This window comes from Lolium rigidum, chromosome 1 (genome assembly GCF_022539505.1).
Source record: "Lolium rigidum isolate FL_2022 chromosome 1, APGP_CSIRO_Lrig_0.1, whole genome shotgun sequence".
NCBI lineage: Eukaryota > Viridiplantae > Streptophyta > Magnoliopsida > Poales > Poaceae > Lolium > Lolium rigidum.
In genome coordinates this window covers 39,970,286-40,042,374 of record NC_061508.1, presented here as the reverse complement: position 1 = coordinate 40,042,374, position 72,089 = coordinate 39,970,286, and the positions used below count along the sequence as shown (strand labels likewise).

Here is a 72,089-nt window from a genome sequence, read left to right as displayed (position 1 = left end):
ACATGAAGTTGATCCTCGGAACATCCCGTTTAGGACTTGCGAACGCCACCCTACGTGCCACTTGGATCCTCCCCCTTTGTAAGGCCTAACTATTGCGAGATATTAAACTAATCCTTGTAGAACAAGGAGCAATCGTAACGGATCAGATCTACTAAATAATGATCAAGCGGGGTGCCGCCCCCACACTGAGATAGGCGTGAGGGCGGCTAGATATGCAAGGGTTGCACTACGTAAGCATGCTTAAACGAAGAACAATGCTAACCCTAACACATCTAATGATAACTACGTTGCTCGCCATCAAAAGCGCTTCGGTACGAGCAACGCATGAACAACGTGGGGCTTGTGCTGCCTAGATCGCAAGATGCGATCTAGGCGGCATGTCGCTCTACGATAGAAACCCTCGAGACGAAGGAGTTGGCGATGCGCCGAGATTGGTTTGTTTTGGGGTTGAACGTGAGTTGTTGTTTATTCCATAAACCCTAGGTACATATTTATAGTCCGGGGGACTTTCTAATGTGGGCGTGCACTAAACCGTGCACGAGATAAACTCTAACTTCTAAACTAAGATACATAATCTACTATACTAAAGATACACGGGCAATTCAGCCCAAATTCTCCGTGCAAGGCCGCTTCATAGATCTTCCATATGTAATCTTCCAAGCCCATCTTGATCGCGGCCCACCTCCTGATCGCGGTTAAATCCTGGTGATAACACATGCCCCCTGGTTTTGGAAATGGTATTTCCAAAATCATTACGCTTCCGTCGGGTCATGTCGTGGCGGAACCGTCGCGGTATCCGTCACCATGATGACTTGCCTTCTCAACTTCTCCGCGTGATTTGGCAGTCTTTTCTCTTTCTTTCAAACACCACTTCCTCGGAAACTGCTGTGGCATTGAATTTTCACCATATCCCCTTTTATTTAACCGCTATGAACAGTTCTGCTCTGCATCCTCGCATCAGCAGTCCAAAAGTCCTCCTGCACCATCATGTCTTCTTCCTCCTCTGCCCTATCGGACCCCTCCAGTCAGTCCTCCATGTCCCGCGAGCCGACGCCGGAGCACAACCCGGCGGCGGTCCATGCGGCCAACACCCGCCGCGCCATTGCGGCCGGGGAGGAGTCAGACCATGACTTCTCCATCCGAGTCCGAGGACGACCAGTCCTCGACGGACGGGGAGAGCGACCTCCGTTTCCTCGCCGACGGGGAATCGGAGGAGGAGAGCGATGACGATCGCTTCTCCTGGGACGACTTCACCTCCTCCGAGGGGGTGGTGGAGGAAGAAGAGGAGGAGGAGGACGACGACGGCGACGACTCCCTCGAGGGCTACCCACCGGCGAAGCGCCTTCGCATGTGGTGGGACGACGACGGCGGCGGCGACGAAGACGGGGACGAAGCCCCCGTGGAGGGCTACGGGAGTAGCGACGAGGAGCCCATCGGCAGCGGTGCCGATGAGAGCTACGAGGATGACGGCGAGGGCGGTGACGGCCCGTAGATAGGACCCCTAGCATAGGGTCGGTAGTAGCGAGATGGGGCAATGTATCCCCTAGTATTTCCTTTTGAGAGCAATTAGCTCTTTATGTAAGAAATCTCGCCTATCAATGAAGAACTGGTCCCCAATTTGATTTTGCCGATTTCCTCTGAGTTTGATTGAGCCGATTTACCTCTCCTACTGACCTTGCCGATTCGTCCCCTTTGCCAATGTGTAATGAGCCGATAACAACGCATCGGTCCTTCGACATTCATCCTTCCATTCTTCAACTCCTTAGCGAGCGTTCATCGCTTTGTGAAGAAGGTTGCAAAGCAGATCAGCCGATGGTACTTCAATCGGTCCTTCAATAGAGCACCTACCAGGCCTGTTGCCCCCCGAGTCTCAACCAAGGCAAAACAGAGACGAGGATACACAAATGAGCTACATAGACTTGGGCTTGATCGTGTGTGGGGAAGTTCCTTATGCAGCGCCAGCCGATTTGAACACAAATCTGGCTAGATCGGCTTCTTTCCTTTGGTGAATCTAATGCGACCCATCCTTGACCTGATCCGCACGCCCATGCTGCTCCTGACATTGTTCTCGAAGAGAGGATCTGAGCTTCCAAACTGCTCCATTGAGGAGTTCCTTCATAAAAAATCTCCCTTTGTGCTCCATTGACCCTCTGATCGTAACAGTTACTTCCCTTGAGTCGATGGCCATGCATCGGCTTTCATATCCTTAAGTCGATGCTGTACTGTACAGTCGGGCGGTAACGAAAATTTTCGAATTTTCACATTTATTACGGCTAGACACAGTCGTCGGCCCCATATTCCAATACCCATCACGAGAAGATGAGATGACCCGAGAAGATGAGATGTCTTCCTTATCTACCGGGTGCCCCAGAGCACGGTCCCATCGTGGGGAATTCGATGGTATCGGCTACTGTTTGAAACACTTTCACATTTATTACGGCCGGGCACTGTGCATCGGCCCCCATCATTCCAATACCCATCACCGAGAAGATGAGATGCTTACGTTGCATATCCTCGTATTTTCATATACCAGGTGCCCCCAAGCCGATTCTGTCAAGAAAATTGATGGTATCGGCTCTGTTGGATAACATGTTGAACCCAGGCAGAAAGGTGGGTGAGGATAATTTTGGCCGATTGCTGGAATCGGCCTCCACGTTGCTTGCTCGTTGAAGGTTTTGTAAGTTCCCTTCATAAGTTTTTTGGGGCCGATCACAAGGATCAGCCTCTCCTGGTTTGCTCATTGGTTTGATCTTGCTACTTGGTCGGGCTGGATAAAACCAACCCGACCTCTGACTTGATGCGCTTGCTGTCGTCCACCTTGAGTGCTCCGTAGAGTCGTGGAGCGCTACGCTCGTCGGCAAGACGAGTACCATGTTTGTGCCGGCCGATGTCTCATCATCGGCTTTCCTCTGTTTGGGGCGCCACTCCATTTTCCGTGGACGACCCTCTTCATCCGGGGCTCGCTGAACCTTTGCAGCCGGATCAGGCCGTGCCTTCCTTAGCGTATGCAGGTACAACCTTTCGGCTTCCTCCGGGCCGCGCAATCGCTGAACCCTGCGCTTTTGGGAACGGCTGAGTCCGTCGGGGCACCACCTTGGCCGGTGGTACCTGTCTTCTTCCACTTCTCCCTCGTCTTCGAATCCTCAAGATCTGCCCAACGAGGTGACTCGGCGCGTTTGCTTTGTGGCGGGAGAGGCCCTAGGCGCTCGAACACGGACACGTTGGCTGCCTCCTTCTTCTTCTTGTTGCATTACGGGCAATTGCCGATTGTGGGCAATCGGCTCATTCCTGAATCCCAGCGGTGTACGAAGAAAGGGCAGTCCCGGTGTCCGGCGTTGTCATCTTGCTCCCTTGATGCTTCCGTGGCACGGCGCTCGTGCTCCTCCTCATCGCGATTCTGCCGACGATATCTTCTGGCTTCTCTAGCCAGGCGATCTCCTCTATCATCGTAATTGTGACCGTCGGCGTTGGTCATACTTGACTCACATATTTGTTGAGGAGGTGATCGGAGAGGGTCGGCTGATATCTTATATTCTTCACCTCTCCCTCGGTGACGTAGCGCTTGCCATCATGACGGAGCCGATCGCGTGGAGCGGCCTCCTCTGTATCCTTGCTATGAGAGCAGCTGCCCTCATCTCCATCTATGCCAGAGTGGTTTCCAGGTCCTACCATGTTGATGCTGAACGAGGGACCCGGCTGGCAACCTTCAGGGTAGGTAATTTCTACCATGTTAACGGCGGGGAAGGGTTGGGTGTCGACCTTCATGGCGTACTGGTTGAAAATTAGCCGCCCCTTCTCTATCGCCGCTTGGATGTGCTGACGCCACACCGGCGGTCGTTGGTGGCATGGGAAAGCGAGTTGTGGAATTTGCGGTACGGCTTTCCGTTTAGCTCTTTCGCCGTGGGGAACTTGAGACCTTCGGGAATCGTCAACTGTTTCTCCTTGAGCGGGAGGTCGAAGATTTGCTCGGTCTTGGTCACGTCAAAATCAAATCCCACGGGCGGCCACTGGTGGCTTTACCCATTTGCGAGGCCACGGGGTTCCTCCCCGAGTCCACTCAGCCACTGCTATTTCTTGGTCTCCCGCGGGCACTTCATCTTCCTCTGTATCGACCATAACTACTGCACGCTTGAACTTGTCTTGGTACAGGTCGGGGTGGCGCTGTTCATATGCTGATAGTTTCTGAACCATGTGCGCCAGCGAGGATAATCTGCTTGGGAGGCCATGTCCTTGAGCTGTGTTGCAAGGCCTGCTACGCCAACTCGATCGCTTCCTTTTCGGTTATACGAACCGAATAACATCGGTTCCTAAGATTCCTGAAGCGCTGGATGTATTCTGTCACCGTTTCCCCGCGCTTCTGACGTAGTTGTGCTAGATCGGCAATGCCAGACTCGGAAGCTTCTGAATGGTATTGCATATGGAGCTGTTCTTCCAATTGCTTCCAAGACTGGATGGAGTTTGCTGGCAAAGAGGTGTACCATCCAAAAGCCGATCCCGTGAGGGACTGTGAAAAGAGCCTCACGCGTAGCTGATCCGACACCGAAGCCGGTCCTAGTTGAGCCAAATATCGGGCCGACGTGCTCGATGGAGCTGGAGCCATCCGATCCACTGAATTTGGAGAAGTCGGGGAGCCGATATTTAGGTGGCAGCGGGATCATCTCGTAATCGTCGGGGTACGGCTTGGAATAGCCGGCTGCCCTTCTTTTCGGCATCATGCCGAGCTGGTCTCTCGGTATGGTGCGATCTGATCCGCTGTGCTGGCCGTAGGAGTTGCACTGTGAAGATTCGCCGGGGTGGCGTACTTGGCCTGCCATGTTTGCTTTTCCAGCTCTGAGCCATCTGCGGGAGCTGGGCTCGGGAGTTTCGTCGGTGTGGCGTATTTAGTTAGCCACGTCTTCTCTGTCGCCGACGTTCCTCCTGTCTTCGCCGGAGTCCCCGATGTTGTGGCCTGGTTTGTGAGTGCCCAGTCACCACAATCCGGCACATACATGCACGCGTATCCATGAGGGATCTCCTTAGGCGCCTCCATTAAGAACTGGTAGTCACTAGGGTCGCCACCAATCCCGTAGACGAGGAATGCCGGTGTAGTCGGCACTTCGGCAGGTGCTGCCAACGCATATGGCAGCGGTGGTCGGGGCCGGAATGCCAACTCTCCTTGATGAGTCCCGAGAGCTGGTCCCGACGGCGAGTGCTGGTGGCTCATGATCTCCTGGATCACGCGCGAGCGACACGCTCCAACACGTTGACCAAGTTCTCGAGTGGCGGTGTAGCGAGTGAGCCACCGGGTAGTTGATCTCTGCCGCGGACCCCGGTGCGTTCCTCCGACGGGGTAGAGAGGTCTATCCCATCGAGCGCACCTTGCGGTGAGAATCCCTTCCATCGATGCCATGGGAACGGGTTCTGCGAAAAGAGCCGATGAGGTCAGCTTCGAGGGTGGCCTTGATCTCGTTGTATTGCTTCTTGAGGTCGTCGAGGCGGATCCCCGTAGGTGAGCGGCGTGCCGTCCGCCATCTCGGATGTAGATGGCGATGTGGTTGATGTAGACGATAGTCCCACCGGGCGTGCCGAGAATGTGTTGACTGCCAAAACCCACCGGCGGGCGGCGGCCTTGTCAACACCGTAGAGCCGGGAAGAGCCTAGAGCTGCGGCTGGCTGAGACCCCTCCGAGCGACGGCCCGCAATGCTCTTCCGGTCACACGCGGCGTTGCGAAGTGCAAGGGCGTGCCACCTGACCTATACCTGGCCGGGAAGGTGATGGGGATGCCTCGCTTAGTTTCTGCGGGGCATACATGTAAACATTAAATACGAGCCTCGATCGGCTCTCAGGTTATCCTGTGAATCGGCTCAAAGAGCCGATCCACCCATGATCCGTGCGGGGTGCACGAATACTTGGTGGTCCTGCTTGATCAAGATGAAGCTAATGAGATCTACGACGATTTAGGGTTTTCACCGCATAATCGGATCATCCTACTCCGAGGTTGGGCCTCGCGGCCACGCACGGTGCTCGTAAGCCGATCCTAAACAAGGCCAAAAAACCAACATGAAGTTGATCCTCGGAACATCCCGTTTAGGACTTGCGAACGCCACCCTACGTTCCATTGGATCCTCCCCCCCTTTGTAAGGCCTAACTATTGCAGATATTAAACTAATCCTTGTAGAACAAGGAGCAATCGTAACGGATCAGATCTACTAAATAATGATCAAGCGGGGTGCCGCCCCCACACCTGAGATAGGCGTGAGGGCGGCTAGATATGCAAGGGTTGCACTACGTAAGCATGCTTAAACGAAGAACAATGCTAACCCTAACACATCTAATGATAACTATGTTGCTCGCCATCAAAAGCGCTTCAGTACGAGCAACGCATGAACAACGTGGGGCTTGTGCTGCCTAGATCGCAAGATGCGATCTAGGCAGCATGTCGCTTACGATAGAAACCCTCGAGACGAAGGAGTTGGCGATGCGCCGAGATTGGTTTGTTTTGGGGTTGAACGTGAGTTGTTGTTTATTCCATAAACCCTAGGTACATATTTATAGTCCAGGGGACTTTCTAACGTGGGAACATCCCATCGTGCACGATACAAACTCTAACCCTTATCTAAGATAATAAACTACTAAATAAAGATACACGGGCAATTCAGCCCAAATTCTCCGTGCAAGGCCGCTTCATAGATCTTCCATATGTAATCTTCCAAGCCCATCTTGATCGCGGCCCACCTCCTGATCGCGGTTAAATCCTGGTGATAACAGGATCTGACCGTAGGAAGAAAAACCATCCCTACGACGTTCTTTATTGTCGATAGCAAGAGCACCTATGCTGTCCTGCTAGGGAGAGATTGGATCCACGCCAACTGTTGCATTCCATCCACGATGCACCAATGTTTATTACAGTGGGATGGAGATGAAGTAGAGGTCGTCCAAGCAGACGACTCAGCCGAGATTTCAACGGCTGGCATGAACGTTTGGGAGACGTCAGGCCAAGAGCCACTCTCAGGCATCACTTTGGACGACTGCGAGCGCATCGATGTGACGAAGGACGGGGTGAGGCTGGTCTTATCCACCGGCCTGACCGTGTAACAAGAGCAAAATCTATGGACGTACGTGGCAAGACCGATCCTTGTGATCGGCCCCAAAAATAAAAAGGGATAATCTCGTCTCAAGCATGTCACGTAGTTATACTGAAGCAAGACCAAGATGTAAACCTTCATTGAGCAATTCAATCAACATGGAGGCCGATCCCAGCAATCGGCCAAAATTATCCTCACCATACGTTCTGCCCGTGTTCAACGTCGATCTAACGGGCGGCGGAAAGCGGGGATACGGGTTTACGTCGGCTGATGAGCTGGAAGAAGTCAACATTGGTCCTGACGGAGCCGATGTTTAAGTACAGTGCCTTGGCTAACTACATAGCCGATATCTGCAGTTACCTGACAGATTCGGCTCGGGGGACACCTAATCAGATGAACATGTGCGATACATGTGCAGTGAAACATTGGGGGCCGATAGAAAATCGGCCAGTAAAAAAAAATGTACACGCAAGTCACAGCCGATGCACAGACATCGACTTGAGAAAATATGCGAAGACAACAGCATACAAGTAAAGCCGATGCACAGCCATCGACTCTAGTACAAATTACAGGATCTACCAGCTGCGTGTTCAAGGCGCGGATTTCGGCCAAGTCGGTCTTCAGTTCAGCTTTGAGGCCTTCTGCTTCCTCGAGGGAGTGAACGATGAGAGCTTCCTTAGCTTCAATGAACTGTTTTGGTGCCCGAACTTTCTCTGCAAGGACCTCCAACCCTTTGCGCAAGGTCGCCAGTTCAGCAGTGCTGTCAGATGTGTCAGTTTTGGCGTACAAGGCAGCCTTTGGCTCATTAAGCCGTTAGCATTTTGTCTTCAATATCGGCTTTCAACGGAAAAAGAGGTGATCGGCTCTGGTGTTTCTGCTGTTGGTTTGGCCAAGGTGGCCATCTTCTCAACTACACTCGTAGAAGTTGCTAGGACCAGAGTGGCGGATGGCATGGATACCTTCTCGACTTCCCCATTGGAGGTGTCATCAGTCTGCAAAGGGAGAGGTTAGCCGATGAGAACGACAAGGGGTCAACATGCCAAATGAGCCGAGGAGAGGACGGAGTTACATTTGATATCTCCTGGTTTAATGGAGAGGCTTGCGGTTCCTTGCGAGCTCTCTTGATACATCGGCTCTCTGTGCGTAGGCTGCCCTGCCCCGTTTTGATGAGAGTTTGGGAAATGGCATGCTCAGGGGCTGACCTTTTCTTGGAAGCCGACGGTGGCAAGTCTGGCTGGCTCTGCGTGGTGGTTTTCTCAGAATTGCCTGAGCTCAAGTCCCTTCAGCTGGACTGTATGCCTTCACTAGAGTTTCCTTCAGGGGGGTCTGTAGAAGAAATACAAGTATGTTGCAGAAGTCTAGAAGGATGGATGAAATCAGTCAAAGCATGGGTGAAGCTTACGTGCGAGCCTTCTTGAGATGGAGTAGGGCTTTGGCGCTTCAGAGTCTTCTTGGCAGCTACTTTCCTCACCACTGTTCTCGCCTTGACTGAGGCTCGGGGGGCAGCTGACCTAATATATACTCTGCTTTTTGAAGCCGATTGGGGTGTCATCGGCTGGCCTTGCATCACAACCTTCTTCAAAGGTGGTGAGTTGTTGCAGAAGAGGACCACCGGAGCTGTTGGGAGGAATCTGAAAGGGGAGCCGTCATCATCTACAGGGTCTGGACCGTCCTGTTGCTGCAAGGAGATGAAGGAGATTGGATTTTCAAAACAGCCGATGAACAGCCATCGGCTATAGGATTGCAAAGTATTATGGTCAGATATTAAATTACAGTCTGAATTTGAGGAGGCTTGGATGACTGTCTAAATTGGTATTTGAGTCTGGCTTCATGGGCATTTGAGGAGAAAAGTCCGATACGTTGCTATCGGTTCTTGGTGCGGCAAATGGAAGACTTGAAATTGGATAAATGAAGAGTCAAATTGGAAGAACAGTTCTTATTGATTCAAAGGAACGGCTTTACAAGAAAGAGCCGATGGCTCTCAAAAGGATCATCCGATGCCTAATGCACTACTACTACTAGTCCTATGCTACTAGTCCTGGTCTAAGGGCCGTTGCTACCCTCGTCGGTGCTGTCGTGGCTGCCGTCGGCGCTGCTGCCGGCGGGCTCCTCGTCACTGCTGCCGTAACCTTCGGCAGGGGCCCCGTACTCCTCCTCGTCATCATCGTCGTCGTCATCATCATCCGACCCGGCGCGGAAGCGCTTCATCGGCGGGTACTCGTCGGAGGAGGTGTCCTCCTCCGCTTCCTCATCCTCCTCATCGGAAGAGATGTCTTCGCCCCAGAGAGCATCGTCGTCGTCCTCCTCCTCCGAATCCCCATCAATGAGGAAATGAAGGTTGTCCTCCCCATCGGTCAGGGATTCATCATCCTCTGACCAGACGGAGAAGTCCCGATCCGCCTCGTCCCATCGCTCCGGGCGCGTATGTCCTCCGGCGTCGGCTCGCGGGAGGAAGAAGACCGATAGGAAAGACCGGAGGAGGAAGAGGAGGAGGAGTCCATGGTGGAAGAAGGGTTTTTCGAGTACTACAGAGGAACAAAGGATGAGGAGGGGATGAAGAAGCAAACTGCTCGATGCGGTTAAATAAAAGGGATATGGTGGAGATTCAATGCCACAGCAGTTTCCGAGGAAGTGGTGCCCAAAGAAAAAAAAAAGAGTTGCCAGGTCACACGGAGAAGTTGAGGAGGCAAGGCATCATGATGGGTACTGCGACGGTTCTGCTCTGCCACGACATGACCCGACGAAGAAAAAAAAACAGAGTGATTTTGGAATTATCATTTCCAAAACCAGGGGGGCATGTGTTATCACCAGAATTTGACCGGATCAGAGGTGGGCCGCGATTAAGATGGGCTTGAAGGATATACGCGGAAGAAATACATGAATCGGCCTTATATACAAAGTTTGGGCTAGTTTGCCCGTGTATCTGTAAATATAATAGGATACGTATCGGTTAGATAGAATTTGGCTCGTGCACGGTTGGGATTATTCCCACGTTAGAAAGTCTACGGACTATAAATATGTATCTAGGGTTATTGAGAAAAACAACAATCACGTTCATCACAAATCAATCTGGGCGCATCGCCAACCCCTTTGTTTCGAGGGTTTCTTCCGGGTAAGCATCATGCTGCCTAGATCGCATCTTGCGATCTAGGCAGTACACGTTTATTCGTTGTTCATGCGTTGCTCGTGCTGAAGCCTTGTTGATGGCGAGCAACGTAGTTATCATAGATGTTTTAGGGTTAGCATTGTTTCATCGTGTCACATGCTTTTGTCCATGCAATCCTTAGACGTCTAGCCGCCCTTACACCTATCTTAGGTGTAAGGGCGGCACATCGCTTGATCATTATTTAGTAGATCCGATCCGTTATGATTGCTCCTTGTTCTTCAAGGATTAGTTTAATATCTCGCATAGTTAGGCCTTGCAAACGGGTTGAAGGATCCAGTGGCACGTAGGGTGTAGTTTGCTAGCCCTAGATAAGATGTTCCGGGGATCAACTTCATGTTGGTTTTTAGGCCTTGTCTAGGGTCGGTTTATTATCACCGTGCGTGGCCGCCAGGCTCAATCACGTGTAGGATGTTCCGATTATGTGGTGAAAACCCTAAATCGTCGTAGGTCGTTTTAGCTTTATTTTGATCAAGCAGGACCACCATGTGATCGTATACCTCATACGGATCATGGGTGGATCGGCTCCTTGAGCCGATTCACGAGACAACTCGAGAGCCGATCGAGGCTCGTATTTAATGTTTATGTTTATGCCATGCAGGAAACTAAGCGAAGCAAATCCATCACCTTCCTAACCAGGTATAGGTCAGGTGGCACGCCCTTGCACCAGCATCGGACGTGCGTGCCGAGGCTTTGCGGGCCGTCGCTCGAGGGACCAGGGCCAGCCGCAGTCGTGGGAGCCTCCCGGCTCTACTGTGTTGCCCGTCGCTGCTCGCCGGTGGGTTTCTGACCGCAACAAGTTCAAGAAGACTCAAGCGTCTAAGCTTGGGGATGCCTAAGGCATCCCCTTCTTCATCGACAACTTATCAGGTTTCTTCTCTTGAAACTATATTTTTATTCGGTCACATCTTATGTACTTTACTTGGAGCGTCTGTGTGCTTTTATTTTTATTTTGTTATTTTCATTCTCTGAATAAATACATGCTTGTGTGGGAGAGAGACACACTCCGCCGGTTCATATGAACACATGTGTTCTTAACTCATAGTATTCATGGCGAAGGTTGAATCTTCTTCGTTAAATTGTTATATGGTTGGAATCGGGAAATGCTACATGTAGTAATTCTAAAATGTCTTGAATAATTTGATACTTGGCAATTGTTGTGCTCATGTTTAAGCTCTTGCATCATATACTTTGCACCTATTAATGAAGAAATACATAGAGCTTGCTAAAATTTGGTTTGCATAATTGGTCTCTCTAAAGTCTAGATAATTTCTAGTATTGAGTTTGAACAACAAGGAAGACGGTGTAGAGTCTTATAATGTTTACAATATGTATTTTATGTGAGTTTTGCTGCACCGGTTCATCCTTGTGTTTGTTTCAAATAACCTTGCTAGCCTAAACCTTGTATCGAGAGGGAATACTTCTCATGCATCCAAAATCCTTGAGCCAACCACTATGCCATTTGTGTCCACCATACCTACCTACTACATGGTATTTCTCCGCCATTCCAAAGTAAATTGCTTGAGTGCTACCTTTAAAATTTCTATCATTTACCTTTGCAATATATAGCTCATGGGACAAATAGCTTAAAAACTATTGTGGTATTGAATATGTACTTATGCACTTTATCTCTTATTAAGTTGTTTGTTGTGCGATAACCATGTTCCTGGGGACGCCATCAACTACTCTTTGTTGAATATCATGTGAGTTGCTATGCATGTCCGTCTTGTCTGAAGTAAGGGAGATTTACCACTCATTTAATGGTTAGAGCATGCATAATGTTAGAGAAGAACATTTGGCCGCTAACTAAAGCCATGATCCATGGTGGAAGTTTCAGTTTTGTACATATATCCTCAATCTCATATGAGAACATTAATTGTTGCTACATGCTTATGCATTAAAGAGGAGTCCATTATTTGTTGTCTATGGTGTCCCGGTATGGATGTCTAAGTTGAGAATAATCAAAAGAGAGAAATCCAAATGCGAGCTTTCTCCTTAGACCTTTGTACAGGCGGCATAGAGGTACCCCTTTGTGACACTTGGTTAAAACATGTGTATTGCGATGACAATCCTGGTAATCCAAGCTAATTAGGACAAGGTGCGGGCACTATTAGTATACTATGCATGAGGCTTGCAACTTGTAAGATATAATTTACATGATACATATGCTTTATTACTGCCGTTGACAAAATTGTTTTTTGTTTTCAAAACCAAAGTTCTAGCACAAATATAGCAATCAATGCTTCCCTCTGCGAAGGGCCTTTCTTTTACTTTTATGTTGAGTCAGTTCACCTATCTCTCTCCACCTCAAGAAGCAAACACTTGTGTGAACTGTGCATTGATTCCTACATACTTGCATATTGCACTTGTTATATTGCTTTGCATTGACAAACTATCATTGAGATATACATGTTACAAGTTGAAAGCAACCGCTGAAACTTAATCTTCCATTGTGTTGCTTCAATGCCTTTACTATGAATTTATTGCTTTATGAGTTAACTCTTATGCAAGACTTATTGATGTTTGTCTTGAAAGTACTATTCATGAAAAGTCTTTGCTTTATGATTCATTTGTTTACTCATGTCATTACCATTGTTTTGATCGCTGCATTCATTACATATGCTTACAATAGTATGATCAAGGTTATGATGGCATGTCACTCCAGAAATTATCTTTGTTATCGTTTACCCGCTCGGGACGAGCGAGAAACTAAGCTTGGGGATGCTGATACGTCTCCGACGTATCGATAATTTCTTATGTTCCATGCCACATTATTGATGATATCTACATGTTTTATACATACTTTATGTCATATTTATGCGTTTTCCGGAACTAACCTATTGACGAGATGCCGAAGTGCCAGTTCCTGTTTTCTGCTGTTTTTTGTTTCAGAAATCTTAGTAAGGAAATATTCTCGGAATTGGACGAAATCAACGCCCAGAGTCTTATAATTGGACGAAGCTTCCAGAACACCCGAGAGCCGCCAGAGGGAGCCACGGGGGCCCCACACAACACCACGGCGCGGCCGGAGGGGGCCGCGCCCCCTAGTGTGTGGGCCCACCAGGCCCCCTCCGAGGCTGCCCTTCCGCCTACTTAAGGTCTCCGTCGCGAAAACCCTATCACGTTCGACGAAACCGGAGAAAACCTTCCCGAGCCGCCGCCATCGCGAAGCCAAGATCTGGGGGACAGGAGTCTCTATTCCGGCACGCCGCCGGGACGGGAAGTGCCCCCGGAAGGCTCCTCCATCGACACCACCGCCATCTCCATCAACGCTGCTGTCTCCCATGAGGAGGGAGTAGTTCTCCGTCAAGGCTCGGGGCTGTACCGGTAGCTATGTGGTTAATCTCTCTCCTATGTACTTCAATACAATAATCTCATGAGCTGCCTTACATGATTGAGATTCATATGATGATGCTTGTAATCTAGATGTCATTATGCTAGTCAAGTGGATTTTACTTATGTGATCTCCGGAGACTCCTTGTCCCTCGTGTGTAAAGGTGACAGTGTGTGCACCGTGTGGGTCTCTTAGGCTATATTTCACAGAATACTGATTCTCTGTTATGAATGGCATAGTGAAGTGCTTATTTATATCTCTTTATGATTGCAATGTGTTTTGTATCACAATATATCTGTGTGCTACTCTAGTGATGTTATTAAAGTAGTTTATTCCTCCTGCACGGTGTAATGGTGACGGTGTGTGCATCGTGTAGTACTTGGCGTAGGCTATGATTGTGATCTCTTGTAGATTATGAAGTTAACTATTGCTATGATGGTATTGATGTGATCTATGCCTCCTTTCGTAGTGTGAAGGTGACAGTGTGCATGCTATGTTAGTACTTGGTTTGGTTATGTTGATCTGTTATGCACTCTAAGGTTATTTAAATATGAACATTGAATATTGTGGAGCTTGTTAACTCCGGCATTGAGGGTTCGTGTAATCCTACACGAGTTAGTGGTGTTCATCATCCAACAAGAGGGTGTAGAGTCTAGCATCTATCTATTTATTCGTTATGTGATCAATGTTGAGAGTGTCCACTAGTGAAAGTATGATCCCTAGGCCTTGTTCCTAAATATCGCTATCGCTGCTTGTTTACTTGTTTTACTTGCATCTATACTTCCTGCAATATTACCACCATCAACCACACACCGATCCTGGACAGCAAAGCACTTTTCGGTGCCGTTGCTACTGCTCGCATTTATTCATACCACCTGTATTTCACTATCTCTTCACCAAACTAGTGCACCTATTAGGTGTGTTGGGGACACAAGAGACTTCTTGCTTTGTGGTTGCAGGGTTGCATGAGAGGGATATCTTTGACCTCTTCCTCCCTGAGTTCGATAAACCTTGGGTGATCCACTTAAGGGAAACTTGTTGATGTTCTACAAACCTCTGCTCTTGGAGGCCCAACATTGTCTACAAGAATAGAAGCACCCGTAGACATCAACGCCCTGTCGGAGGAAGAAGACAAAGTAGAAGCGGCGCCGTGCCTATAAAAGGAGCATCGATACGCCATGGCAAGCAGCTCAACAAGCCAACATGGATGGAGAGTTTCATCCCCATGGATGAAGGAAAGGGTTGGGAAATCTTCCGTGGCGGAACTTGTCGAAGATGCCCTTGGTGCACACGCCCTATGGCATCTTCGGAAGTTCCGCCTCGGAAAAATTTCCCTGTAAGCTCGCGAAAGACTCCATCTCCTCTAACAATGTTGGGGAAAGGGTTGGGAAATCTCCCGTGGCGGAACTTGTCGAAGATGCCCTTGGTGCACACGCCCTATGGCATCTTCGGAAGTTCCGCCTCGGAAAAATTTCCCTGCAAGCCCGTGAAAGACTCCATCTCCTCTAACAATGTTGGGGAAAGGGTTGGCAAATCTCCCGTGGCGGAACTTCTCGAATATGCCCTTGGTGCACATGCCTTATATATGGCATATTCGGAAGTTCCGCCTCGGAAAATTTTCCATATTGTTAATATCTTACATACAGTAACATCATTGCACAAAAGTGATTTCCATATTGAGATACACAAGTTATGATCCCTATATCTACCTAGTCTTCTGAGTTTTCTTCGTCTGTTTCCTTTCTTCTGACTGCGACACAACCATGGACAATCTTCATTATTTAAGATGATGCTTGGGTCAATTTTTACCTTGAAGGGTGGAATATCATCAAACTTATTATAATCTTCTGACATGTCTGTCTTGTCCTCTACTCCCACGATGTTTCTTTTTCCTGAAAGAACTATGTGCCGCTTTGGCTCATCGTATGATGTGTCCTCTTGCCTTTCTTTTCTTTTTTTCGGTTTCCTAGACATGTCCTTCACATAAAAAACCTGAGCCACCTCACTGGCTAGGACGAATGGTTCGGTGTCGTACCCTAGATTCTTGAGATCCACTCTAGTCATTCCGTCATCGCGGGTCTACCTGTACGCCGTCTTTCAGGTTGAACCATTTGCACCGGAACAAAGGGACCTTGAAATTAGGTCCATAGTAAAGTTCCCATATCTCCTCTATGTACCCATAATACGTGACCTTGTTCCCATTGTCATCTTCTGCATCAAAGCGGACACCACTGTTTTGGTTGGTGCTCTTTTTGTCTTGGGCGAACGTGTAAAATGTGTTCCCATTAATCTCGTACCCTTGAAAAGTCGATATAGTCGAAGATGGTTGCTTGGCCAACAAGTACAGCTGCTCGTCATCAGTGACATTCATGAGACGTGTTTGTAACCAACCGCCGAAATTCTTCATGTGTTCTCTAGCAATCCAATCTTCACGTTGCTCCGGGTATTTAGAGCGTAAGATATCCTTGTGTTCCTCTTTGTACGGAGCCACCAAGATGGAATTATATAGAACTGTGTAGTGTGCTTGAGTGAAAGAATGCCCGTCCATACACGTTGCTGATTTCTTTCCTAGCGTGCCTTTTCCACGCAGTCTCCCCTCATAGCGCGATTCAGGAACACCGATCGGCTTAAGGTCAGGAATAAAGTCGATGACCTCCTCTGTTCCATAGCCCTTGGAGATGCTTCCTTCTGGCCTAGCACGGTTATGAACGTACTTCTTTAAGACTCCCATGAATCTCTCAAAGGGGAACATGTTGTGTAGAAATACAGGACCGAGAACGCCAATCTCTTCGACCGGGTGAACTAGGAGATGTGTCATAATATTGAAGATGGATGGTGGGAACACCAACTCGAAGCTGACTAGACATTGGACCACATCCTTACGTAAATTTTGTAGAGTAAGTGGATCGATCACCTTCGAGAAATTGCATTGAGGAACGCACATAGCTTCACAATGGGTACTCGAACATTTTCCGGCGGAAGCCCCCTCAATGCAACCGGAAGTAATTGTGTCATAATCACGTGGCGGTCATGAGACTTTAGGTTCTGAAACTTTTCTCTCGACATGTTTATTATTCCCTTTATATTCGACGAGAAGCCGGACGAGACCTTGATGCTACTCAGGACTTCAAAAAGATCTCCTTCTCCTCTTTGGTAAGAGCGTAGGCTGGCGGGACCTTGATACTTCTCCGGATTCGAGGTTGTTTCCTTCGTGGATACTTTGCTGGTCCTGCCGTGCATCCGGTGTATCTTTTGTCTTCCCATACACGCCCAAGAAGTTTAGCGAGGTTCACGCAAAGATTTTTCGTCACGTGCATCACGTCGATTGCGAGTGAACCTCTAAGAATTTCCGATAGGGTAGCTCCCAAAATATCGACTTCTTCTTCCACATGGGTACGTGTCCGTCAACATCATGCGGAACAGATTGTCCGCCGGGACCCTTTCCAAAGATCACTTTTAAATCCTTGACCATATCATATATAACTTCCCCAGTAGGGCGGGTAGGCTTCGTTCGGTTATCTGCCTCACCTCCTGTTGACTGCCAAAACCCACCGGCGGGCAGCGGCCTTGTCAACACCGTAGAGCCGGGAAGAGCCTAGAGCTGCGGCTGGCTGAGACCCCTCCGAGCGACGGCCCGCAATGCTCTTCTGGTCACACGCGGCGATGCGAAGTGCAAGGGCGTGCCACCGACCTATACTGGTCGGGGAAGGTGATGGGGATGCCTCGCTTAGTTTCTGCAGGGGCATACATGTAAACATTAAATACGAGCCTCGATCGGCTCTCGGGTTATCCTGTGGATCGGCTCAAAGAGCCGATCCACCCATGATTCGTACGGGGTGCACGAATACTTGGTGGTCCTGCTTGATCAAGATGAAGCTAATGAGATCTACGACGATTTAGGGTTTTCACCGCATAATCGGATCATCCTACTCCGAGGTTGGGCCTCGCGGCCACGCACGGTGCTCATAAGCCGATCCTAAACAAGGCCTAAAAACCAACATGAAGTTGATCCTCGGAACATCCCGTTTAAGACTTGCGAACGCCACCCTACGTGCCACTTGGATCCTCCCCCTTTGTAAGGCCTAACTATTGCGAGATATTAAACTAATCCTTGTAGAACAAGGAGCAATCGTAACGGATCAGATCTACTAAATAATGATCAAGCGGGGTGCCGCCCCCACACCTGAGATAGGCGTGAGGGCGGCTAGATATGCAAGGGTTGCACTACGTAAGCATGCTTAAACGAAGAACAATGCTAACCCTAACACATCTGATGATAACTACGTTGCTCGCCATCAAAAGCGCTTCGATACGAGCAACGCATGAACAACGTGGGGCTTGTGCTGCCTAGATCGCAAGATGCGATCTAGGCAGCATGTCGCTTACCGATAGAAACCCTCGAGACGAAGGAGTTGGCGATGCGCCGAGATTGGTTTGTTTTGGGGTTGAACGTGAGTTGTTGTTTATTCCATAAACCCTAGGTACATATTTATAGTCCAGCGGACTTTCTAATGAGGGCGTGCATTAAACCGTGCACGAGATAAACTCTAACTTCTAAATCGATACACAATCTATCATATTAAGATACACGGGCTAACTAGCCCAAATTCTCCGTGCAAGGCCGCTTCATAGATCTTCCATATGTAATCTTCCAAGCCCATCTTGATCGCGGCCCACCTCTTGATTTAGCCAAAATCTGGTGATAACACATGCCCCCCTGGTTTTGGTAATGATAATTTCAAAACCACTCTGTTTTTTCCTCAGAGGGGTCGTGTCACGGCAGAGCGGAACTGTCGCAGCATGCCTCATCATGACGACTTGCCTTCCCAACTTCTCTGCACGATTTGACAGTTTTGGCACCATGTCCTCGAGAGCTGCTCGGAAATTAAAAACCCCCACCTCCTTTTATTTAGCCGCATCGAACAGTTCTCCTCTTTACCCCTTCCGCGAGCAGCACTCCAAAAAACCCTCCCCTGCAACCATGTCCTCTTCCTCTTCCTCTTCTTCTTCGTCGGATCTTTCCCACGTGTCCTCTCCCATCCGAGAGTCGACGCCCTCGTGGGGTACGCAAGCGGCGTACGACATCCTCGCCCCAACGAAGTGGGACAAAGAGGACCATGACTCCTCCGTCAGGTCCGAGGATGACAAATCCCACACCGACGGGGAGAGCGACCTCCGCTTCCTTGCCGACGAGGAAGTGGTGGAGGAGAGCGAAGACGACCGCCTCTCTCGGGCGGACTTCACCACCTCCGAGGAGGTGAAGGAGGAGGAAGAGGAGGAGGAGGATGAAGACAGCTCCTCCGACGAGCCGCCGGCCAAACGCCGCCACCTCGGCCCGGGAACTTCAGCGACGTCGACGGTGGCGACGACGCCGACGAAGAGGATGAAGACGACGAGGGTCCTGTCGGCGGCCGGCTGGAGCGGTGATGACGAGCCGGCGGGGAGTAGCGCCGGCGGTGGCGGCGACGGTGGCGACGACGAGGGCAGCAGCGGCCCCTAGATAGGGTCTTAGCACGGGGCTAGCGGTAGTAGACGGGGCAATGTATCCCCCTGGTATTTCCTTTTGAGAGCAATCAGCTCTTCTATGTAAGAAATACGGCGCATTAATGAAGGAATTCCCCAACTCGATTTTGCCGATTCCTTTTATGATAATTTAGCCGATCGTCTTTCTTTACGATTCGCCGATTGCCAAAGCTGGACAATGCCCAACAAGCCGATGGCATCGCATCGGTCTCTCACGATAGATTTCGAGATAGATCGACCCGGACCCAAATTCCTTGTCAAACAAGGCCAAGCCCTAATCGCGCAAATCCCATGAGTTGTAAACGCAGATCTCTCAAGATGTCATGTTGAACTTAGCGGCAAACTCTTGAAATAATGTCAGGTCTCCTCTAAATTTCAAACCTTCTTCCGCCGCATTATCCTCTCCGAATTCCGCTCGCTCAGTTCCGGCAGCTTCCTTCTGCAATAATCACTGTCTTTCGAACGAGCCGCCACGAAGAGCGAGCCCGCTTCGACAGAGTTGGTTAAACCTCGAGGGCGAGCTGCCCCCGAGCCTCGGCCAAGGCGAGGATAAAGAATGGATCATCACCATTGATATTTCGGGGCGGGCTCAACCTTGTCCAAGAGAGCTATCCTGCAGGGCCACCAGCCGATCACCTCCCTTCCGTCGAGAGTCCATACAGCCGATCCAGCGGGCTATGATAATTTTGCAACATAAGCACCATCCTTTAGGCAACTTGTGGTGCAGAGTTTAGCCGATTCCAACGAAATCGGCTCCCGGAGCGAGAGAACCTTCAAGGTGAGCTGCCCCCCGAGCCTTAGTCGGGCGGGAATAGCAGACGAGCCGATCACGCCGATCATCCTTGGTTATCCAACTCGCAACGCCGTATCAACCGATTCACCAAAATCGGCTCTTTAGAGTGAGGAAATTTCAGGGGCGAGCCCGCCCTCCCCCGAGCTTCTGGTGAGACCGTCTTCGCATTGGCTATCTCTTGGAGGGACATCTCTTGGAGGGAAATAGCCCTCTGCTCTTAAGTCGATGTCTGCGCATCGGCTATTCTTGAAAAAAGTTCGAATTTTTTCGGCCGACTTGTGTATCGGCCCCCATACTCCAATATCATCCACCATCAAAGGATGAGACTCTTCTACTGCATATCGGCCCCCATACTCCAATATCATCCACCATCAAAGGATGAGACTCTTCTACTGCATATCCTCGTGTTTTATCCACTTGGGCGCCCCCCCGAGCCGATTCTGTCAAGAGAATTGATGACATCGGCTCTGTTGGACCGTGAATGTGTTGAACCCGGGCGGTATGGATGGTGAGGATATTCACGGCCGATCTCGGAATCGGCCTCCACGTTGTTTGCTCAGTGAAGGTTTTGTAATGCCCCTTCATAGACCCTTGGGGCCGATCCCAAGGATCAGCCTTGCCAACTTGCACATCGCTCGGCTTCAACTACATGGTCAGGCCAGTGGATAAAACTAGCTTAACCCTTCCCTTTGTCACATCGATGTGCTCGGAGTCGTCCAAGTTGATGCCTGAGAGGGGTTCTTGGCCGGCTGCTTCCCATGCGTTCATGCCAGCCGTTGAAACTTCGGCCGAGTCATCGGCCTGGACGACCTCTACCTCATCACCATCCCACTGTATTATGCATTGGTGCATCGTGGAGGGAATGCAGCAGTTGGCGTGGATCCAATCTCTTCCCAACAACACGAGCATAGCTGCTCGTGCTATCAACGATGAAGAACGTCGTAGGGATAGTTTTTCTTCCTACGGTCAGATCCACGTTCAGAACTCCTTGTGCCTCAGACGCTTGGCCGTTGAAGTCGCTCAACGTTACGTTGGTCTTGATTAGATCCGAACTCGAGCGTCCCAGCCGACGTAGCATAGAGTACGGCATGATGTTAACTGCCGCTCCGGTGTCCACCAGCATCTTATTTACAGGCCTCCCATCGATATACCCTCGTAAGTACAGGGCCTTCAGATGCCTGTAGCTCCTTTCTCGTGGCTTCTCAAAGATAACCGGCCGTGGGCCGCGATCAAGTTGTGCCACGGATGTCTCATCTAATCCTGGAGCACTGAACTCCGAAGGGAGGATAAACACCATATTTGTGCCAGCCGATGTTTCATCATCGGCTTTCCTCTGTTCGGGGCGCCACTCTTTTCTTTGTGGCTGACCTTCCTCGTCCAGGATTCGCAGAATTTTGGCGGCCAGATCAGGCCGTGCCTTCCTTAGCGTGCGCAGGTATAATCTTTCGGCTTCTTCCAACCCACGCGGACGCTGGACTCTTTGCTTCAGGAACGGCCGAGTCCGTCGGGGCACCACCTTGGCCGGTGGTATCTGTCTTCTTCTACCTCTCCCTCGTCTTCCGAGATCCTCAAGATCTGCCCAACGAGGTGACTCGGCGCGTTTGCTTTGTGGCGGGAGAGGCCCTAGGCGCTCGAACACAGACACGTTGGCTGCCTCCTTCTTCTTCTTGTTGCATTCTGGGCAATTGCCGATTGTGGGCAATCGGCTCATTCCTGAATCCCAGCAGTGTCTGAAGAAGGGGCAGTCCCAATGTCTGGCGTTGTCATCTTGCTCCCTTGATGCTTCCGTGGCACGGCGATCGTACCCGTCGTTGCTTCTACCATGTTGGCGGTACCTTCCGACCTCAGCATCAGGCTGGAAATTCCTTTCATCATCCGCGTCGTAGCGCCGGCGTCGGTCGTGGTGTTGCTCGTATTTGTTGAGAGGGTGCTTGGAGCGTGGGCGTTGATACCGCATGCTTCTTGTTCCCTCCCTTGCCAGGTACCGCCTGTCCTCACCTTAGGGCTGGTCGCGCGGATCGGCTCCCTTTTCATCCTTGCCACGGGAGTGGCTGCTTTCTGTTTCCTCTTTGTCATGGCGGCTTGCAGATCCCGCCATATTGACACCAAAGCCTATGGGGTGGCTGAGATCCACCGTGTCGACACCGGGCCCCGGACGTGGGTTTCTACCGAGCTTGATATCGTGCGGCCGGGTCTTCTCAGAGGAGCCGAAGGGTTCGGCTCCAAGGGTTGCCTTGATTCCGTCATGTTTCCTTCTGAGCTCCTTAGGCAGATCCCCATGTTTCAGCGACCTGGTGCGCTCCTCCGACGAGGTGGAGAAATTTATCTCATCAAAGGCGCCTTCGGGCGTGGAACCCCTCCCCCTGACGCCATGGGAGTGGGTTTGGTGGGAAGAGCCGATGAGTTCGGCTTCGAGGATGGCCTTGATCTCATCGCATGTGACTAGCGTGCCGCCCGCCATCTCAGATGCAGATGGCGATGTGGTTGTTGTAGACGATTGTCCCACCGGGCGTGCCAGAATGTGTTGACTGCCAAAACCCACCGGCGGGCAGCGGCCTTGTCAACACCGTAGAGCCGGGAAGAGCCTAGAGCTGCGGCTGGCTGAGACCCCTCCGAGCGACGGCCCGCAATGCTCTTCCGGTCACACGCGGCGATGCGAAGTGCAGGGCGTGCCACCTGACCTATACCGGTCGGGGAAGGTGATGGGGATGCCTCGCTTAGTTTCTGCAGGGCATACATGTAAACATTAAATACGAGCCTCGATCGGCTCTCGAGGTTATCCTGTGGATCGGCTCAAAGAGCCGATCCACCCATGATTCGTACGGGGTGCACGAATACTTGGTGGTCCTGCTTGATCAAGATGAAGCTAATGAGATCTACGACGATTTAGGGTTTTCACCGCATAATCGGATCATCCTACTCCAGGTTGGGCCTCGCGGCCACGCACGGTGCTCATAAGCCGATCCTAAACAAGGCCTAAAAACCAACATGAAGTTGATCCTCGGAACATCCCGTTTAAGACTTGCGAACGCCACCCTACGTGCCACTGGATCCTCCCCCCCTTTGTAAGGCCTAACTATTGCAGATATTAAACTAATCCTTGTAGAACAAGGAGCAATCGTAACGGATCAGATCTACTAAATAATGATCAAGCGGGGTGCCGCCCCACACCTGAGATAGGCGTGAGGGCGGCTAGATATGCAAGGGTTGCACTACGTAAGCATGCTTAAACGAAGAACAATGCTAACCCTAACACATCTGATGATAACTACGTTGCTCGCCATCAAAAGCGCTTCAGTACGAGCAACGCATGAACAACGTGGGGCTTGTGCTGCCTAGATCGCAAGATGCGATCTAGGCAGCATGTCACTTACCGATAGAAACCCTCGAGACGAAGGAGTTGGCGATGCGCCGAGATTGGTTTGTTTTGGGGTTGAACGTGAGTTGTTGTTTATTCCATAAACCCTAGGTACATATTTATAGTCCAGCGGACTTTCTAATGAGGGCGTGCATTAAACCGTGCACGAGATAAACTCTAACTTCTAAATCGATACACAATCTATCATATTAAGATACACGGGCTAACTAGCCCAAATTCTCCGTGCAAGGCCGCTTCATAGATCTTCCATATGTAATCTTCCAAGCCCATCTTGATCGCGGCCCACCTCTTGATTTAGCCAAAATCTGGTGATAACACCTCCGAAATGCTTTCCTCTCTTTCTTACGTGATGTTGTTTTGGAAGAAATCGACGATGCCCCAGGTACACATTCTTGTTTCCCAAATAATTACTGTCAGTCTCACCTAAACAGTGTGTGCATGCATTGTATCCCTTGTTTGACTGCCACTGAAATGTTACCAAGAGCAGGCCAATCATTGATGGTTACAAATAACAACGCTCGTAGGTTAAATTCCTTTTGTTCGTGCTCATCCCACACGGGTACACCTTCGTCACGCCACAACTCTAAAAGTTCTTCAACCAATGGCCTCGGGTACACATCAATGTCGTTGCCGGGTTGCTTCGGGCCACTGGATGAGCACGGCATCATAATGAACTTCCGCTTCATGCACAACCAAGGAGGAAGGTTATAGATACATAGAGTCACCGGCCAGGTGCTATGACTGGAGCTACGCTCCCCGAAAGGATTAAAGCCATCCGTACTTAGACCAAATCTTAAGTTCCTTGCGTTATCCGAAAATGACTTGAACTCTCTGTCGATTTTTCTCCACTACGACCCGTCGGCGGGGTGTCTCGAGCATCACATCTTTCTTACGGTCCTCTTTGTGCCATCGCAACAACTTGGCATGCTCTTTGTTACTGGAACAAACGTTTCAACCGTGGTATTATAGGAGCATACCACATCACCTTCGCGAGAACCCTCTTCCCGGGGGTGGACTCGCCCTCAACATCGCCGGGGTCATCTCTCCTCGATCTTATACCTCAATGCACTACATACCGGGCATGCATTCAAATTCTCGTACTCCCCGCGGTAGAGGATGCAGTCATTGATGCATGCATGTATCTTCTGCACCTCTAATCCTAGAGGGCAGACAACCTTCTTTGCTTCGTACGTGCTAGAGGGCAACACGTTCTCCCCCTGGAAGTATCTTCTTTATTATTTTCAGAAACTTTTCAAATCCCTTGTCAGAAGTACCATTCTCTGCCTTCCACTGCAGCAATTCCAGCGTGGTACCCAGCTTTTTCTGACCATTTTCGCAATTTGGGTACAACAGTTTGTTGTGATCCTCTAACATTTTCTCCAACTTCAACCTCTCCTTTTCATTTCCCCCAGTTCATCTTCGCATCAAGAATGGCCCGACCCAAATCGTCATCCGGGTCATCAAAAATCGGCTCATCGAAAATGGGCTCTTCTTCGACTTCGTCTTCCCCCATTCTACTATCACCGTCTTCAGTGAATAAGGGATAGTTGTCACTATCCTCTTCTTCTTCGTTGTCTTCCAATATAACCCCTCTTTCTCCGTGCTTGGTCCAACAATTATAGCTGGGCATGAAACCGTTCTCCAGCGAGTGGACGTGAAGGGTCTTTGAGGTAGAGTAATCCTTCATATTCTTACGGGAACTACATGGACAATACATGAAACCATTCGACCGCCTGTTTGCCTCAGCCACGTTGAGAAAATAATGCATGCCATTAATGAACTCGGGATGGCACCGGTCACCGTACATCCATTGTCGACTCATCTTCATTTTACATGTATATGAAAAATCATTAAGTACACAACATCGTGGATATATGAGTGACCAACTTAATTAATTAATATTCAAGTTCATCACATAAAACTAATTGTTTTTATAAAAAAGAAGAGGGGCTCACCGAGGTGGTACCGTGCCGGCTAGGGGACGACGCTGGCGATCGACGGCGGTAAGGACAGGGATGATACTAATTAAAACCTACAAAACATACCATAATTTCAGCTCAAATTGCATATAAAAAAATAAAATCACTAACTTAGGCATTTCATCGAACACCTTGCTTGCACTACAAAATAGTACGAGTTAAAACTACCAAATAAATGAGCTAAATTAGAAACGCCGGAAGGAAGGATGATATTGCTAACCCTTGGATAGATGTATGCCGTTAATCTTGTTAAAATGGTGGAGAAAAATAAAGATTATTGGAGTGTGAGAGGTGCAAAATATTTGGAAATGTGAGGGATGAGGAGAATTGGAGAATGAGATGCAGGGGGCTCGGGCGGGGTGGCGCGCGCTGATATAGGGGGGACCCTTTAGTACCGGTTCCTTAGATGAACCGGTACTAAAGGTGTAGCCCTGGCCCCACCTCAGCCTGGAAACTGGGCAGAAACCCTTTCATACCGGTTCGTAACACGAACCGGTATTAAAGGGCCATAACGAACCGGTATAGATGTCCCACCCCTGGAACCGGTATTAATAACGCCTTTCGTACCGGTTCGTAAGGGAACCGGTACTAAAGGCTTAGATGAATGAGAGGTTTTCTACTAGTGTACAAGTATAGTATTCAAATCTTCAAAAAGAAGTCAGACTTTGTCATTTTTGTGTAGCTCAGAAAACAAAATATTTCTAACTGAGATTTTGTATGTTAGTGGGACACATCATCAACTCCTTTTATAATTTTGTTACATAATTTTTTTGTACACATAAATATACTTTTTACTTTTTTAATACAACAAGAGCACTGGTGCTCGGGATCCAAAATAACTTTTCGATGTAAGAAGGCTTATATGAATTGCTTAATACGTACGTGTATTTCGCTAGTTTAGGTGTTTTTTTTCCTTCCAAATTTGCTATGTCTCGGTTCACTATATAAATTCTTTTTAAGCCTCAATCACCTAAAGAAAAGTACTATAGTTGTACTTTTCTGCTCAAGAACTCCTATGCTGTTTGGATGCGTAGAAACTGGGCATGGAATTGGAATTTAGGTCAATTCCATAAATTTTGTTGTTTGGTTTGCGCATGAAATTGACCTGTGGAAACCGAACCAAATTCCGAGCCCACCCGACTTCCCATCCACGATTCAGAGGTCGGGACCTCGGAATCCCGTGGAAACGCGCCCCCACCGACCCCGCGTACCTGTTCGTCGGAGCGAAATAGAGGAGGTCGAGCGAGCCCTCCTCCCCCAACCTCCGACTTCTCCTTCCCAGACCCCTCCTTCCCTAACCTCCCGACCTTTCCCTCCCCTCCCATGGCTGCCCTCGTCTAGGGCCATAACATCCCGGCCCCTATTCCCCCTGGCCGCCTCTCTACCCGCCCGACCAAACCCTAAATCGTGGGCAGGCGGCGACGGGAGGATGAGCAGCGGCGGCGGGAGGGTTAGCAACAGCGGCGGACACGGGGAGAGGGTGAGCAGCAGCGACGGTGGAGGCAGCGGATGAGTGAGCAACAGCGGTGCCGTTCCGGGCTTGCCGGCGACGGGAGGCTGAGTAGCAGCGGCGCCGGTCCGAACTTGCGGGCGGTGGGAAGGTGAGAAGCGGCGGCCCGGACTTGCCGGCCGCAGGGAGGGTGAGCAACCAATTCATTTCCATAGTTTGTTCATCCAAAACAAGATTTGGAATTGGTTACAAATTTTGATTCCAAAAACAATTTTTGAAGATATCCAAACAACATAATCGAGTTAGAGGCCAATTCATTACCATATTGGATTTGGAATTTTAGTCCAATTCAATTTCATGCCCATTTTCTACGCATCCAAAAGAGATTTCAATTAACTTAGGGCGAGTTTGGTAGCCTGCATGCATTTCTTGCACCACTGCGCTAGCGAGATGGGCCTCCCTGCGCGTCGCGAACGGGCATGGGCCATCAAATGCATGTCGTTTGGTAGCCTGGGCGGCCTTTCTCTGCCGGGAGGGAAGCCAAACCCCATTGTTTGGTTGCCTGTTTCCACTACTTTCTTCTCTACTCGTGCAACTCAAGGCCTGTTTGGTTGCAGATAGCAGCGTGTTGTGGTAACCCCAGTACTGCTAACTGAATAACAACACACAATAGATTTAGTTCACCACAAAAGGTGCTGGTAATACACAACAACTATTTCGTGGGCGATGCATCACGAGCGAAGCAACTAATACTTCGTGATGCATCATAGTTTCATCACACGAGAGGTTAGTATATACCACCTCGAACAAGTTCATCATTACAGACCGGGGATCAGGTTGTACCAAGTCCTAGCTAATGGAGGGATACGATATCACCTCCCAAAATCAGCAGATCAAGACGAAGGAAGCAGAAGCACTATGCAGGAAACTGGTTGCGGAGCCAGGTCCGAAGCCATGTCCTTCTCTGCGGTGGCTGCAGCTTACGGTACTTGGTGCTTCGTTGTTCGCAATGAAGTCGATAGCCCTGACTAGCAAGTTAGGCTGGAACAGCTGCGCTTTGCACACAAACCAGGGCGTGAAGATCATCTTCATCTGAGCGTAGTTCGTGATGGTGTCTCGGGTAGCGCTGCAATCCACAAGGAAAAACTGTTAGTGCGGACGACATTCACATACTTTCAGATCTATGAAGGAACTCAATGAGGCTTCGTACATGAATGTACTCGTCTACCATCTCTTCATCACCGCCATAGAAACATCGGCCATATTTGCTCCAGTCTAGAATGTGATTGGATTTTACCTTCATAATCACGCTCCACTTCGTCCTCCAGTTTCTGATGGGGTTGTAGAGCTGAAGAGTGGTGACATGTACGCCAGCGAATGCAAGAACATCCGCGGCTACCTTCTTCATCTGCTGCTCCTTGAATCCCATGTTGAAGAAGACGCCACTACGGAGGAGATGAACCAACCGGTTCAACACAAACTCTCATAGCTCAGGTTTCCAAACCATGGCTGATTTGCTTGCAATTAGACATGGCTGAGCACTAACAGTAGGCGCAGACAGATCAGGGGAGCCCAATGGTATGATCGCCTACATGACGAACAGTAGCAGATCAATGAACTACCACTACCACATACACATCCTTAAGGAGTCGCAGATCAATGAACTACCACCACCACAACAGTACCACATCCACAACCACATCCTTAAGCAGTACCACATCAATGAAGAGCGAGATAAGTAAGAGCGGCCTTACAGTCAAAGGAGCCACACGCAACACCTAGGTCGGGTAAGCAGGGGACCCTGGCGAAGATGCAGGCAACACCACTGTCCCAGTGGAAGAGTCAACGGCGACAACAGTCCCCGTGGTAGAGTCAGATGCAATCTGGACAACAGCCACAACCTCGACCGGCGATGAAGGAATGTCCTACAATGGATTCGTTCAGACCCCCCTTGTGTACCCAAAAGATTAGATCTAAGGCTAGGTTTTGCAGAAGCTTACCACAACCGAAGTCATCGACGCGGAGGAAGAAGACGACCATCAGCGGCTAGTAGCCACCTTCACAGCCGCCGGTGGCCGCCGCAAGCCTCGTCAACCGTGCGGGTGAGGAAGAGCCGTCCATGTCGCTAGATCGGGAAGGGTGGACGAGCTCGAAATGGGGGATTTGGATTTGCCGGTGAGAGAGTTGCCCCTATATACGGTGGCGAAAATTCAAGCGTGGTGATCAAAATCACCCCGCCGAGATTTCGACATCCCGCGCAAGCTCCCGCCATCTCCCGCGGTGGCTCTGCAGGGACGCGGCATTCTCCAGTTGTGCGGAAATAGGGGTGGCTCGCTAGAAACGGCTGAACTATGCGTTCCTTCAGGGCCTGGCCAGAGGGTGCTTTGAGAAACAGTTCATGCAAGAACGCGGACGAGACCAGGTAACCAAATGAGATAGGCATCCCCAATGGGCCTGCCGAAGAAGGTACCCGGGGTTTACTGAAGGCCCACGACCCGAAGGATAAGAAGATTCGGAAGCCCAAGATACTATTAAGGAAAGCTAGAGTTGTAATAGGAAGCATTATTTGTAATCTTGCGGGACGGGTTAGAAACCCTCCCGGACTCTGTAAACTTGTGTATCACGAATCCCTCGGCTCCACCTCCTATATAAGGGGGAGTCGAGGGACAAAGAAAGCATCGATTCATTGTCTCGCAAACCATAACTTTTACATCGTCGAGTACTTTTCGGCTGAAACCTTCGAGATCTACTTGCCCTCTACATCCAACGAAACCCTAGTCTACTACTTGTAGGCATTGATAAGTTAATACCTTGTCAATTGGCGCCGTCTATGGGATGCGAAAATATCTGGCCCGATGCGAGTCAAGGAGCATGCAGAGCTACCAAATGCGCCCTTAGACACGGACACCAAACCATTTTTCTTCATGCTCTTCTTATTTTTTTAACTGAAGGCATAAAGCCTTACTTTAAATTAATAAAGCCGTGCGACCAATAGATACAAGAATGCCGAAACAGCTTACAACACAACACATAACTCAAACAACAAAGATAAACTTGAAACACAGCTTGAGTCAGCGGTGTCCTCCTCGCTAGAGGGCCAAGACAAAAGTAGTAGCAACACCAGGTAAGCATGGGCATTGAGGGAAGCATACATTAATCACCAACGATGTCAACTGAGGAACATCTTCCTCCTCCATCGCCAAAGAGAGTCCCAACCCTCTCGCCCTGGATCGCGGGGCACCTAAACCGTCGGTGGGTCAAGATGTTCACCCTAGAACAAGGAGAGATACATTCCATGAAACCAACCGGGCAGACTACACGGACCACCTCGCCACGACAGGCACACCGGTGTGACGAACAACTTCAACGAGGACATCCAGGAGACGGGAAAGCTTAGGAACAGCCATAGAACTTGAAGACGCAGCGGAGCCGAGCATCATCCATGCTGCCAACAGAACCACACCAACCATAACATCGCTCGCTGCTACACCACCGGTCCCCAGACCACACCTCCAAGGAGGGAACGACGCCCATGCGCCGCCCCATCCAATCCAACGGATTTTGGCTTTCACCCGGGACATGGATAGGAGGTGATGGGATGGGACCTCAGTGGTGCCTCACCAGGTCACGACACCTCAAAGGCGTTGCCGCCACTATGGTCAAAGACCGAGGATTTCTCCCGGCCCTAGCACGCCACACCCGCTCCACAACCATCAAACACCGGCATCCCATATCTACGGAGAGGGAGAGATGCCAGAGGGAAAGTGAAGATCTAACCTTCGGGCTCCGACGCGAGCAGACGAAGCCGCCCACCCTTAAGCTGCACCCGTCGTCGCCCTACCGCCCGCACGAACCAGGGCGCCAGTCACCAGCATTTAGGAACGCAGCCGGCCGATCGAACAACGTCGTCTCACCAACTGAGGCTGCCACCTTGATTCCGGAGCCCCCACCATGGAAGCCACCAGACAGATCACCCTCGCCTAAGGCCCAGCTAGGGGCCGGCCATCAGAGGAAGGGGATCCCGTCGAGCAGCCGCCATGCCCAACGACGTCTCTGGTGGTGATGAGGAGGGGAGGGAGAGGGGAGGCGGTGGCGGTGCGGCTAGGGTTTCGCCCCCTCGGTCGCTTGGAGGGGGCAGCCCGAGGAGAGCGAAGCGAAGCGCTAAGCATGTAGTATTATGTTTTTCTTTGATGCTCTTCTTCCTTCTACGGGCGGCCAGTAGGAAAAGAGTGGCTTGACTTTTTATTGAGCGTGCGCCGCCGCCACGGCCGGCCGGCTACAACTGCCTACCGACGCACCGCCAGGGGTACATACATGGCTGCGAGGAAAAAATCCTGCTAACGATGTCTCTCACTCTCTCGGTCATGGGTCCACTTCGCCATCGACAACCAAGCCGGTTGATGATCTGATCGCTCAAAAATGCTGGTTGGTGGTCTCTACTGTGCCAGCAGAGATAACAGGCAGATCATATGTCGTCGATGTCAGTGTGTCTCGGTGTTCTCCACTAACATCCGCTTTCAAGTTTGTAAATTTTATACCGATCGATAGGAGCTCTGTTTTCGTTAGTTTTGAGGCGGCCTTGTTGGCTGTTAAAAAAACTGCAACTGACTCCAATCCGTTTTGCTTATGCCTCAAAAAGGGGGTTTGTTGGCTGTGTGTTGTTTGTTTTCGTTACAACTGACTGCAATCTGTTTTGCTTACGCCTCTCCTGTATGTCCAGGAGCAATTCTGCAAAGAGGCAGCACTGCGGCGGCAGACGGATGAATCATAGGACGTCTACATAACGGAAGTTCAGAGCAGAACCACATATGCATTCCCAGCCAGCCATGGCGCAAGATGTCCAGTCCAGCTACTACCTCCTCCTCGCCACCATCCTCGTGCTCCCGCTCCTCCTCCTCAAGCTCAGGCCGCACAGGCACGGCGTCGAGACTAACCTTCCCCCGGGGCCATGGCGGTTACCGGTCATCGGCAGCATGCACCACTTCGTAGGTGCACTCCCGCACCGCGCCATGCGGGACCTCGCCCGCCGGCTCGGCGCTCCGCTCATGCTGCTCCGCCTCGGCGAGCTCAGCGTCGTCGTGGCCTCGTCGGCGTCGGCGGCGAGGGAGGTCATGAGGACCCACGACGCCGCGCTCGCCACCCGGCCGCTGACCGCCGCCCTCCGCGCGCTCCACAAGGACGGTTTCGGCTTGGTGTTCGCGCCGAAGGGCGATCATTGGCGGCAGCTCCGCAAGCTCTGCGTCACCGAGCTGCTCAGCACGCGGCGGGTCCGGTCCCTCCGTGGCTGCCGCCAGGCAGCGGCCGCCACCCTCGTCGCGTCCGTCACGGCGCAGTCGTCGTCGACGTCCGAGCCGGTGAACGTCAGCTCCCTCCTCTCCACCTACGTCACCGACGCGGCGGTGCGCGCCGTGGTGGGCGACCGGATGGGGGATCGCGACGCCTTTCTGGCGTGCATGGACGAGGGTGCCAAGGTGGCCACCGGGTCCAGCCTCGTCGACCTGTTCCCGTCCTCGCGCCTCGCGCGCGCACTTAGCGGGACGGCGCGACGCGCAGAGCTGTACGGTGCCAAGATGAGCCGTCTCATGGACGTTGTCCTCGAGGAGCACCGCGCGAGTAGGTCGGCCACCGGCGCCGGCGACGAGGAAGAAGACCTCGTGGACGTCCTGCTGAGGCTCCAGACGGATGGCAGGCTTCACGTTCCTCTCGAGATAGGAACCTTCCGCGCCTTGATCACCGTAAGACCTAGTACATCTCCATCTGACCATCTCCACAAACATTGTTCTACGTAGCAAACATCTAAAAAAAACATTGTTCTATCAAAACCACACGTGTACGCTCGACGAAATTCGTTCTTCGCAGGATCTGTTTGGCGGTGCGAACGAGACCTCGGCGACGACGCTGCAGTGGGCCATGGCGGAGCTGATGCGGGACCCGAAGAAGCTCCGCAGGGCGCAGGACGAGGTGCGCGGAGCCTTCGCCGGGGAGAGCCGCGTTCGGGAGGAGGCCCTGCCGGAGCTGCGTTACCTGCAGCTTGTGGTCAAGGAGACACTCCGGCTGCACCCGGCGGTTCCGCTGCTCATCCCGCGGGAGTGCCAGGAGCCCTGCCGCGTGCTCGGCTACGACGTGCCCGTGGGCGCCATGGTGCTCGTCAACGCGTGGGCGATCGGGCGAGACGCCGAGAGCTGGGGCGCGGACGCCGAGGAGTTCAGGCCGGAGAGGTTCGATGAGGCCGGCAGGTGCGCGGTGGACTTTAAGGGGACGCACTTCGAGCTCGTGCCATTCGGCGCGGGACGGAGGATGTGCCCCGGCATAGCGCTGAACGTGGCTGTCATGAAGCTCGCGCTGGCGAGCCTCCTCTTCCACTTCGACTGGGAGATCCCTGGCGGCGCAGCCCCGCATGATCTGGATATGACGGAATCATTCGGGACCACGACGCGGATGAAGAACGACTTGTGGATGCAGGCCACTGTTCGCGTGCCTCTTCCTAGTCTCTAGGTACAATCATAAGAAATGAAGTTATTCTATGCCCGAGACTACGGGGGAAAATATCGGAAACCACAAGTGTATAGCTCGAGCTACACCTAGCTCATTTTTTGAAAAATTTGAAAAAAATATGTTAAAGTGTCAAAAAAATCTGAAATTAGATTTACATGAAGATAATACTGTGATCTACAAACGTGGAAACTTTCGACTGGACATACCTTTTATTCGGGGCTGTGCAAAAATGACAAATTAGTGAACAGTTTCAGATTCCAAACTCTCAAAATTTGTCAGATTTTGTCATTTTTCTGCAGCCCAGAATATGAGGTATCTCGAGTTCAAATTTTACAGATTGATAGATCCCATCATTGTATACATGTAGATTTTTTGTCAGATTTTTTTGAAACTTTAAATTCCATTTTTAAATTAAAAAAAGAGCTACATGTAGCTCGGGCTACAAAAATTCACCCTCGGGAATATCCCTTTTACCGTGTTTTCTCAACTTTACCGTGCTTCAAAAGCGCGGAATTTTCTATGTTTCGAACAATTAGACACATGGTAAAGAAAAAGAACATGAAAACAGAAAAGGACAAAGCAAAGGGTATGAACATGGCAAAATTCCGAAAAACATACGACAAAGAATAAGACACAGAGCTGCAACGGCGGCATGGCTTTGCCTTGTGTCCTCTAAAGGACACACGGTAAAAATTAGGGCCACATCGCTGCCCCTTTCCCACTCGCCCCATTTCTTCTTGACTAAAGTTTCCCGCGCAGGGAAAATTTTCCTACTGTTTCTTTCCCATGTGCGAGGAAAAAACACATGGCAAACCCTTTGATGTGTGTTTTTTTTCTCGCAGTATCCCAACCTTTTTCCCTCCATTTTCTCCACGCCAATTTCTTCCCACCTTTTCCCCCATCATTGTTTCGCCCTCGCACCACTATATATAGCTATGTATCGGACGCATAGTTCATCACTTAGTTCTTCCCTCTGAAAATCAGACATGAGATACGACCGTTCCTCTGAAAATGTATTCACGAAATGATGTCCACTAACGGAGTTATATGGCTTCTAGGAAAAAAAAAGGCTAGGTGTTTCACTCCGGACATACATAGTTTGTCGGAATGAGCCCATATTGGAAACGTGCATGTGTCTTGGGACGGGAAGCAACGACATATAGAGTGTTTCTCTTTCCGTGCCATGAAAAACCCAGTTTCCACTTTTGAAGTGCAGAAATGGGTTTTTTTAAGCAGCTACAAGATGCGCATTCAACAATTCAGCGGGATCTCTGCACATTGGTATAGTACAACATATACACTACGGTTCACATGCCTGCAGCGCGCTAGCTTTCTGGGTAGACCTACCGCTCCCTGCGGTCTCCTGCCACTTTCTCTATGTCCCGGATTTGAACTAAGCGTCCACTTTCGCTCGATCTAGATTTTTTGGGAAAATAATTTTAAGGACAACGACGTGTCATTTTGGGAAAATCACTGGATTCATCGGAATCAAGCTCATCCTCCAGGCCATCGTAGTCTTCCTCATCTATCATGTTCTGCATCTGTTCTTCTTCATCGTCGCCATCAACCTCGCCACTACCATGATGTCCATCTCTTGCATGACAACTCTATCCTGATTCGAAACTCTTCCTCCAGCATAAGAAGTTTGACTGCTCTGGCCTGGATGGAACTCACCCTCGCCTTCGTGGGAACTGATCTCCTTCGCCACCATAAGCATTAAGGTGATGGGGTGAGTTCCTCTGCGCTCGCACCCTTCTAACCAGTGCACCCACTGAGAGGTCCATTCTATCGGCTTCAAATGCCTTAATTTTATTTATACTAGAGCTGCTCCACAAAGCATGCACACTCATACTGTATGTTTTGGGATTAACCCCGAAATTTACGGTCAACCAGTTGTCCTTCAATTGACAAATGTGCCGTGTTTTTGGGGCGGACAAATTCAACTCTTGGTACCGCAACTCGCTCAGATCAGCTCTAATCGGAGTTGTTCAGATAGTACCATGACCATAGTAAACAAAAAAATCCACTAAATCAGACATCTTTCATCATCTATACAAAATTCAGACTCGTCTAATAAACGAGCACTGACATCCTGAATAAATAAAACTATGAATGATGACCAACTAAATAAATATTTATTACCGGGCCAACTAAATAAATACTCCTTCCATTCTGATTTAGTCTACATTCTAGAAAAAACCAGACAAGCTAGTACTACATTTATTAGTACTACTTCAACCAATCCATCCAACAATGAAAGTAGTGACATCCAATTGAAAAAGAAGGGGTCCTTAGTTTTCTGTGTCATTCTTAATTACAAAGCTAAAATGTAGACTAATTTAGAACAGAATTTAGACCTAAACTGTAGACTATTTCAGAATAGATAGAGTATTTTCTATCGGCAAAATAAATCAATATCTAATCCAACGAGACAATATACACAATATACACAGCTGCATGACTATACCAACTACTATGCATAAACACAAGCCTACTAACATACAATTAGAGAGGATTAGGGTTTACCCAGAGGTCAAGAAGAAGAAGCGTAAGAGTAGTTAAAGAGCAAGCAGCTGCACAGAATTCACTTGACACCATTATTGAAGATGATGATAGGGCGGGACCTCAATGGTCCTTTATGTCTGAAGCGGATATGGGCGTGGTCAACCGAAACTAAGCCGTGTGCAATGCGTGGTGTCGTAACACTAATCAAAGCACATAGAGTGGGCGGTGACAGAGCTGTCATCGTGCGTGTGTGTATCTTTCCCTAAATCTTGGATTTGGAAGTTGGTAAATATTCACCCCTTATTTAAGAGTGGTACGCCACAAAAAGTGCGAACAAGCTTATAAAAACCCGATGTGTGAAACAACTTCGTTAGCAGTGAAGCTTCAGGTTCTGCACCAGCTCCACCATGCAACAACAGAAGCAACAACAACAACACCACCACCACCACCACTACCTCCACCAAAACGCTTCCACGAGCTAACCCTTCTATAGATCGGGTGTTTCTACTGCATTTGGTTGTGAAATAACAAATAAACGGATAGCAAATCCCTGTTAAATGGGAGAAAATGGCAGCATAGTTGCAAGGAAAATGAGAGAGAACTGAGAGGAAATGAGGAGGAAGAAGAAGGAAGCGAGGGCGTTGGCATGGCGTCGGCCCAATTTAAATTCGGCGAGCCATTAATTAGGAAGAGTTTCCCGATATGTTGCATCCGCACGCCTTTTCGGGGTGGCGATTCCCGACGGCCGATACCGACCACTTGGGGAACAGGAGCCCGACATCTGCGAAGAAGTCCTCGGAATCACGGCCTATCGGGTATCGTTGCCCCAATTTCTTCCTCTCGGGAAATGGCACCCAAACGGTGTATTATTTGTGGAATTTGTAAAAAAGAAGCATTATTTCTTAAAATAAGTAAAAAATATGATATTAATTTTTTTGCATGCATACAATATGAAAATAAATTTCAAGACAATTGTAATAATATTTTGATGATATTATAGATATAGATTTTTTTTTCATACACGTTATTAAAGTTTATAAAGTTTGATTTTGGAAAAAACTAGTAGCCAAGCTAATATAGAAAGGAGGAACTAACGGATAGTCAAGTATGCATGTATGATCTCAGAGAAGAGCGTTGTATACACGCGCTGGATCCAAAGCACAGATCTACCATTAATGCAGTCAACTTGAGAAAATAAAATAAATAAAACGTTTTTTAAGCGCAGTAGTACTCGTAGATCGGGTGTTTCTTATGGAAATCTCACAGCGTGGTTGGTGCGCTCAAGCCCACACTGTGACACTGCACAACCAATAATCCTAGACTTACGGACACTCTTGCCTAAACTGTACGGGATTACTTGGAGTGATTTGATTGCTGCACAACCGATGAAGTCATGTAGCGCCATGAGCATGGAGAGTGATGCCGCTAACGACAGGCACTCCGTTGGCGAAGGCAGCGGCGGCGTGAGCTTGCTCCGGCCACCGCGGATATTCTGCCTCACGATGCTCTCGGTCGTATTCTGGGCTCTGATATTCTACTTCATCTCCACCATGCAAGGCGACATGGCGTCTCTTCTCCTCAAGCCCTCAGCCTTCTCCCTTCCGCCCTTCCGCTTTGGCCGGGACCGGTGCGTCGGCCGGTACATCTACATGTACGACCTGCCGCCACGGTTCAACGCCGACATCGCCCGCGAATGCAGCAAGTTCGCGGCAGGCGTCGACATGTGCAAGTACACGGCGAACGACGGGTTCGGCCCCCCGCTCCCGCCCGGCGACTCCCTGCCAGAGAAGGGAGCCTACGACACCGACCAGTACGTGCTGGAGTTGATCTACCACTCTCGGATGAGGCGGTACGAGTGCCTCACCACCGACCCCTCCATCGCCGCTGCAGTGTACGTGCCCTTCTACGCCGGGTTCGACGCGGCACTGAACCTGTGGAGGAGCAACCTCTCGGCCCGTGACGCCCTGCCGCGGGACATGGTGGAGTGGCTCGTGCGGCGGCCGGAGTGGCGCGCCATGGGGGGCCGCGACCACTTCCTGGTCGCCGGACGGGGCACATGGGATTTCGTCCGCGGCGAAGGCGGCGGCTGGGGCAGCGCCTTCATGACGTACCCGGCCGTCCGCAACATGACGGTGCTCACCATCGAGGCTAGCCCCTGGCTCGGCAACGACTTCGGCGTGCCGTTCCCGTCACACTTCCACCCTTCTTCCGACGACGACGTGCTTCGCTGGCAGGACCGCATGCGCCGGCAGGAGCGCAGGTGGCTCTGGGGTTTCGCCGGCGGGTCGCGCCCCGACAGCAAGAGAACGGTGCGCGCCCAGATCATAGAGCAGTGCGGCAATTCGAGCAGCTGCACGATGTTCGCCAGCACGACGGGCGTCCACAACTCGCCGGACGGGATCATGGGGCTGCTGGAGAGCGCCGAGTTCTGCATCGAGCCGTGCGGCGACTCCTACACCCGCAAGTCCACCTTCGATGCCATCCTCGCCGGCTGCATCCCGGTCTTCTTCCACCCGATCTCCGCCTACACCCAGTACACGTGGTACCTGCCCAGGGACTACAGGAGCTACTCGGTGTTCATCCCCCAGGACGATGTGGCCAAACGGAACGCCAGCATCGAGGAGACGCTGAGGCAAATACCGCCGGCGAAGGTGGCGCGGATGCGAGAGGAGGTGATCCGGCTCATACCGAGGGTGATGTACAGGGACCCGGCGGCGATGGGCGTGACATTCAAGGACGCATTCGATGTCGCTGTGGACGCCGTCATCGACAGGGTGGCGAAGCGCCGGCGCGCCGCGGCCGAGGGACGCGAGTACCAGGACAGCGTCGACGGACAGCATAGTTGGAAGTACGATTTGTTCGAGCCTGGTCACAAAGATATAGGCCCGCACGAGTTTGATCCATATACTCCCTCCGTTCTAAAATGTAAGACGTTTTGGACTTTTTCCGACCAGGTGAAAAACGTGCAAATTTACGTTTGTACCCTCCTCAATCTGGATCGCGATCGTCTTCCCGCATCATCGTCTTCGATGGCGTTCGGTTCCCAGCGACTCCTCCGCCCCCAGCTGGCACCTCCGGCCCCTGCAGCAGCACCGCCCTATGCAGCACCTCCGGCCTCGTCCAGCACCTCCGCCGGTCCTCCCCCGTCCAGCACCTCCGCCCCTGTCCAGCACCGCCGCCGCCGCCGCCGCCACCACGATATCCTCCATTCAAGCTTCTCTGCGGTCGCCGTGACCGGATCCGGGCGCCCCATCGCACCATCTCTCCACGCCTGCTGCCAGAACGCCGGCGCTCGGCCTTCAGTCCCGGCTCCACCCATTCTTTCAGCACCTCCTGTGTCCGCCGGCTGCGTCGAGGATCCCGAGCTTCGGGGTGTCGGTGAGGCCATGCTGGATGCGCATCATTGCTGTACGTATAAGGTTTATCGGAAGGATTGGGCTTTGGGCCTTTCGTATTTTTTGCTGTCGGACATTAAAGCTTTTCCGATAAATTCGGCCTTGCTCCGCGGGGCAGATGCCCGAAGAAGTCTATTTTTGAAGGATAGTGCTCAGCGTCCCCGGGGATCAAATCCCCGATCCCCCAGCCGTTGGATGGGGCTGATCCAAGCCGTGCATCTAGGGTCAACGCACCAACAAAAAAGAGAAGGAAAACAGACACCCACGATCTAGCTGCGCCATCCTCCCGGAACTCTCGCACATGGCGTTGCCGCGTAGCGCCTCTCTTCCCGTCCCTCGCTCCTCCCGTGAGCCCCACCGAGAGCGCCGCCGGAGAACTTGTCGTGGGCGTCGCCGGAAAACCTCGCCAAGGGCGCCGCCGGAGAGCGCCGCCGGAGAACTTGTCGCGGGCGTCGCCGGAAAACCCCGCCAAGGGCGCCGCCGGAGAGCCCCACCGAGGGCGCTGCCGGAGAACTTGTCGCGGGCGTCGCCGGAAAATCCCGCCAAGGGCGCCGCCGGAGAGCTCCACCGACGGCGGCTGCCGGGAGAACTTGTTGCGGGCGTCGGCCGGAAAACCCCGCCGAGGGCGCCACCGGAGAACTATTGCAACATCTTCTTCGTCGGAGAAACCCGACACGACGTCGCCGGTGAAGTAGCTTCACCGCACCGTCCACCCAAGCATCAATGTTGTTGGCACCCGTAGCACCACCGCACCCCTCCGATAGCAACGCCTCTGTTTGCGGCAACGATGCCTCACCATGGGTAGCAATGCCGCCACGCCAAGGTAGCGACGTCGGCCGCCCCTTGTAGCAAAACCAGCCGTCGTTTGTAGCAGCGCCGCTGCGCCATGGTAGCAAGGTTGGTCGCACCTGGTAGCAAGGACGGTCTCCCTTTGTAGCAATGTCCAGGGGCAATGTCAGCCTATGTTTGTAGCATCGCCGACAAGACATGGTAGCATAGCAAGGTAGCAACACGGACCTCCAGTAGCATCACCTCCCCCCGCTTTCAGCAACGCCGTCGCGCCATGGTAGCAAGGTCAGCCGGCCTTTGTAGCAAGGTTGGCTGCCCTTTGTAGCAGCGCCGGCCTCTGCTCGGAGCAACGCCGGACTTTGCTCGGAGCAACGCTGGCCTGCTGGCAGAGCAACTCCTGACTCTGCTCGGAGTAACACCGGCTTGTTTTCGCAGCACCGCCGGATACCCGCTCGAAGCAACCGCGGACGCCGCTCGTAGCAAAGTCGGCTTCCACGCCGAGCACTTGCAGCAACTCATGGAGTTGGCGGCCTGGTCCCGGTGCCCATCGATCTGCAGCAGCACCTGCACCGGTTGCGCGGTGCCGCCGCTCACGGCTCGCAGCGGCGTCGGCTGCCACCCGGCAGTCGTCATCTCATCAACGTGCTCGGGATTATTGGAGATAGCAAGATGCAAGATGGGCGCAGTGGGGTGACGACGTCGCGGCGCTGAGGCAAGAGAGGAGCGACGGAGGCTCGTCGGCATCGGAGAAGGTAGTGGAGGCGGAGGTAGAGGGAAACAGGGACATGGAGGAGCGATGGACTGGGGAATTCCATGGAGTGGAGGGAAAATAAGGCTTCTGTGCGGAGGAGCAACGGAGAAGACGAGCCAAGAAGAAGATAAGGCTCAAGAGAAAAAGGCAATGGGACCCACCCACATGTCTCGTTTCTTTTTCTGCCAGCAAACCAGACACGCGTCACGCTCACGAGGCGGACGATGCGAGCGCTTGTTCCCCCGGGGGATAGGGAGCATTTTCCATTTTTGAACGCATCGGTTCGTTTACTTGGGTATATTATCCTTCAAAAAAAAAGAATTGTCACTACAGGAATGGAGCCAGACGCCGACGGCCAGACTCTACGCCGAGGGCTTTTTATCGGGGCCGTCGGCGTACGGCCTCGCCAGGGCAGCTCGGAACGCCGGCCGTTGGCGTAGACATACCGTCGGCGTCTCACTGGCCTTCGGCGTAGGCACCGACGCATAGCTCCTGCTCCATCCGCGACGCGACGGCGCGCTCACGGCGTCAGGTAAGATGCCGAGGGTAGCATAGGGCATGGCCCCCTATGCCGACAGCCACCCTCGGCATATAGGTTTTTTTTATTTTTTCCTTTTTTTTTCTCTCTCATATTACTTTATATTATGTTTCTATTATTTATTTACTAGTATGAATTATGTAAAAAATGTTCTATTTTTTAAGAATTCGTAGATGGCATATGTAGGTTCCACGGGTGACGCTCTTCGCGGACGTGTCAACCGGAGCCACTAGGCCCAACTTCTGCTATCGATGTACATATGTCCTAAAACATTTAGGAAAAATTCCATTGCTAACCCTAACTCCAACCCCCCAGGTGTGTCCGGCTTCTCGGACAGGGGGTTCCTACACTTAGGCAGATTCTGCATGTATAGGGGGGAACTCCCTCGGAAGTGAACCGGAGAGAAACTTGAGATCATATGGGATGATCCTTGTTTCCACATGTACCTATGACCTAACCAAGCTCAAATGGAGGCATATGCCCACCGGGAGACCCCGATGGGATGCAGTCAAAGGGGTAGACCGCGCGGTCAACAGAACTAGGGTTTCATCAGAAATCGAGCATCGAATCTAAAGAATGGTCCAAAAACTTGTGTGTGTCCACATGGCATGCACAAAAGTGATTTGAGATGGTTTTATACCCAAGGATACCCCTGAGTGTGGCCGGCTTCTCGGACGAGAGGGTTCCTACACTTAGGCGGATTCTCGCATGTATAGGGGGGAACTCCCTCGGAGGTGAACCGGAGAGAAACTTGAGATCATATGGGATGATCCTTGTTTCCACATGTACCTATGACCTAACCAAGCTTAAATGGAGGCATATGCCCACCGGGGGACCCCCGATGGGATGCAGTCAAAGGGGTAGGCCGCGCGGGGCTCCCAGATTAGGGTTTCATCTACCGGAGGGAATATTGATGTAAGATAGGGTAATTATTGATACTACATGTTCCGATGAACTAACACAACACAAAGGAAGAGAAAAGTCCATGGGTCAGCTCGTCATCGGAGGTCGGTCAAAGGGGTAGATCTGTGGGGCTCCCGGATTAGGGTCTCGTCTACCATAGGGAATATTAAGTTAAGATATGGTATTTCTTTATGCGCATAGCTTGGGAATGTAGAAGATTAAAACAAATTTTCATGGACCTAAATTAATATATTTTATAATATAATTGACATTAATAAAATATAAATAGAAAAAAAATTGAAAAAATAAAAAAGGGGGCTATGCCGAGGGCCACCCTCGGCGTATAACCGGCCCTCGGCATATAGGCCTAGGGTTTATGACTTGAGCGGGTCGAGCCGGACCCGCTCGAGCCACCCATCCGCCCGTGCTCTGCCCTTCCCCCGCCCGCGCCGCCACGCGCTTCCTGCCGCACGCCGCCGCCCGCTGCCTCCACGCCGCCGCCCCCTGCCTCCCCGCCGCCACCCCCTACTCGCGCCGCCGCCCCCTGCTCGCGCCATCGCTGCTTCCCCGCCACCACCTCGTGCCGCCCCTACCTCCCCGACCCCGCCGCCTCGCGCCGCCCCTCGCTCACGCCGCCGCTGCCTCCCCGCCGCCGCCTCGCGCCGCCCCCGTCCTCCCCGCCGCCCCTACCTCCCCGACCCCGCCCCTGCCTCTCCATATGGTAAGATATTTTCAATTTTTTTCATTTTTTGTAACTTTTATTTCTAGGATTGTATGCTACTTAGAAATACAAATAGAAAATGTTTGTGAAATGTGAAAATAGAAATGTTTGTAAAATGTGAAAACAGAAAATGTTTGTGAAATCTGAAATGTTTGTGAAATGTGAAAATAGATGTGAAATGTGAAAATGAAAAATGTGAAAATGTGAAATAGAAAATGTGAAATAGATATACAAATAGAAAATGTGAAATGTGAAATATTTTGTTTTTTATTGAATGGAAATAGGTGCCGTCGTGACCGCCGACCTCGTGACCGCCCCGTCGTGACCGCTCCGTCGCGACCGCCCCGTCGTGACCGCCTTGCCGTCGTATCCGTGATTCTCTCCGTCCGCCGAGGGTGAGCTAAAACATCGCCTCCCCTTCTCCGCATTTTCTTATGTCACTAGATTCATTTTCCAAGTAAAGTTGCGTAACCTAGGTGTCACTTCCCGTCCGCGAGCGTTACGCGGATAAATATGCATTAGTGGTCAGCATATTTTGAACCGTAACGCTTGCGGCATTTACGGGACAGTCGGCGGATGCGTAGTTGTCTACGCTTTCCATGTTCTACTCCGGTCCAAGTCAGGATTTCGGCGGCGCCTCCCCGTTGTTCTACGGATGCACATCCTCTCGGATTTTTGCCGAGACGTGTATCGGGAGAGCAGCGGGGAGGTGCTGCCAAAATTCTGACTTGGACCGGGGTAGAGCATGGATAACGTAGCCAACTACGGATCCGGCGGCTGCTAGGAGCCCACCTAGTAGAGATGTAGGTTGATGCATGCGTTTCGCCCGGTAAAATAAATAAAAATATGATGCATTTAATTTCCTATTTTATATAAATGCTATGTATGTGGTTTGGCTCCCAATAAAGCAGAGGATGGTTGATAATGGATGGATGTACAATGAGCGTGTTAGTGCGAAAACAGCTGAGTGGACAAGGAAGACCCATTTTCTAGTGAATGAGTTAGCGCGTGGTACAAAGGGCCTGGTTCGGGCACTTTTCCCCTGTGTTCGCTGCGTGAAGCGTCAACGTCGTGGAAAGGATGAAATGTATAGACACCTTCTGCAATATGGGTATATGCATGGGTACGTCACGGAAATCGACTTTGATGAGCGCGAACGTGACAGAGGTGAGGTGATGCGGCAGCGGCTCAATGGCAATGAGTACGATGGAATTAGAGACTTTCTAGATGATCTCGTCCATGCCGATGTCCCGGATTCGCCACCTCCAGAACCGGAGGCGCCGCCAGAACCGGAGGCGCCGCCAGAACCGGAGGAACCTCCAGAACCGGAGGAACCAGAGCCAACCGCGAAGGCCTTCTATGGTATGATTGCCGCGGCTAAGAAGCCTCTGTACGAGGGCGCCGCGATTTCTCAGCTCGATGCCATCTCCCAATGTCTAGCTGACAAGACCCGGTACAACACCACCCGCGAGGGCTTTGAAGCAAGTCTGAAAACAATGTTAACATCTTGCCCAAAGATCATTGTCTGCCTAAAAGCCTGCAGGCGACGAGGAGAATGATGAAGGACCTCAACATGGATTATCAAAAGATAGACTGTTGTCCGAAAGGCTGCGTTCTATTTTGGAGACAGTTTGCGGAGGACAAGTACTGTCCCATCTGTAAGCAGTCTAGGTATGAAGAGGTAACGGGAAAGGATGGTCAGGTGAGGCAGTCAAGCACCGCAAAGTCGATTCTTCGATATCTCCCATTCATAAAAAGAATCCAGCGGCTTTACATGCACGAGGAGACAGCCAAACAGATGACGTGGCACAAGTATGGGAAGAGATTCGAGGACGAAAACAAGCAGTTGAAGATGGGACATCCATCCGATGGTACGACATGGAAGAACTTCGATAGGAAATTCCCCCTTGCGGCAGCCGAGGCTCGGAATGTCAGAATTGCGATAGCAACAGATGGCTTCAATCCATATGGTATGTCGACTGCCAATTACAGTTGCTGGCCCGTGTTTGTTATTCCACTCAATCTCCCTCCCGGAGTCCTAATGACGAGGAAGGCCATGTTTCTGTCGCTGATCATTCCAGGCCCTGATTACCCGGGGAAGAATTTGAGTGTCTACATGCAGCCGATTGTGGAAGATTTGAACCACTCTTGGCACCACGGGACATTGACGTATGACCGAGCATCGAAGACAAACTTCTACATGAAAGTTTGGTTGCAGTATACCATGCATGACATGCCCGGGTACGCCCTAACATCCAGATGGTGTACAGCTGGTAAGTGGCCATGCCCAGTGTGCAGGCACCGTCTTGAGTTCCTTTGGCTACAGAAGGGTCGCAAGTATGTTGCGTTTGACACGAATCGACAGTTCCTCAAAAGGAGGCATCCGTTTAGAGAAGACAAAAAGAACTTCAAGAAGGGCAAAGTTGTGCATGAAAAAAAAAGATGTGCCGAAGTTTGATGGTACACTTGTTGAAGCCGAGCTACGTGCTCTCATGCCGGCAGCGACGCCAACTGGCCATCAATTTGAGGGATATGGTGTAATGCACAACTGGACTCACGAGGCGGCCTTAACGAAGCTCGAGTATTACACGCACCTTGAACTTCCCCATAACATCGATGTGATGCACACTGTAAAGAATGTCGCGGAGTCCGTCTTTCACACATGCCTGAACATTCCCGGGAAGTCAAAGGATAATGTCAAGGCTAGAGTCGATGTTGAGATCCTCTCGTGATAGGGAAAAATTACACATGAAGCGTCCTATTGGCCGTCAAAAGAATTGGTTTAAGCCGCATGCCAACTTCTCGCCTTGATTCCATCCAAAAGAAGGAGGCATTCAGGTGGCTCAAATACGTCGTGATGTTCCCTGATGGTTATTGCTCGAATATGAGTAAGGGAGTTAATCTTTCGACGGGAAAAGTCACCGGGCTCAAGAGTCACGACTGTCATATATGGATTCAGCAGCTCATGCCGGTGATGCTTCGAGGGTATATCCCCGAGAAAGTCTGGCGAGTGTTTGCGCAGTTGAGCCATTTCTTCCGCACGCTCTGTGCTAAGCAGATATGTCCCAAGGTTATTGCAAAGCTACATGATACAGTGCCGGAGTTGCTATGCAATTTGGAGATGATATTTCCGCCAGGCTTCTTTACTCTGATGACACATCTCATTGTGCACCTCGCCAACGAGGCACTCTTGGGTGGCCCGGTGCAGTTTCGTTGGCAGTTCTGTATTCGGAGAGAGTTTAAGTATATTCGAAAGATAAGCTGGAAACAAGGCCAAGATTGAAGCACGCATAGCTGAGGCAATATGCCTTCGGGAGATGGCAGATGCCACGACAACGTACTATCGCGATGATGTTCCCACTCAGCATAACCCGGTCACTCGTTACAATGTCGACGTGCCCGAGAATGACCCCAAGCTACAACTATTCCAATTCCCCGGTGGCAAGGCTGGTAAAGGAACAAAATATAAATTGGAGAACGAAGAGAAGGATTGTATAATGCTATATGTGCTTATGAACATGAAGGAAGTGGTCCCATTCGTAAGGTAAAATGGTGAACAAATTACATTGCAGCTAGTAACCTCGTCTCGGTCTAATGCTTATTTTCTCATTTCAGCGAATTCATGGATGAAATGTGGCCGTATGATGAATTGCCCCAACCCTCGGAGATGGACACTCTACTGAAAGAGGGTGCTCCCGGAATTAATAAAAACTTTGTGTCATGGTTCATGGAAAAAGTAATTTCTAACCTTGTCCTCTTACCTTGCAACATGTGACTTGTCCCTCTTATTACACGTAACTAATGCACACAACAAATTTGAAATGTTCTTGTAGGGCCGTGAGAGAAACGTTGATATGATAGATGATTTGAAATGTGTTTCCCAAGGTTGTAGCCGTGAGGTGACGAAGTATGAGAAGTATGATGTGAATGGGTTTCGCTTCCATACAGAGACGCACCGGAAGGGCCGGGCGAATCCCAAAACGATAAATACCGGGGTCTACACCAAAGGAGCCAATAACTTTGATTACTACGGAAGGTTACAAAGTGTATACGAGTTGACATTCAATCGTATGAACGTGCAACTCAATATCGTCGTGTTCAAGTGTCATTTGTTCGACCCAATAGGTGGACAGAGAAGTGATAAGTCCATTGGGTTAGTTGAAGTTAAGCCTTCAACCACCTATAGCGGAGCCGATGTCTTTGTTGTGACTCACCAAGCCAAGCAAGTTTATTATTTGCCCTACCCATGCCAGAAAGCGGAACTCAAGGGTTGGGAAGTCGTCTTCCGGTATCGCCACATGGTAACCTACCGATTCCCTCTGAGGATGATTACAACAACATTGACCCCGTGACATACGAGGGGATTTTCTATCAAGAGGAACATGACTTCGGGGAATATATTTTAGAACTGTTTGTTCAAGAGGACCTCAGGAACGATGCAGAAACTCGTGGTGAGTCAGTGGTGGATCTAAAGGACATATCTATGCTCGAGAAGTTACTTAAGGCGAATGACAATTATGATGAGCCTCCACCCATCGACCCTTCAACTTTGTACTCAAAGATAGTGATAGTGATAGTGAGCCAGAGAAAGAGAAAGAGAAATAGACGGAGTATGAGAGTGAGAGTGAGAGTGATGATGGCTGGTGAGGGTCTTTTATTCTTAGTATTTATTTGTCAACATGCTTCTTAGTTGCATTGTGCCTTTTATTCTTAGTATCTTCATTTTATTATGTCAACATGCTTCTTAATTGCATTGTGCCTTTTATTCTTAGTATCTTCATTTTATTATGTCAACATGCTTATTAATTGCATTGTGCCTTTTATTCTTAGTATCTTCATTTTATTATGTCAACATGCTACTTAATTGCATTGTGCCTTTTATTCTTAGTATCTTCATTTTATTATGTCAACATGCTTCTTAATTGCATTGTGCCTTTTATTCTTAGTATCTTCATTTTATTATGTCAACATGCTTCTTAATTGCATTGTGCTTAACTATTTTATTTTTCTCAATGCGAGTGATCGAACAATATGAGCAGCGGCAAGGAAGACTCGGCGAGCTTTCTTAGGACGCCGGCGCAGTGAAGAGGAATATTCCTAGAGCGTCTAGACGGAGTGATCGAGCCCCGGTGCGCAATCCGCGTTACGCCGATGGTACTGATGGACGAGGACGAGGAGGACGAGGTGGAGGACGAGGACGAGGAGGACGAGGTGGAGGACGAGGTGGCGGCGGGGTACACTTGGACTTTGACGAGCTACCCTCCGCTTCTGGCGATGTGGCTCCTGAGTTGTTCCTAGAGGGTCCGTCTAGTGGGGAGGTGGAGATGGAGACGGAGTCTACACACGAGTCGGACTCTAGGGCTGAGTTGGAGGTGATGGAGGGTGGGGGTGCGCCAAAGCCCTTGAAGATTCGTGGAGAAGCTAGAGTCCCCGAGGCGAGGAAGGAGCCTAAGACCCATGATGACAAGGCCCTTATCATTCCTTCGAGCGATGAGTAAGTGTACTACTTCAGAAATTTCGAACATGTATTTTCATCTTGGTCATAATAAACAATTTGGCATGTGTACTAATGTGTGATTTATTTGCAGCAACTGGACATGGGAGGCCAAGCCCCCCCCCCCCGCCAGCCTAACAGCTTGCTTGGGGCTCTGATTAAGAAGTTCTGGCCGGGCAGATACTGTAATATCCCAGCTATTGGGGTTACAAAAATAGAGGAAACAGATGTGTGCATTGCATTCATGCATAGAAAATCTGGGGAATTTTCGCGCTTTAAAGTAAAACAATTACGATGAATGAAGTTTCACTTGACCTTGGTGGAAGTGAAGTAGCTCATCAAGTCAAGTGATATAAACCTCGGTGTGACCTTTGTTAAAACCTGTTTTGGGTAGAGATGATTTGATCTAAGGGGTTAGATCAAATGGAATTAAAACCAACACAACAACACTTTAATCAATGATCAATTGCTTGATCTTATGAAAGATCATAGCATGGTATTCTTTACCATAACATATGAACAACTATTTAATTGGAAATCAAGTAACAATAAATGGAGAAACCATTCTTCACCTATATTTTCCATGTCTTTAACAAATAAATATTCCTACCATGAACCTCATGGTATTTCTTGAATTAAACTCTTGAACTTAACACCAACAAAAGATTATCTTTAAACCCTAGAGATGGGAGGGGTATATAACCATCCAAGAGACAAGAATCAAACTCTAAGCTATTAACACATAAAAGTTAAGAAACTACATTTGTGTATAATTTAATTCACTTTAAAACTTAATACCAAATATGGTAAAACACAAGGACCTAAGTGCATAAAAGCCACACATTCTGATTTCAATCATAACTTATTAAATATGTGGAATATCACAAAACCAAATTCGTTTACATTACGAATTATAGTTCAAACTATTTGAATAAAATAAACTATGAGTATTTTGAAACTCATATGATCATGCCTTGGTGAAATCAAACATCACCATTCAAAATTGGGGTATAATCCTTATCTTTGACATTTTGATCCCAATAATAATATAAATGCAATCACATATGATATAGTGACTCAACTACAAGCATAAAATCATTCACAAGATATTTAGTAACAAAAGCCACTTGGCTATCCAAAAACAAATCACATGAGAGGATAATACCCATGCCACATAGGATGAAAATATCTTCATAGCTTGCATCCTAAGCTATGCCACCTCATGCTTAAAGGATTGCTATGGATGAGAGCATGACAACCAAGCACCTTACTCATCAAATTAAAACAAGAGTCATCCACCTATGTGTCATGATATTAGAGCATGCCCAAGCCTATAAAAGGAACCCTCTACCTCATTCATCTCATCATCTTGCACCATGATGCAAGAAGACCAACACATTGAGCCACTCCATAAAATAGTTAGGATCAAGATGAAGCAGCTAGGAGGTGGAGGCATGCCACAAGATGCAGGTTTATCAGAATTCCTGAAGAACAAGCTACATAAGATATAAAGGTAGAATTCTTAGGAAGACCACATATTTAGATAATCACATCATCATTCTTTGAGTAGCACCCTAGATTATAATCCAAGTCCTTGTGGAGTGAGAGGGGTAATTGGTACAACCATATCTAAATATTTCTAGTAATAACTTAGGAAGCCAAACCTTGATCATTATAAATTGTGTAGTGATCATAAACCCTAAGAACTTGAAGTAGAAGATATAAGCTCATAAGTAGAGCTTAGAGTTAAAGCCTATAATATATATGGTGAGAAACCATTCATCATTATAACCAAAGTTAACTATAAAAAGAATTATAGCTACTTTAGTTACTTTAACAATAGATTAAGAATATAATAAAAATATATTGGTATAAGATAAAACCAATTCTCAAGTCCTTAGTAATTAAAGGAGAACAAAAACAACTAAGCAAGTAACCATATTACCTTGGTTAGGGAGATTAAACCCTAGCAAATGCAATATGATGCCATCTCATTTCTATAAACTAGAATTATATCTCAACCCTAGTTTATACATCACTATGGTAATCATAATATAAACTCGAGGCCATAATGGAGAGTCAACCCATGTGTCATTAGGTAATTAGCATTTGAACCCTAAAGGTTCATTAATCAAATCCTATGCTTCAATTATAAACCAAAAGAGCCACCTAATGTTAAGCCCTATAATTAAACCCATGTGTGGTGATCAACCACTTACACTCATAAACCAAAACCAAACCTTGAGGGAGACAATACCTACCTTAGGTACTTTCAAAGATAATAATAGTGTTAACTTTACAAGGAGGTTGTAATAGAAATCATAAAACCCTAATAAATAGATGCTCACATAAAATCATATGTGGACAACCAACTTACGAAATACCTTGAGCTGGAATTATCAACCCTAATACTTCAAACAGATTGATCCACAAGAAAAACATAAAAATAGAATGAGGATATAAATTCATGCTTATTTGCTATTTTGAATAAAACCCAAGTATGTAATATAATTCAATATAAAATCCTTGTTTCAAATGGTATATGGGTGTAATAGTCATTACACAACATCCAAATGGAATTAACATATAAAACACCTGCAAATATAACAGAATTCAAATATGGATTTAAATGGGCAATTATAAAAACAGAAAAAGAAATGGAATAAGAAAAAGAGGAGAAAAACCTTACCTGGCCACGCAGCCCAGCAGCAGCGCCAAGCAGCCCAACTTACCCCTTCGTTGAAATATCAAAGAGAGGAGTCGTCCTCATCCTCTCCTCGCGCATGGGCGACGACGCACTCGCGCCGTGCTCCTCTTCTCCTCTCTCGCTGGCGATCCCTCCTTCCTCGGCGTCGTGACGAGGCACAGTTCATCACCATATAAAAGCTCCACGACGAGCCCTAGCCTCGGTTTCTTCCTCCTTTGCCCCAATTTCTTCTCAGATGGAAACCCTAGCACGCTCAGACCCCGGCCATCGCCGTCGATGTAGACCTCCTCGACAACCGCCGTGACCACCATCGTCTTCAGCATCCTCGACATGCCCAGCATACGGGAGGAATCGAGCTGGGATGACCCGGAGCGTCTCCGACGAGCTCATCTCTCCGACGGCCGGCGACCCCAAATCCGGCGAAGCAAGCCTCCCTCGACCTCACCGACATGCCCGTCGTGCTCACGGTGAGCCCGCGCATCTCCTGAGCATTCGATTGCACCGAATCGTCGCATGTAGACTCCTAGCCGCGTGTGCCTGTGTCCGTCGTCGTTCGGTCTCGCCGGCGAGCAAGCTCCGGCGACCTTTTAGGAGCGGCGCTAGTACCATTGTGTTCACTGCGGCGAGCTGAATCGAGTGGTACTATTAATCCATCCGCGCGAGCCCGGGAACGGTGGCGCCGTCGCCGACATCCCACCGGCAGAGAAGCCCCCGCCACGTTTTCGATTTTGACCTTGGTCAATGCTTGTGTGGCAGCCACCGTGGCAATGGCCCATCGGCCGGTGGCCGTGTGTAGTTCTAATACGGGTAACTTTAGTATTTAGATTCGTTTGAATTCAATTTAATTATTCCAAAAACTTTGAAAGAATTTAGAAAATTCATACTAATTCAGAAAAAATGAAAATAAGATATCAAAATTCTTAGAAAAGAAAGATCTATCCAAGAAAAGTATAATATGAAATTTTTATTTGCAATAAAAATTTAAGTATTTAATACTTGTTATTTAAGCATTTTTCGTTAATTCTAAATGCAAATCAAATTCAATAATTAGTAAAATTTCCCAAATAAAATAAACCGAGTAAATAAATAAAGAAAACAATAAAGCTAATTTCCTTTATTTGTTATTTTGTTAAATCATTATTAGAGAGATTTAAACTCTAGTTAATAATTACCTTAATTATTAATTCATTAAAAATAATAAATATCAAATCTAGTATTATTTTTATTTCATAGTTATTAATAACTTCAACTTGATAATGAAGTTATTAATCATAGACCTATTTGGTAATTAGGAAACCCTAGTTCCATTATAAACCAAGTGATAACCTCATAATTTTATGTGGAACCCTAAGACCCTAATTCAATTATGCACCAAACCCTAGTTCCATTACTACATGTGAACCTTAATTTAATTCTAACCTAAACCCTAGGTTAGAACATGTGATCATGTTACTCCATTACCATAGAGCCATAATTAGCAACTAAAGACATATCTATGTCCACATAAAATGTAGAAACCTATCACTAGAAAATTAGTATTCCAAGTATGCATACCATTAAACCAAGGTGATCAAATAGGATGAACCAAGTCTAAACCTTAGCTTCTATTACCAAAACCATCATCCTCAACTATCCATACTAAACATCACACCATTGTGATGAACCCTAGTAATAACCATACCAATTATTTACCATTACATCATTATATTCCATTAAACCCTACTAGTGTTGGATACTTATGAACCATCCTATGTAGAAACTAATTATTACTTACCTAAGGGAGCCAATAGCAAAACCTCGTACCTATAAACCCTAATTACAATACTTCTTATTACTTAAGAAGTATGCTCTTCAAAAGTTAGTCCTTTGAAGTAAATAAGGAGTAGCCATCAAACCTGCCTAATAGGATCTATAAACCCTAGCCAGCTATCAACAGCAAGGTATACCAACCTTAATAGCACCCATGTTTAATAAATTACCTAAAATGTGCTTCCAACCTTGTTAGGATTCATCTAATCCTTATTCCAGAAGCTACTTGGAACCATAGTCAACCATAGAATTCCACCAACCTAACTATCATACTTGTTCTTGATTAAAGAACATGTTCTTCAAAAGTTATTCTTTTGAAGTATATGATAATTAATCATTAACCATGCCATATAGTGCTAAAACCAACCACTATTCATTACATGTTAGGATTATACCAAATGTTATTGTTGTGTGCTATTAGTGTTATTATTATGATATATTACAGCACCTGTTTATGATACCAAGCAACCAATCATTAATAAGAACCTTGTATGTGAATCACTCTAAAAGTACAACACACCCCGAACCAATCATTACAACTCACTGATCCTAAATCATCGGGGTTAGGTCACGCTTAGAGCGATTGCATCTCATACTTATGCATTATTGCATCATTGCCAATCTTTTAAACATCGTCCTTACCGGACGATGATGCTATTTCAGAATTTGGAGTTATTGCGTATCGAAGACCTTGCCTGCATAATCTTGCAGTCAAGAAAGGTAAGTTCATCACTTGCTCATGTCATTTGAGTATTTTTACCAAATTACTTGCAAAGTACTATGTTTATCACTATTGCATAAAAAGCAAAACCACTATTTTCATAACTATGAATATGACTAAGTGGTGGGCAATGGAACCATGGATTGTGCTGATATGGTGGAGGTTCCATTGCAAGGGTTATATCCATCCAGGATTAAACAACAAATGTCGTCCAGTGATTCTTGTGCCGTACCGTGTTAACCATAAGATCCGGAGTGGGACGGAGTAGTCAAAAGTGTTTCCACCTCTCGTTCATCAACGGATGCGCATTACTGTGTGCACTTGATCTTGAGAGACAAGATGCGGGGTGGGGAACCCGTAGAAGTCCCCACGGTAATGTGGTCTATGATGGGTTGCAACCGCCGGCGAAGGAATGTATGATAGAGCTCTGCATTGTCGTCGTGGTCGGGGTCCATCCTTAATTGGTGTAAGAGGACCGGCGAGGACCCATGGTCGGAGATTGCAACAAAGGGTGGGTGTTCGAGGTAGCGGAGGAACATGATTGGCTAGACCTTATACCGGGCCTCACACCAAAGGAAGTGTGGACGAGAACATGACTCGGTTGGCACCAAGGTTAAGATCTCTTATGGGTAAAGCAACACACCTCTGCAGAGTGTAATGAATCGTGACCTGTCACTCCCTGTTCCGGGTTTGGAACTGCGAACGCTGCCGGAAAGGAGCTCCATGAAGTTCTAGTAAACCGGTGAAGGCTGACGGACATAGTTCTTCTGAATAAAAACAACCTTTTGAAGAAATGGTTATGAAAACCTGCATTGGTATTAGACTTTCTGGTCTAATGCCGTAGCTAGTGCATTAAACACCTCTTTCCTATAATGAACTTGTTGAGTACGCTCGTACTCATCCCACTCTTAAATCCCCTGCTTAGATATGGAGGCATCGAAGGAGGATCTACAGTACAACTCGAAGACCGAGGAGTCAACAACTACTTCAAGAGACAGGACCCTGTCAGAAGAGTCAAACATCACACATCCAACAAGGATAAAACTTAGCTTAGCAATAGAAGGGAACTAGTTTCCTAAACCTAGCTCCTATTTAGCTAGAATCTATTCATAGCCCCATAGCTAGTTAAATACTCTACAAATAGAGTTCGTGATAAGACTAGACTACGAGTCGTTCTTCCGGAGTTTATTTGCAGTTTTACCTCATTGTAAAGTAGGAGGCTGTGATGATCTTATGTAACCAAGTCATTGTTGTAATTCTATAGGCATGCCTTGGACCCGCATATGTTTCTGTTGTACCACTCTGAGAGATATAATACTAGTGGAACGGTGTTTCATTGGTGTTATATCAGACTTGCATACTACACCATGCAGTGGTATGCCGGGTCACCACAGTTGGTATCAGAGCAAATGCTTTGACCCTAGGATTAAAACCCTTTAAAGGAGACCTATAGGATTGGTAGTGTCTGTAGGAAGTTGTCTTAGGTGAACCAAATATTCTTATGACTTGAGATGGATATTCACTTGAGAATAATCCTGACACACTTGAGTCAACATTTCTTACCTATCTTTCCTAAGTAAAGTTAGTCAGCTAATCCCAAATATGTAGCACACCATTAAGTTCTCAAAACAATAGATGAGTAGATCACAGTTGGTATACAATACATGGTAGTCCAAAGAGAGGATACAACCATAAGGAAGATATCCTATTGGAAGCGGTGTACCAACACATGTTAGAGTTAAATAAGAGTTATCCAGACCTGTAATAGGAGTGATATCAGGTGATAAAGATAAGTTTATAAATAAAATATCCTACTAGAAGGTGTATACCTAGACAAGTAATGGGTAAGTAAAATCTATCCAAACTTGTGAAATAGTTGATAGTAAGTGATAATTATGAGTTATAAAAGGTAGTATAGACCATGATGAGTCAATCATGGGAGGTAAGGAAGAGAGATAGGAATAAAATATGCCTACTTACATGGTAGAGATAGAAATCATATATGATTCACCTGAGAATCGTTATGTGATGGACTAGAATATCATAAATACTTAGTAGGAGTTTGATAAGAAGTTAGACGCGAAACAATAGAGTAAGATTTGTGTTCCAAAACCATGGGAACTGTGTCAAGTACATCAGAACCCTAGTTATATGGTAAGAACATATGGAAGTATAGGAACTATATCCTAATAAATATGTATTCAGAGTAACCATATTAGAACTCGTGGTATCATACAAAATAGTCCTCAATAGCACTTATATATGGTATAATACTTTGTTAGTACTTCCAAACAAAACTAGGTTAACTTTAACTATCCTAGGCCACTTTGTTTCAAGTTTATCTCATTGAAAATGTGCAATTACGGTAAATGTTGAGATAAATAGTAGAAATCCACATATTCGTGCTAAGTACCACGATATAAACCTATATTATGTGGTGTTATATACTACACATCAGAGCCTGATGTTTGGAGATGTCCTACTCAACTATTATATTCGGGCTTATGATGGTGTGTATTATAAACACAAAGCCGAATCTTCTTGGATTGTATTGGATTTTCATTGATTGACTAGATCCATCCATGAAGTTTGACTATGATATGCAAATGCATGTTGCAATATCAAGTTCTTACTTGATGTTATAGATCTAGAGGGTAATGGTAAACATGTGAGGAACTGACGAATTCTGAAGATCTTAAAGACAAGATGAAGGTTCATCAAAAAAAGGAAGTAAAGTTGTGGGAAATAACCACAATACTATGAATGAAATACAATCAGAAACTCATGCTTACCTCAACAGAGGAGTACTTTAGTACGAAAGAAGCATGAAGGTGAGAAATCTGGTGATTATGGAGAAGTAGAAGTAGGACCATAGTCATTATGAAAAAGGGAATGCATAGGAGATCACTTTGGATACTATATTCATAGTGGTTCTCTTGCAAAATAAACCCTAAAGGAAGAAATATGACATATGAAACCATAGCAGTTATAAGAAGACCACAGTTGGTATCAGAAGACCACAGTTGGTACCACAGCTGGTATAAGAAGACCATAGTAGATATAGGATCAATACTGCGAGATAAAGAGAAGATGTCCCGACCAATTGGTCAAAACCTATAATAGAGTCCATTTTTAGATAACAAAGAGCCACAGTTGGTATCAAGTAGTCCGTAACTAGATTATTTGTACCAAGAGGTGGTTAACAAATAAAACTTTATCAGCCAAATAATTGTGACATATAAACATCCAGTCAAAGGATTCAGGTTGGTTGTCCACGATTGTGTGGATACACCACAAAGATTCTTCGTGAGACCTTAGAAGAAGTACAAACCATAAGTTAGAACCAAACCAATATTCTAACCATAAGCCCAATGGTTGGAAGAAAAGGAGTTGAAGACCATAAGAAAACTCTAAGGGCTAGAGTAAAGATTGAGTTGGATGTACAATGACTCAATACTTTGAGCAAAATAGAAGGAGAAGGACTGAACTGAGAGGAAGTTCGATCTTATTTTCATAAGATTATCGAACACTACTTTCAGATGGATGTCAGACCAGAGCCGAGGTTCATACCTCGAGGAAGTAAGAATTGGACTATCACTTGAGAAAGTGAGTAATATTTACTCAGAAGTACTTCAGCTCTAGTCAGCTAATGTTAATGAAGTTGGACGAAGAAAATATCGTAGACCAAATATAGCTCAAGAAGGTCAAAGACTGAAGGAGTTTAATTATACTAAAATCAAAGACTAATAGCAAGATTCCTTTCATGGAATCTAAAGGAGCCATAAACCATGATTGGATGGACACTTGAGAAAGTGAGTAATATTTACTCAGAAGTACTTCAGCTCTAGTCAGCTAATGTTAATGAAGTTGGACGAAGAAAATATCGTAGACCAAATATAGCTCAAGAAGGTCAAAGACTGAAGGAGTTTAATTATACTAAAATCAAAGACTAATAGCAAGATTCCTTTCATGGAATCTAAAGGAGCCATAAACCATGATTGGATGAACTAAATAAGTCTAATCCATTCTCAGGGAAATAAATCTCAAGACCATTTCCATGATAAGTACCTTACTAAGTACCATTATTGCAGTTTTGGTAGTAAGGGAAAACAAAGACCTACTCATGAATCAGGAGTATGTTATCCAATTAGTCTTCAATTAAGACTAGCAGCACCAGAATAAGTCCCAATCATTGAATCTTCAATGGGGAAGGAAACAAGATTATGATATTGAAAGAAATCATGGAATTGAAGTAAGGAGCCATGGTTCAGAGACAAACCCTAATGGATTCCAGGAAGAATCTGGACAAGGGATTGATGACCCACAAGTATAGGGGATCGCAACAGTCTTCGAGGGAAGTAAAACCCAATTTATTGATTCGACACAAGGGGGGACAAAGAATACTTGAAAGCCTTAACAGCGGAGTTGTCAATTCAGCTGCACCTGGAAACAGACTTGCTCGCAAGAGTTTATCGATAGTAGCAGTTTTATAGCGATAGCGATAGCGAAATAACGATAGCGAGTAACAAAGACAGCGAGTAGTGATTATAGTAAACAGCAGGATTAAAATACGTAGGCACGGGGACGGATGACGGGCGTTGCATGGATGAGAGAAACTCATGTAACAATCATAGCAGGGCATTTGCAAATAATAATAAAACGGTATCCAAGTACTAATCAATCAATAGGCATGTGTTCCAATTATAGTTGTACGTGCTCGCAATGAGAAACTTGCACAACATCTTTTGTCCTACCAGCCGGTGGCAGCCGGGCCTCTAGGGAAACTACTCGGATATTAAGGTACTCCTTTTAATAGAGTACCGGAGCAAAGCATTAACACTCCGTGAACACATGTGATCCTCACATCACTACCATTCCCTCCGGTTGTCCCGATTTCGTCACTTCGGGGCCATTGGTTCCGGACGACGACATGTGTATACAACTTGCGGGTAAGACCATAAACAATGAATATCATGATGAAACAATAACATGTTCAGATCTGAGATCATGGCACTCGGGCCCTAGTGACAAGCATTAAGCATAACAAGTTGCAACAATATCATAAAAGTAACATCTACGGATACTAGGCACTATGCCCTAACAATCTTATGCTATTACATGACCAATCTCATCCAATCCCTACCATCCCCTTCAGCCTACAGCGGGGATTACTCACACATGGATGGGGGAAACATGGCTGGTCGATGGAGAGGCGTTGGCGGTGATGATGGCGATGGTGTCGATGGAGAAGCCTTCCGGGGCACTTCCCCGTCCCGGCGGCGTGCCGGAACAGAGACTCCTGTCCCCCAGATCTTGGCTTCGCGATGGCGGCGGCTCTGGAAGGTTTCTCGTACCGTGGTTTTTTCGTATCGAGGTTTTAGGTCTGGGACCTTTATATAGGCGAAGAGGCGGAGTCGGAAGGTCGAAGGGGCGACGACACCATAGGGCCGCGCGGCCAGGGGGTGGGCCGCGCCACCCTATCATCTGGGGGCCCTGTGGCCCCCCTCTGGCGGCTCTCGGGTGTTCTGGATGCTTCCGGTGAAAATAGGAACCTAGGCGTTGATTTCGTCCAATTCCGAGAATATTTCGTTACTAGGATTTCTGAAACCAAAAACAGCAGAAAACAGGAACTGGCACTTCGGCATCTTGTTAATAGGTTAGTTCCGGAAAATGCACGAATATGACATAAAGTGTGCATAAAACATGTAGATATCATCAATAATGTGGCATGGAACATAAGAAATTATCGATACGTCGGAGACGTATCAGCATCCCCAAGCTTAGTTCTCGCTCGTCCCGAGCAGGTAAACGATAACAAAGATAATTTCTGGAGTGACATGCCATCATAACCTTGATCATACTATTGTAATGAATGCAGCGATCAAAACAATGGTAATGACATGAGTAAACAAATGAATCATAAAGCAAAGACTTTTCATGAATAGTACTTCAAGACAAGCATCAATAAGTCTTGCATAAGAGTTAACTCATAAAGCAATAATTTAAAGTAGAGGTATTGAAGCAACACAAAAGAAGATTAAGTTTCAGCGGTTGCTTTCAACTTGTAACATGTATATCTCATGGATATTGTCAATGTAAAGTAATATAACAAGTGCAATATGCAAGTATGTAGGAATCAATGCACAGTTCACACAAGTGTTTGCTTCTTGAGGTGGAGAGAAATAGGTGAACTGACTCAACATAAAAGTAAAAGAAAGGTCCTTCAAAGAGGAAAGCATCGATTGCTATATTTGTGCTAGAGCTTTGGTTTTGAAAATATGAAACAATTTTGTCAACGGTAGTAATAAAGCATATGTATCATGTAAATTATATCTTACAAGTTGCAAACCTCATGCATAGTATACTAATAGTGCCCGCACCTTGTCCTAATTAGCTTGGATTACCAGGATTATCATTGCAATACACATGTTTTAACCAAGTGTCACAAAGGGGTACCTCTATGCCGCCTGTACAAAGGTCTAAGGAGAAAGCTCGTATTTTGGATTTCTCGCTTTTGATTATTCTCAACTTAGACATCCATACCGGGACAACATAGACAACAGATAATGGACTCCTCTTTAATGCATAAGCATGTGGCAACAATTAGTGTTCTCATATGAGATTGAGGATATATGTCCAAAACCGAAACTTCCACCATGATTCATGGCTTTAGTTAGCGGCCCAATGTTCTTCTCTAACAATATGCATGCTCTAACCATTAAAGTGGTAGATCTCCCTTACTTCAGACAAGACGGACATGCATAGCAACTCACATGATATTCAACAAAGAGTAGTTGATGGCGTCCTCAGAAACATGGTTATCGCACAACAAGCAACTTAATAAGAGATAAAGTGCATAAGTACATATTCAATACCACAATAGTTTTTAAGCTATTTTGTCCCATGAGCTATATATTGCAAAGGCGAATGATGGAAATTTAAAGGTAGCACTCAAGCAATTTACTTTGGAATGGCGGAGAAATACCATGTAGTAGGTAGATATGGTGGACACAAATGGCATAGTGGTTGGCTCAAGGATTTTGGATGCATGAGAAGTATTCCCTCTCGATACAAGGTTTAGGCTAGCAAGGTTATTTGAAACAAACACAAGGATGAACCGGTGCAGCAAAACTCACATAAAAGACATATTGTAAACATTATAAGACTCTACACCGTCTTCCTTGTTGTTCAAAACTCAATACTAGAAATTATCTAGACTTTAGAGAGACCAAATATGCAAACCAAATTTTAGCAAGCTCTATGTATTTCTTCATTAATAGGTGCAAAGTATATGATGCAAGATCTTAAACATGAGCACAACAATTGCCAAGTATCAAATTATCCAAGATATTTTACCAATTACTACATGTAGCATTTTCCGTTTCCAACCATATAACAATGAACGAAGCAGTTTCAACCTTCGCCATGAACATTAAAAGCTAAGAACACATGTGTTCATATGAACCAGCGGAGCGTGTCTCTCTCCCACACAAGCATGTATTTATTCAGAGAATGAAAATAACAAAACAAAAATAAAAGCACACGGACGCTCCAAGTAAAGTACATAAGATGTGACCGAATAAAAATATAGTTTCAAGAGAAGAAACCCGATAATTTGTCGATGAAGAAGGGGATGCCTTGGGCATCCCCAAGCTTAGATGCTTGAGTCTTCTTGAAATATGCAGGGATGAACCACCGGGGCATCCCCAAGCTTAGACTCTTCACTCTTCTTGATCATAGTATATCATCCTCCTCTCTTGACCCTTGAAAACTTCCTCCACACCAAACTCGAAACAATTCATTAGAGGGTTAGTGCATAATCAAAAATTCACATGTTCAGAGGTGACACAATCATTCTTAACACTTCTGGACATTGCCCAAAGCTACTGGAGGTTAATGGAACAAAGAAATCCACCCAACACAGCGAAAGAAGCAATGCGAAATAAAAGGCAGAATCTGTCAAAACAGAACAGTCCGTAAAGACGAATTTTAAAATGGCACCAGACTTGCTCAGATGAAAATGCTCAAATTGAATGAAAGTTGCGTACATATCTGAGGATCACTCACGTAAATTGGCTTAATTTTCTGAGTTACCTACAGAGAATTAGACCCAGATTCGTGACAGCAAAGAAATCTGTTTCTGCGCGATAATCCAAATCTAGTATTCACTTTACTATCAAAGACTTTACTTGGCACAACAAAACACAAAACTAAGATAAGGAGAGGTTGCTACAGTAGTAAACAACTTCCAAGATACAAATATAAAACAAAGTACTTGTAGAAAAATAACACATGGGTTATCTCCCAAGAAGTTCTTTCTTTATAGCCGTTAAGATGGGCTCAGCGAGTTTTAATGATGCACTCGCAAGAAATAGTAGTTGAAGCAAAAGAGAGCATCAAGAGGCAAATTCAAAACACATTTAAGTCTAACATGCTTCCTATGCATAGGAGTCTTGTAAATAAACAAGTTCATGAAGAGCAAAGTAACAAGCATAGGAAGATAAAACAAGTGTAGCTTCAAAAATTTCAGCACATAGAGAGGTGTTTTAGTAACATGAAAATTTCTACAACCATATTTTCCTCTCTCATAATAACTTTCAGTAGCTACATGAGCAAACTCAACAATATAACTATCACATAAAGCATTCTTATCATGAGTCTCATGCATAAAATTATTACTCTCCACATAGGCATAATCAATTTTATTAGTTGTAGTGGGAGCAAATTCAACAAAGTAGCTATCATTATTATTCTCATCAAGTGTAGGAGGCATAGTATAATCACAACAAAATTTACTCTCCATAGTAGGTGGCACCAAAAGACCACTATCATTATAATCATCATAAATAGGAGGCAAAGTATCATCAAAGAAAATTTTCTCCTCAATGCTTGGGGGACTAAAAAGATCATGAAAACCAGCTTCCCCAAGCTTAGAACTTTCTATATCATTATCAACAATGGTGTTCAAAGCGTTCATACTAATATTACTACCAAGCATGCAAATAAGATTTCATAGGTTTTTTAATTTTCGCATCAAACAATCCATGTTTTAAATCAGGAAATAGAATAAGAAGCTCATTCTTGTCCATTATGCCAAACTAGTGTAAACAAGAAACAAAAAGATGCAATTGCAGGATCTAAAGGAAATAGCTTCGAGTACTTACAACGGCGAAAATAGCTTAGTAGCCGAGATCCGGAGTGTGAGTACCTTTTACCTTTCCTCCCCGGCAACGGCGCCAGAAAATAGCTTGCTGTCCACAACTGGCGCGTGGTTGACGAGGGAGGAAATGGTGTAGCTTTCCTTCGTTCCCCGGCAACGGCGCCAGAAAATAGTCTTGATGACCCACAAGTATAGGGGATCGCAACAGTCTTCGAGGGAAGTAAAACCCAATTTATTGATTCGACACAAGGGGAGACAAAGAATACTTGAAAGCCTTAACGGCGGAGTTGTCAATTCAGCTGCACACTGGAAACAGACTTGCTCGCAAGAGTTTATCGGTAGTAACAATTTTATAGCAGTAGCGATAGCGAAATAACGATAGCGGAGTAACAAAGACAGCAGTAGTGATTATAGTAAACAAGCAGGATTAAAATACTGTAGGCACGGGGACGGATGACGGGCGTTGCATGGATGAGAGAAACTCATGTAACAATCATAGCAGGGCATTTGCAAATAATAATAAAACGGTATCCAAGTACTAATCAATCAATAGGCATGTGTTCCAATTATAGTTGTACGTGCTCGCAATGAGAAACTTGCACAACATCTTTTGTCCTACCAGCCGGTGGCAGCCGGGCCTCTAGGGAAACTACTGGATATTAAGGTACTCCTTTTAATAGAGTACCGGAGCAAAGCATTAACACTCCGTGAACACATGTGATCCTCACATCACTACCATTCCCTCCGCTTGTCCCGATTTCGTCACTTCGGGGCCATTGGTTCCGGACAGCGACATGTGTATACAACTTGCGGGTAAGACCATAAACAATGAATATCATGATGAAACAATAACATGTTCAGATCCGAGATCATGGCACTCGGGCCCTAGTGACAAGCATTAAGCATAACAAGTTGCAACAATATCATAAAAGTAACATCTACGGATACTAGGCACTATGCCCTAACAATCTTATGCTATTACATGACCAATCTCATCCAATCCCTACCATCCCCTTCAGCCTACAGCGGGGGAATTACTCACACATGGATGGGGGAAACATGGCTGGTCGATGGAGAGGCGTTGGCGGTGATGATGGCGATGGTGTCGATGGAGAAGCCTTCCGGGGGCACTTCCCCGTCCCGGCGGCGTGCCGGAACAGAGACTCCTGTCCCCCAGATCTTGGCTTCGCGATGGCGGCGGCTCTGGAAGGTTTCTCGTACCGTGGTTTTTCGTATCGAGGTTTTAGGTCTGGGACCTTTATATAGGCGAAGAGGCGGAGTCGGAGGGTCGAAGGGGCGACGACACCATAGGGCCGCGCGGCCGGGGGTGGGCCGCGCCACCCTATCATCCGGGGGCCCTGTGGCCCCCTCCGCGGCTCTCGGGTGTTCCGGATGCTTCCGGTGAAAATAGGAACCCGGGCGTTGATTTCGTCCAATTCGAGAATATTTCGTTACTAGGATTTCGAAACCAAAAACAGCAGAAAACGAGAACCGGCACTTCGGCATCTTGTTAATAGGTTAGTTCCAGAAAATGCACGAATATGACATAAAGTGTGCATAAAACATGTAGATATCATCAATAATGTGGCATGGAACATAAGAAATTATCGATACGTCGGAGACGTATCAGGGATATATTCAATGATATCCAGTAAGATCAATACGGAGTTCGAGAAAAGTCGTAGTCTGCACAAGTCAGATCCACACTCCGAAAACGTGAGAGAGTTCAAACTTCGAGGACGAAGTTTAGTTTAAGGGGTAGAGACTGTAATATCCCAGGTATTGGGGTTACAAAAATAGAGGAAACAGATGTGTGCATTGCATTCATGCATAGAAAATGCTGGGAATTTTCGCGCTTTAAAGTAAAACGATTACAGATAGCGAAGTTTCACTTGACCTTGGTGGAATTGAAGTAGCTCATCAAGTCAAGTGCTATAAACCTCAGTGTGACCTTTGTTAAAACCTGTTTTGGGTAGAGATGATTTGATATAAGGGGTTAGATCAAATGGAATTAAAACCAACACAACAACACTTTAATCAATGATCAATTGCTTGATCTTATGAAAGATCATAGCATGGTATTCTTTACCATAACATATGAACAACTATTTAATTGGAAATCAAGTAACAATAAATGGGAGAAACCATTCTTCACCTATATTTTCCATGTCTTTAACAAATAAATATTCCTACCATGAACCTCATGGTATTTCTTGAATTAAACTGTTGAACTTAACACCAACAAAAGCTTATCTTTAAACCCTAGAGATGGGAGGGGTATATAACCATCCAAGAGATAAGAATCAAACTCTAAGCTATTAACACATAAAAGTTAAGAAACTACATTTGTGTATAATTTAATTCACTTTAAAACTTAATACCAAATATGGTAAAACACAAGGACCTAAGTGTATAAAAGCCACACATTCTGATTTCAATCATAACTTATTAAATATGTGGAATATCACAAAACCAAATTCGTTTACATTACGAATTATAGTTCAAACTATTTGAATAAAATAAACTATGAGTATTTTGAAACTCATATGATCATGCCTTGGTGAAATCAAACATCACCATTCAAAATTGGGGTATAATCCTTATCTTTGACATTTTGATCCCAATAATAATATAAATGCAATCACATATGATATAGTGACTCAACTACAAGCATAAAATCATTCACAAGATATTTAGTAACAAAAGCCACTTGGCTATCCAAAAACAAATCACATGAGAGGATAATACCCATGCCACATAGGATGAAAATATCTTCATAGCTTGCATCCTAAGCTATGCCACCTCATGCTTAAAGGATTGCTATGGATGAGAGCATGACAACCAAGCACCTTACTCATCAAATTAAAATAAGAGTCATCCACCTATGTGTCATGATATTAGAGCATGCCCAAGCCTATAAAACGAACCCTCTACCTCATTCATCTCATCATCTTGCACCATGATGCAAGAAGACCAACACATTGAGCCACTCCATAAAATAGTTAGGATCAAGATGAAGCAGCTAGGAGGTGGAGGCATGCCACAAGATGCAGGTTTATCAGAATTCCTGAAGAACAAGCTACATAAGATATAAATGTAGAATTCTTAGGAAGACCACATATTTAGATAATCACATCATCATTCTTTGAGTAGCACCCTAGATTATAATCCAAGTCCTTGTGGAGTGAGAGGGGTAATTGGTACAACCATATCTAAATATTTCTAGTAATAACTTAGGAAGCCAAACCTTGATCATTATAAATTGTGTAGTGATCATAAACCCTAAGAACTTGAAGTAGAAGATATAAGCTCATAAGTAGAGCTTAGAGTTAAAGCCTATAATATATATGGTGAGAAACCATTCATCATTATAACCAAAGTTAACTATAAAAAGAATTATAGCTACTTTAGTTACTTTAACAATAGATTAAGAATATAATAAAAATATATTGGTATAAGATAAAACCAATTCTCAAGTCCTTAGTAATTAAAGGAGAACAAAAACAACTAAGCAAGTAACCATATTACCTTGGTTAGGGGAGATTAAACCCTAGCAAATGCAATATGATGCCATCTCATTTCTATAAACTAGAATTATATCTCAACCCTAGTTTATACATCACTATGGTAATCATAATATAAACTCAGGCCATAATGGAGAGTCAACCCATGTGTCATTAGGTAATTAGCATTTGAACCCTAAAGGTTCATTAATCAAATCCTATGCTTCAATTATAAACCAAAAGAGCCACCTAATGTTAAGCCCTATAATTAAACCCATGTGTGGTGATCAACCACTTACACTCATAAACCAAAACCAAACCTTGAGGGAGACAATACCTACCTTAGGTACTTTCAAAGATAATAATAGTGTTAACTTTACAAGGAGGTTGTAATAGAAATCATAAAACCCTAATAAATAGATGCTCACATAAAATCATATGTGGACAACCAACTTCGAAATACCTTGAGCTGGAATTATCAACCCTAATACTTCAAACAGATTGATCCACAAGAAAAACATAAAAATAGAATGAGGATATAAATTCATGCTTATTTGCTATTTTGAATAAAACCCAAGTATGTAATATAATTCAATATAAAATCCTTGTTTCAAATGGTATATGGGTGTAATAGTCATTACACAACATCCAAATGGAATTAACATATAAAACACCTGCAAATATAACAGAATTCAAATATGGATTTAAATGGGCAATTATAAAAACAGAAAAAGAAATGGAATAAGAAAAAGAGGAGAAAAACCTTACCTGGCCACGCAGCCCAGCAGCAGCCTGCCAAGCAGCCCAACTTACCCCTTCGTTGAAATATCAAAGAGAGGAGTCGTCCTCATCCTCTCCTCGCGCATGGGCGACAGCACTGCGCCGTGCTCCTCTTCTCCTCTCTCGCTGGCGATCCCTCCTTCCTCGGCGTCGTGACGAGGCACAGTTCATCACCATATAAAAGCTCCACGACGAGCCCTAGCCTCGGTTTCTTCCTCCTTTGCCCCAATTTCTTCTCAGATGGAAACCCTAGCACGCTCAGACCCCGGCCATCGCCGTCGATGTAGACCTCCTCGACAACCGCCGTGACCACCATCGTCTTCAGCATCCTCGACATGCCCAGCATACGGGAGGAATCGAGCTGGGATGACCCGGAGCGTCTCCGACGAGCTCATCTCTCCGACGGCCGGCGACCCCAAATCCGGCGAAGCAAGCCTCCCTCGACCTCACCGACATGCCCGTCGTGCTCACGGTGAGCCCGCGCATCTCCTGAGCATTCGATTGCACCGAATCGTCGCATGTAGACTCCTAGCCGCGTGTGCCTGTGTCCGCCGTCGTTCGGTCTCGCCGGCGAGCAAGCTCCGGCGACCTTTTAGGAGCGGCGCTAGTACCATTGTGTTCACTGCGGCGAGCTGAATCGAGTGGTACTATTAATCCATCCGCGCGAGCCCGGGAACGGTGGCGCCGTCGCCGACATCCCACCGGCAGAGAAGCCCCTGCCACGTTTTCGATTTTGACCTTGGTCAATGCTTGTGTGGCAGCCACCGTGGCAATGGCCCACTGGCCAGTGGCTGTGTGTAGTTCTAATACGGGTAACTTTAGTATTTAGATTCGTTTGAATTCAATTTAATTATTCCAAAAACTTTGAAAGAATTTAGAAAATTCATACTAATTCAGAAAAAATGAAAATAAGATATCAAAATTCTTAGAAAAGAAAGATCTATCCAAGAAAAGTATAATATGAAATTTTTATTTGCAATAAAAATTTAAGTATTTAATACTTGTTATTTAAGCATTTTTCGTTAATTCTAAATGCAAATCAAATTCAATAATTAGTAAAATTTCCCAAATAAAATAAACCAGTAAATAAATAAAGAAAACAATAAAGCTAATTTCCTTTATTTGTTATTTTGTTAAATCATTATTAGAGAGATTTAAACTCTAGTTAATAATTACCTTAATTATTAATTCATTAAAAATAATAAATATCAAATCTAGTATTATTTTTATTTCATAGTTATTAATAACTTCAACTTGATAATGAAGTTATTAATCATAGACCTATTTGGTAATTAGGAAACCCTAGTTCCATTATAAACCAAGTGATAACCTCATAATTTTATGTGGAACCCTAAGACCCTAATTCAATTATGCACCAAACCCTAGTTCCATTACTACATGTGAACCTTAATTTAATTCTAACCTAAACCCTAGGTTAGAACATGTGATCATGTTACTCCATTACCATAGAGCCATAATTAGCAACTAAAGACATATCTATGTCCACATAAAATGTAGAAACCTATCACTAGCAAATTAGTATTCCAAGTATGCATACCATTAAACCAAGGTGATCAAATAGAATCAACCAAGTCTAAACCTTAGCTTCTATTACCAAAACCATCATCCTCAACTATCCATACTAAACATCACACCATTGTGATGAACCCTAGTAATAACCATACCAATTATTTACCATTACATCATTATATTCCACTAAACCCTACTAGTGTTGGATACTTATGAACCATCCTATGTAGAAACGAATTATTACTTACCTAAGGGAGCCAATAGCAAAACCTCGTACCTACAAACCTGCCTAATAGGATCTATAAACCCTAGCCAGCTATCAACAGCAAGGTATACCAACCTTAATAGCACCCATGTTTAATAAATTACCTAAAATGTGCTTCCAACCTTGTTAGGATTCATCTAATCCTTATTCCAGAAGCTACTTGGAACCATAGTCAACCATAGAATTCCACCAACCTAACTATCATACTTGTTCTTGATTAAAGAACATGTTCTTCAAAAGTTATTCTTTTGAAGTATATGATAATTAATCATTAACCATGCCATATAGTGCTAAAACCAACCACTATTCATTACATGTTAGGATTATACCAAATGTTATTGTTGTGTGCTATTAGTGTTATTATTATGATATATTACAGCACCTGTTTATGATACCAAGCAACCAATCATTAATAAGAACCTTGTATGTGAATCACTCTAAAAGTACAACACACCCCGAACCAATCATTACAACTCACTGATCCTAAATCATCGGGGTTAGGTCACGCTTAGAGCGATTGCATCTCATACTTATGCATTATTGCATCCTTGCCAATCTTTTAAACATCGTCCTTACCGAACGATGATGCTATTTCAGAATTTGGAGTTATTGCGTATCGAAGACGTTGCCTGCATAATCTTGCAGTCAAGAAAGGCAAGTTCATCACTTGCTCATGTCATTTGAGTATTTTTACCAAATTACTTGCAAAGTACTATGTTTATCACTATTGCATAAAAAAGCAAAACCACTATTTTCATAACTATGAATATGACTAAGTGGTGGGCAATGGAACCATGGATTGTGTTGATATGGTGGAGGTTCCATTGCAAGGGTTATATCCATCTAGGATTAAACAACAAATGTCGTCCAGTGATTCTTGTGCCGTAACACCCGTGTTAACCATAAGATCCGGAGTGGGACGGAGTAGTCAAAAGTGTTTCCACCTCTCGTTCATCAACGGATGCGCAATACTGTGTGCACTTGATCTTGAGAGACAAGATGCAGGGTGGGGAACCCGTAGAAGTCCCCACGGTAATGTGGTCTATGATGGGTTGCAACTGCCGGCGAAGGAATGTATGATAGAGCTCTGCATTGTCGTCGTGGTCGGGGTCCATCCTTAATTGGTGTAAGAGGACCGGCGAGGACCCAGGGTCGGAGATTGCAACAAAGGGTGGGTGTTCGAGGTAGCGGAGGAACATGATTGGCTAGACCTTATACCGGGCCTCACACCAAAGGAAGTGTGGACGAGAACATGACTCGGTTGGCACCAAGGTTAAGATCTCTTATGGGTAAAGCAACACACCTCTGCAGAGTGTAATGAATCGTGACCTGTCACTCCCTGTTCCGGGTTTGGAACTGCGAACGCTGCCGGAAAGGAGCTCCCTGAAGTTCTAGTAAACCGGTGAAGGCTGACGGACATAGTTCTTCTGAATAAAAACAACCTTTTGAAGAAATGGTTATGAAAACCTGCATTGGTATTAGACTTTCTGGTCTAATGCTGTAGCTAGTGCATTAAACACCTCTTTCCTATAATGAACTTGTTGAGTACGCTCGTACTCATCCCACTCTTAAATCCCCTGCTTAGATATGGAGGCATCGAAGGAGGATCTACAGTACAACTCGAAGACCGAGGAGTCAACAACTACTTCAAGAGACAGGACCCTGTCAGAAGAGTCAAACATCACATCCAACAAGGATAAAACTTAGCTTAGCAATAGAAGGGAACTAGTTTCCTAAACCTATCTCCTATTTAGCTAGAATCTATTCATAGCCCCATAGCTAGTTAAATACTCTACAAATAGAGTTCGTGATAAGACTAGACTACGAGTCGTTCTTTCGGAGTTTATTTGCAGTTTTACCTCATTGTAAAGTAGGAGGCTGTGATGATCTTATGTAACCAAGTCATTGTTGTAATTCTATAGGCATGCCTTGGACCCGCATATGTTTCTGTTGTACCACTCTAAGCGATATAATACTAGTGGAACGGTGTTTCATTGGTGTTATATCAGACTTGCATACTACACCATGCAGTGGTATGCCGGGTCACCACAGATACACTCCCCTTAGCACGGTCCCCGGTGGCGAGACGAAGCTAGCCACTACTTGGGCGGACTATGAGGATGCCCCTGCTGTAGGCTTCGCGACAGCTGCTGAGGCTGTGACCACCAAGTTCTGGGTAAGGCATATATTTCTCGAGCACCGTTCATAGTTGATGACCCTAATGTGCTAACTCATGACTTTCACAACTGATTTATGCATGATTGAAGTGCTTCTATCGTGTGGACCCGGAGCATCATAGGCAGGCGCTTATCACTTTGCGTGGCGCTTGTGAGAGGTTGACACCGCAGCAGTGGTACAACCAAAAGGTCACCTGCGCTAGTTTCTTCTGGCTAACAAGGGTAAGAGGGTCAAGAAGGAGTACTATGTCGGTAACCAGCCTACGGAGGAATGGGCAATGACCATTGATGAGTACATGTCGGTGAGTAAAATGTCAATGAGATTCTACATTGCTGCTAAGTTTTTATTGGATTATCTTGAGTTGAGTATTGCATTTTCAGGTTTGTCCCGAGTGGGCTGAGCAGCATAGGGAGGAGCTGATTAGGGCGAGGTGGCTCAGGGAGGACGAGGAGTTTGCAGCCGTGTCGAGGCGTAACATGGAGAACCGAGGCACCGGTGGCACACACTGCGTGGGAAACCACGACTACACCCGCTTCAAGGGGAAAAAGGTATGTATATACATGGAACGACCTTCTTTCATTTCCCGTCATGTTACATTTGTGATACACATAAATTTTCTTTTCGCGATGCAGGTGGCCGAGGCACCACCTGGGGTGGTGCTTCATGATCCCGAGGTATATGACATGATGCGGACGAAGCAGAAGCCCAATCCCGCATTGCCTCAGCCATAGTACTACGGCAATGCCAAGGCCGCCAAGGATGACTACTGCGACATGGTGAGGTCTCGTCACCCGGAGGTGGATGACCCCTTGCGCATCCCGACCGACGAGGAGTCGTTGGTCCTATCGGGGCGCGGGCGTCTGCATGGCCGTTTCCCCTTTCTGAATAAGGTGGTCAAGCCTACCCCAACAACGAGCTACACGCGTCTCAAGCATACCATCACCACTGACAGCCCCCAGCCTCGTCTCCGGCCTGCTCGTCCACCCGCCTACGATGTAAGTTTTCCTCATTTTCATCCTCTTTCCGGTTTTCCTTCCTACATGGCTAAGTGTTGACGAGATTCATTGTTTCTGAAATTGTAGCCTGAGTTCGAGGCGGCCTTCGAAGCCTGTAATGAAGCGTATCAGCAGGCCGCTGCGCAGTGGAATAAGCAGAATAC

General features: G+C 47.0%; 2 protein-coding genes across 2 annotated transcripts; both read left to right on the top strand.

Annotated features, from left to right (window-relative positions):
• Positions 1 to 31,512: 31,512 nt before the first annotated feature.
• Positions 31,513 to 33,181, top strand: LOC124706880 (desmethyl-deoxy-podophyllotoxin synthase-like). The gene is made up of 2 exons (XM_047238548.1): positions 31,513 to 32,421; positions 32,546 to 33,181. The coding sequence occupies exons 1-2, from the start codon at positions 31,513 to 31,515 to the stop codon at positions 33,179 to 33,181; spliced, it is 1,545 nt and encodes a 514-aa protein (XP_047094504.1).
• Positions 33,182 to 37,089: 3,908 nt separating this feature from the next.
• LOC124706869 (xyloglucan galactosyltransferase KATAMARI1 homolog) lies at positions 37,090 to 43,108 on the top strand. The gene is made up of 2 exons (XM_047238539.1): positions 37,090 to 39,094; positions 43,068 to 43,108. Exons 1-2 carry the CDS (start codon positions 37,090 to 37,092, stop codon positions 43,106 to 43,108), a joined length of 2,046 nt encoding a protein of 681 aa, XP_047094495.1.
• The last annotated feature ends 28,981 nt before the right edge of the window (positions 43,109 to 72,089 follow it).

Excerpts from the sequence above, each read along its gene's own strand:
- LOC124706880 (XM_047238548.1), top strand. The coding sequence starts at position 31,513 with ATGGCGCAAGATGTCCAGTCCAGCTACTACCTCCTCCTCGCCACCATC. Across the intron at positions 32,422-32,545 it reads CCTTCCGCGCCTTGATCACC|GATCTGTTTGGCGGTGCGAA; the intron begins GTAAGACCTAGT and ends CGTTCTTCGCAG.
- LOC124706869 (XM_047238539.1), top strand. The coding sequence starts at position 37,090 with ATGAGCATGGAGAGTGATGCCGCTAACGACAGGCACTCCGTTGGCGAA. Across the intron at positions 39,095-43,067 it reads GCTGGATGCGCATCATTGCT|GTGCCGTCGTGACCGCCGAC; the intron begins GTACGTATAAGG and ends GAATGGAAATAG.